Source organism: Capricornis sumatraensis, chromosome 11 (genome assembly GCF_032405125.1).
Source record: "Capricornis sumatraensis isolate serow.1 chromosome 11, serow.2, whole genome shotgun sequence".
Classification (NCBI taxonomy): Eukaryota; Metazoa; Chordata; class Mammalia; order Artiodactyla; family Bovidae; genus Capricornis; species Capricornis sumatraensis.
Window position 1 is genome coordinate 96,271,910 of NC_091079.1, and position 72,089 is coordinate 96,343,998.

At 40.3% G+C, this 72,089-nt stretch overlaps 2 protein-coding genes and 1 non-coding gene across 3 annotated transcripts; all 3 read right to left on the reverse strand.

The window, feature by feature from the left end:
* Window positions 1-625: 625 nt before the first annotated feature.
* Window positions 626-17,286, reverse strand: LOC138088357 (solute carrier family 7 member 12-like). Its single transcript, XM_068983442.1, has 4 exons — window positions 16,620-17,286; window positions 8,175-8,306; window positions 4,879-5,240; window positions 626-892 (listed from the first exon to the last, which is right to left on the reverse strand). The coding sequence occupies exons 1-4, from the start codon at window positions 17,284-17,286 to the stop codon at window positions 626-628; spliced, it is 1,428 nt and encodes a 475-aa protein (XP_068839543.1).
* A 1,526-nt stretch (window positions 17,287-18,812) lies between these two features.
* Window positions 18,813-36,554, reverse strand: LOC138088358 (solute carrier family 7 member 13-like). The gene is made up of 6 exons (XM_068983444.1): window positions 35,870-36,554; window positions 33,812-33,943; window positions 24,486-24,847; window positions 20,264-20,515; window positions 19,866-19,883; window positions 18,813-18,989 (listed from the first exon to the last, which is right to left on the reverse strand). The coding sequence occupies exons 1-6, from the start codon at window positions 36,552-36,554 to the stop codon at window positions 18,813-18,815; spliced, it is 1,626 nt and encodes a 541-aa protein (XP_068839545.1).
* A 23,389-nt stretch (window positions 36,555-59,943) lies between these two features.
* TRNAC-ACA (transfer RNA cysteine (anticodon ACA)) lies at window positions 59,944-60,016 on the reverse strand. The gene has a single exon. It is a non-coding gene; the product is annotated as a tRNA-Cys (tRNA).
* Window positions 60,017-72,089: the final 12,073 nt, after the last annotated feature.

A 72,089-nucleotide genomic window follows, 5' to 3' on the forward strand; every position in this document is an offset into this window, starting at 1 on the left:
AGGAAGCAATAATATTTATTAATATAAATTTCAGATTATAATATTTTATGTTAGTTTTGCAGATACACCTTGCATTCATTCAACAGATATAAACTGGCTGCTATGCACTAAGCACTGCTCACCAATGAACTTCTCTTTCTGGCAATGATTCTTTGTTTCATTTTTATTTTGCTTGCTTATTTGTTTATTTATTTTATTGATATATAATTGACATACAACATTTTATTAGTTTCAGGTATACAATATGATAATATTTCAGGCATACAGCATTATAATATTTTCTACACACGGAAATAGGCAGTAATTAAGTGATTGAGTCCTAGTATGCCCTTTTAACTTTGGGTGTGTTTGTGTGTGCATGCATTCATTTAAAATTTCTGACCAGGAAAATAAGTAGTGAGAAACATATTGGACCCTAGGGAGCTAGAGCTTCAATTACAAGGAAAATAATTTGAACTGTAAAGAATCTGTGTACATAACTGAGTGGGAGGTAAATCTGATATGTGCAGCTGGGAACTGGGCAGGAGGTAGAAGGCTTTGTGTTTATGAGTGCATAGTTTAAAACAGAATTTACCTTTAAAAACGTATTCATTCACTAAAAATTTTACATTACAAAATTTCTTATTTACAAGAAGATTTCTTTAAGATCACGTTTTTCTGTTGAAATGTGGTCTTCAGGTGGTGAAACATTAAACAGTAATTGTAAATAACAGGTGACTTTGACAAAATACACAGAATGTTGATTAAGATGAACCTGAATCCAGTAACACAAGAGTCCACTGATTATAAAGATAAGCCCATAAACATGCTCCATTTTAGGAGTTTTAATCAATGGCGTCAAAATTAGAAACAAAGATATAGCTATGGATCCAAATATAAATGGCAAAGGCACCTGAAAGTTAAAAAAAAATTAAGATTAGTGATGACATTGTCTAAAAGTTTCTATAAACAACATGAGAAAAGTCTCTTTCTTTTGGAGCAAGTGTTTCCAAACACCAGAGAGAAAACTACAAATATATTTTCAAATATATTTAGAGGGAGAGTATCAGTATTACATTATAAAATGTAAATCAAAAGCAGACTGAATGGAAAAAAGTAAAACTTTAATTTTATTCATTTTATACTTATCAAGAATGCCTGCCCTAGCCATCAGATATTGTCATTTATTTACTAAGATTAGTGCTTTATTTTCAAGCATAGAAAAAATACATTTAAGCATCATCATCATAGATAAAAATTAGCTGTGTCATCCTAGTATTAGTCATTGAAGCACTTCTACTTTTGGGAATATGGAAACCCAGTCATGTCATAACTGTTACGTTTGTTTATGATGCTTCTTTAATGGTGTATGCGCCAGTCTTTCTTAGCGCAGCATCAAGTGATAGATATAGCAGGAATGCTGGACTCAGAAAAGTTTGGTTAGAAATGTAACCTCTGGTATTTTAACTGCTCATTCTTTTGACAAGTAGTCACTGAAATTCTAAATGGCACGTGCTGTGCTATGGATTATTGTTATTGGTGTTTAGTTGCTAAGTTGTGTTTGACTCTTTGTAACCTCATGGAGCTATAGCCTGCCAGGCCCCTCTGTCCATTATGGCATTTCCCAGGCAAGAATACTGGTGTGGGTTGCCATTTCCTTCTCCAGAGATATTTAAAACAGACAAAGAAGGTTTTTTTCCATGGAGTTCAGTGCCAGAATCTAGCAGTGTAACTGGTCTACCTACTTAATCTGATCTTCAGACCCATTTGCAGAGAACAGCCAGCAGGTGGCTCCCCAAGTCTCTTTGGTGGTCTCCCCAAGGAGACCCCAAACCCTGCATAGTGAGATCCTCAGGGCCCCACACCTCCCCAACCCCTGAAGGAAGGACGTGGTGGGTCAGCAGGTGCCAAGGGATAAATATGTTCAGGGGTTTTCAAGCAAATATTCGTGAAATATGTGTGTTTTGTGTGGAGAAGGAAATGGCAACTCACTCCAGTATTCTTGCCTCAAACATCCCTCGGACAGAGGAGGCTGGTGGGCTACAGTCCATGAGGCTGTAGAGTCAGACACGACTGAGTGACTAAACACACACACACACACACCATTTAAAATCTGAGTTTTTTTTAAAAATGTTTCCTCTTAGACCCATTTGCAAAGTGAGTTTTTTTCTGGTCTTTTAATAAAGTCTTTGTCAGAATTGCATACAGTGTACTTCAGTAGAATGTCCTCAAGAAAATGATATTTCTTAATTAACCTTATAAAAATAATTTGTAATCACTCCTTACTCTTCTATGGGACTAAGAAGATTCTTAATGAAAAGATTCATCTTTATTTTTAAAGTAACTGAAACACAGCAGGTAGTCACTGCATAATCGTTGAATAAATGGATGACTAAAATCCAAGATATTGTTCACTCTTTTCAACATGAAGCATGGCCAAGAGGGATCCATTGTGGGGGGGAAGAAAGTCAAGATTGTCTAAACTAGTGTTTCTTAAAATAGAATCAGTCGACCTCTCTGCATAAGAATCCCCAAGATAATTGATAAATACACAGATTCCTAAGGCCTGACTAAGATCTAGTAAGTTAGAACCCCTGGGGTGAGTCTGGGAATTCAGATTTCAGTAAACATACTCAAGTGGCTTTATGGTCAGTGGTATGAAATAAGGGACTATCGTTTTATTTTCCACACAGTCTCTACAACCAGGAGGTATCTTAACCATATTGACCACTGGATTATAATTATAACACAATTAAAGAGTAAAACAAAGACTACTTGGGGACGTCTCTGGCAGTCCAGTGGTTAAGAGTCCACTTTTCAGTGCAGGGCATGTGGGTTTGGTCACTGGTCAGGGAATTAAGATCCCACATGCCAGGGGATGTAAGCCGTCATGTGGCAACTAGAGAAAGCCCATGCACTGCAATGAAGACCCAGCACAGTCAAGAAACAAAACCAAACAAAATATGACAGAGACTGTTTGGTTCCTTTTAGGATTTACATTATAGCAAGGTATGGCTTATTTTATACCAAGGCAAAATAAATGAAAATAAGAGAGAGAAATGAGGGAAATAAATAAGGATAAGGAATGAATTTGGCTCACAAAATGCATGCCATGTAGCCCCATATAGAGTCTGGAAGCAGGCCACCAAAAGGCATGGGCTAAACCATTGTTTAGAAGAGGCTCAAGTATTCCTGATGCTAAAATCAGAGAAAATTTCCTCAGTGGATCTTTTATGGAGTACAGATTTCATCACTATCTTTTCAGTAAATATAACCAAATTTGGTTTCTGAAATCAAATGTGTGGTTTAAACGTGTGGTTTAAATCCCATCCCTAATCCTTTCGACTAGGGTAATTTTACCGAGTCTCTGAGCTCCCCAATTTTCCTGAAATTAAGTGGAGGAAAACGAAGAAAATCCATGCCAGTTGTTTGACCTGAACAGGTCATGCTCACGCCTCCTTCTAATACACTTCCTACACTATTGTCAGAATGGTCTTTTTTTTCAAATGAGAGTTTGGTTTTGTTTCATTTTTGTTTCAACCATATGTCTTTTGCATATGGTTGCTTGCATGCATGCTCAGTCGCTCAGTCATGTCCAGCTCTTTGCGACCAGCCAGACCCCTTTGTGCATGGAATTCTCCAGGCAAGATTACTGGAGTGAGTAGCCATTTCTACTCCAGGGGATCTCCCTGACCCAAGGACCGAATCCATGTCTGTTGTATTGGCAGGCGGATTCTTTACCACTGTGCCACCTGGGAAGCATATGGTTGCTTAGGTAGCTCATTACTCAGACAGGCATACCCCTCTGAGGGGGCAAAAGGGAGCTGATATCTAGCTTGTGCTCTGCTCACCAAGCTCTGTGTCTGGGCATGGAGCTGTGTCTGCCTAGAAGCAGGGGTGATTTATTATTTTTAGCACAAGGACACTTTAGGAACCTACAGTAGCCCTGCCAACATTACCTAGAGGATGGTGATTCCATTTTGTTAGCTAAGTTCAGGTTCAAAATTTTTAGAATCAACTAAACTGAGGCTTAGATTACCATCTTGTTGGATAAAATGAAGACTGTTCAAGGAGATACTCAAGAAGAGAATGCCATGTCATGGGTAGTGGGTCGACAAGGGTTGACATTGGGTCATGGACTGAGGGGATGCTTTTGAAAAGGGCCAGGATTCTTCCCTCAAAAGTGTTATTGCCTAACTCCTGAAAGATGATGCAAAGGATAACATTTATCTTCCTCATAGAGAATCAGTTTCAACATTATACTCTAGAAAAATCAAACCAAACACACCCCATACAGCCAATTACACATTCAGTTCAGTTCAGTCACTCAGTTGTGTCTGACTCTTTGTGACCCCATGGACTGCAGCACTCCAGGCCTCCCTGTCCATCACCAACTCCCGGAGCTTACTCAAACTCATATCCGTTGAGTTGGTGATGCCATCCAACCATCTCATCCTCTGTTGTCCTCTTCTCCTCTCGCCTTCAATCTTTCCCAGCATCAGGGTCTTATTTCCAATGAGTCAGAATTACACATTAGTAAGTTGGGAAATGGAGGTCTGGTTCAGATGTTTCAAAGTTTGACTCATGATTGGTTAGAAGCATCCCATATAGTATAAAAAAGGCTTCCCTGGTCCCTCAGATGGTAAGGAATCCACTTGCACTGCTGGAGACCTGGGTTTGATTCCTGGGTTGGGAAGATCCCCTGGAGAAGGAAATGGCAACCCACTCCAATATTCTTGCGTGGGAAATCCCACGGACAGAGGAGCCTGGCAGGCTGCAGTCCATGTGGTTGCAAAAAGTCGGACACGACTGAGTGAGTAACACTAACAATATAGAATAAAGATTATATTCTTAAAAAGAGAATAGGAATTTAATATTAAGTTTTTAGACTTGATTTACCTTGTAAGGTCTAGGTAGGTTGGGTTCCTGGTACCTTAGTTTAAGTAAACCTATCATATGTAGCCCTCTTAAAAACCATAATGCTAGCCCTGAATATCTTATTAAATTGATTAAGTCTGAGGTTATAATAACAATGGAAGTTAAGATGATTATCTGGGTAACAGCCATGGTTGGACAGGAGTGGCTATTGAGCATCGAGAAGATCAACGGCAGCTGTCCTTCTTGGCTTGCTGTGTAGATCATCCTTGACGCTGAGAGCACTGTGCAGCACATGGAGCTAAATACTGAAGTTGAAATTCCAAAAGAAATGGCCCATTGCATAGAAGGCATTATTTTGTCCGTCCAGGTGAGAGCAACGGCATCTACAAAAATTTTAGAAAAATTTCAAAATGGTCAATTTTGACTTTGATTGAAATTATAGCAATAATTCTCCACTTCCTCCTGCATCCATACCCTTTGTAATAAATCTTGTAGCTTATTCTAAGAAAGGGAGTCTCTTTACTTATTCTTGAATACAGTTTGACCTTGTGGTCTGTTTTGGCCAGTGGAATGCATTGGAAGGGGTAATGTGCCCTTCATTTCAAACTTTCTAAGACTAGCTTGTGCATAAGATGTGGGAGGCACTTTTCAGTACTTTTTAGGGCTCAAAGTGTATTGAAGTGAAAGTAAAGTGAGTGTTAGTCACTCAGTTGTGTCTGACTCTGTGACCCAATGGATGGTAGCTGGCCAGGCTCCTCTGTCCGTGAGATTCTCTAGGCAAGAATCCTGGAGTGGGTAGCCATTCCCTTCTCCAAGGGATCTTCCCAACCCAGGGATTGAACCCAGGTCTCCTGCACTGCAGGCAGATTCTTTACCATCTGACCCACCAGGGAAGCCCAAGTGTGTTGAACTTAGAATCAATCTAATCAGTGGGACATCAGGCAGGAGGTAGGCATCTCAGTCAGACTGAGGGGGGTGCGATGACACTGTGGGGGAGGCAGAGAGTATCTGTTCTGGAAACAGTAAGCTGTTTGGAAAGGCTGTTGTGTGGCGAGGGTGTATGTGTGCACAAAGGCAGGAGATGAGGATGGAAAGTTAAGCTTCAGTTAGGTCTTGGAGAATCTGCCATGGTCAGCTTAGGAGCTGACACTTGGTCTGAAGGAAGGTAATGACTGGGTGAGAGTGCGCTTAGGAGGAGACGTAAGAAAACAGATGGCGGAACACTTAAGCAGGGAGGTGACAGGATCATATCTGTGTTTTATAGAGCCCCACTCTTTGCGACCCCATGGACTGTAGCCCTCCAGGCTCCTCTCTCCATGGGATTCTCTAGGCAAGAGTACCGGAGTGGGTAGCCATTCCCTTCTCCAGGGGATCTTCCCAACCCAGGACTGAACCCAGGTCTTCTGCGCTGCAGGCAGGTTCTTCACTGTCTGAGCCACGAGGGAAGCCCCTCAGAGAATTATTTCTTGAGATTGAGTGGAGGCTAGATAGAAGAAGAAAGTTAGAGGTGAGGGCGTAAACTTGGAGGTTGTTGCTGCGAATGAAGTGAGGAAAATAGGGGCCTGGGCACTGGCGGTGGGAAAGAAGAGGAAAGAACACCCGAAGAGACGTGAGTGAGGTGGGTCTCCACGGAACTGGCAGCCTGGCTTGGAAGTGGGGTGAAAGGCAAAGTATAACTCTCCCCTTCAGTTTAATAGTTAAAAGAATTCTTCTTCAGAGTGTTACTGTATTTCTGTGAGACCAAATTGTGGCAAGGAGCACGTTTTTGTTTACTTTTACAAATTTGTATTTCTCTTTTTCTTTTAGAATCAACACATCATTTTTAGACTAGTCTCAGAGAAGATGCAGAAATACATCTTTTGGTGTTTTTGAGCCATGTAGAGCTTTTTTTTTTTTTTTTAATGAATTTCAACACGTCTGGCGGGGGATTCAGGTCACTGCAGTGACATCATCAGCCCCTCCACGACCACACACACCGCACGTGGTCATAAGCCCCTGTGCCTGTCTGCATGTACAGCATTTTTGTAGCCTGCATTTTTTTGATGTGTTATTTGGCCTTTATCCAGAATATTTGAAGAGCTAGTCACTCTCAGTAAGTGAATTTTCTAGATAACCAAACTTCTTTCAGGGATAACTATTTTTTAAAAATTAAAATTTGGGGGAATTTTTCCAATATATTTCAAACACTACTCTGCCTTTTTAAAGTAAAATGAACATAATTTAACATTTTTTTGGGAAAAGACCCAATGTTGTCATTTAAAATCATCAGTTAATTCTGTGGAAATAATTACCTAGTATTATAAAAATGATTTTTTTCTGATTGTAAGTAGAAGATGCTAATTGTGGAAAATATGAACAGTATAAAAAAAGAAATAAAAATTTCTTATAATCTTACCATTCAGATGGCACCATTTACTATTATCTTTTTATTATATTTCCATTTAGTCCTGTCTATGTGTGTATGTTATAAAACAATATGCATTAATAAAATTTATCACCTGATGTATATTAATATGTATTCATATGATTGCTTGCTTTGTTTTGATTTCATTTGCTTATACTGACATACTTTAGTATGGTGATTGAGAACATAGGTTTTGGAGTTAACATGGATTTGAGTTTGTCTTTTTCAATTATGAGCTGGGTGGCTTTGAGCACCATACTTGGTAGAATTGGGAAGAATATATTTTTTGAAGGTCAGATCTTGTAAACTGCTGTCCAGATTTACAACCCATTGCTAGCAATAACCTGGATAAGAAGCAATCTTTTATCATGAGAAGAGCATGACTGGAACCTACTTTTGCATCTTATTAAGCTTGTTCATTACTTAACTCCCAGGCGCTGCAGTTTCCTCATCTGAGAAAAAGAAGACGATACTGCCTGTTCCAAATGACTGTTCTGAGGGTGGTTATCAGGGTGCGCCCTGGAGAGTGGAGCGTCTCCTAACAGTGTTGCTTCGTCGCCCTCTCGCCTTGCTGGCTCCTGTTTCTCTTTCCTCTCTCTCCTCTGTGTCCCTCCTCCTCTTTTTCCTTCTCTTTTTCTGTGTCCCTCCTTCTCTTTCTCTCCGTCTCCGCTTCCTCTTTCCAGTTCTTTCTGTTTCACAATCTTCTACCCTTAGATTTTGGTCTGTTAGCATGTACTCATCTTTTATACATTTTTAGATGATCATTTTTCCTTTCCTTATAAAAACCAAAGCAGGAACCCATTACATTTGTACTCTTACAGGTGTCCTGAACAAATCAGTAGTATATAGGAGTCCTTATTTATTCAGAAAAGACAGTAGTGACTATTTCCTCTTTGTCTAGATACGTTCATACCTGCAGAGACGATTTCCTTGGGAGTCAAAACTGCCAGGTAGGATACGTTAGCCAGTAAGTAAACCACAGCCACCATGGGAATGCCAGTCATCAGAGATTTGGGAATGTTCTTACCAGGATTTTTTATCTCTCCTAAAAAACACAAATAAACTCATCAGAAAAGGACATGTTATGAGACTTTTGAAGACTTTGTGATAAAATGTATGAAAAAGTATTATGCATATATCTGTTGTTTCCTCATCTGCTTGGCTGTTTCTACGTTGGTCCTATGCAAGTTTTGCCTGAGAGCTTGGATTTCTCACCATCTTACACTAAAAATCCAATTATCCCAGTCATTTCATGATTATGGGTTTACAGTGACGGAGAAGACTGTATAGTACAAGCTACTGTGTACAAAGTGATAAGCTCTAAGGATACATTGTACAGCACATGGAATGTAGCCAATATTTTATAACTATAGAGTATAACCTTTAAAACCCGTGAATCATTCTGTTGTACACCTGAAACTTCTACAATATTGTAAATCAACTATGCCTCAGTAAAAGAGAGAAAGAAATGAAACAGAGGTGAGAGCAGAGTAGGGGAGAAAGTTTGCATTAAATGAGACGCGAGAAATGACATTTGAGGGAAGGCCTAAGGGAAGGGAGGGAGGGAGATACTTGAAGATCCCAGCAGGGAGCCTTCTCTGCAAAGCGAACAGTAGGTGAAGAAGGAAAACAAGTCCCCTCCCCCACCTCGCCCCAGCGACTTTTTGTGAGCACTTTTACGTCTCTGCCTGTCACAGAGGCTTCCACAGTGTGGTACTGAATACCCGCCATGGCGCTAAGGACATACTGGGCCGCGTCTGCATTTCAAACACAGAGGAAACTGCAGGGTCTCAGAGACGTTAAGAGACTCGCCCAAGGTCACACAGCAACTAAGCGGTGAGGGAAGGATTTGAAGCCATTTAGTCTGACACCAGACAGTAACCACTGCGCCCTCCAGCCTGGGTGTAGCTAGATCTCTTGGACCTTGGGGTGATGGGTTTCTTGGACAGAAGGTGCAGAGTCCATTTTGACACTTACTCTCAACTTCTTGGATAGAAGTCCTCAGTTGGGACAATCTTTGAGCTCTGATACATAATAATGTTTTCAAACCAATAGCAGGGATGAGCTCAAATCACCTAACAATGTCAGTTTTTGTTAGTTGCAGGGGCCTTATCTCAGGGGACTTATCTGGTGGCTCAGATGGTAAAGTGTCTGTCTACAATGCGGGAGACCCAGATTCGATCCCTGGGTTGGGAAGATCCCCTGGAGAAGGAAACGGCAATCCACTCCAGGACTATTGCCTGGAAAATCCCATGGACAGAGGAGCCTGGTAGGCTACAGTCCACGGGGTCTCAAAGAGTCACTGAGCCACTTCACCTTCACTTTTTATCTCAGGGGAGGAGACACCGCATCAACAGTGAATTCTGGAAATTGGCATATTGTCTCAAAATTCCTAGACATCATACTGTTTTGCTTAAAAAGGAAGTTCAGGGAAGTAGTTAAGAACATAGGCTCTGGAGCTAGAGGGCTCGGGGCTTGAACCTGTCCCTAACCCTCACTAGTTGTTGGAGCTTGGGAAACAGGCTTTGCAGTTGGCAACAAAGATTGCCAGTTCACAGATCTGTGCAAATAAAAAATGTACAGTTGTTAAAGACTGTTTAGTATGTAGCCTGTCTCTCCATCCCACCTGAGGTATGTCATTCTTTCCCCCTTTTTTCAGAAGTAGTGGTTCTCTTGTCATCTCTTTCCCTCAAGCAAACGGACCTCTGAGGAAGTTCCTTACTCTCCCAAGCAAGCTTTTCTTTACCTAGGCTTAAGTGTGAATGGAATTCATCTCATGGAATATGAATGAAATTATAAGAGGAAAACAATTCAGAGCCCGCTAGGCAATAAAGAGATTGCTTAATCTAGTCAAGTGGTGAAGGAAATTTGTTGTGAGCCATGTAGAAGAGTCTGTCCACCCAAATTCCAACTGGGAAGAAATTAGGAGATGGTGATATGAAATCAATGTTAGGTGACTTGTGAGCTCTCGGGGTCCCCTATTACCATAGCGATGGGGTGACGGAACCAGTCTGTGCATATGTGTCCTGAAGTGCTCGGATCCCATGTTCTGTTTGGAGTCTGGGCAGTGTAAGTGACTGTGTGCGTTGGCATACACCCAGCAGCTTCAGTCGCTGGAGAGTGACCCTGAGCCCCGGTGTAAGCAATGACTCTATAACACGGCAAGGTGGTGCTCCCCTCCTCCAGCTTCAGGGAGCAATGGCTGCTGGCTCCCCACAGCTGACCCCTTCTCCTGAGATTTGTCCTTGGCCTTGGGTGGCTCTGCAGGGATGGGTAAGCTGGCTTGCTTAGAAAAACCTACAAGTTTACTTTCTCCCCTCAGAGGCAGCCCCCAGTAGTTGATTAACTGATAAAAGGTACAACAGTCCATCCCTAAGGCCACTGCTTAGGAACGTTTTGTATTTTTCCTACTCTAGCAGTACTGTCTAATCAAAATTGTATTTTAAAACTTCTAGTGGATGCATAAGAGAAAGACAGGTGAAATGGAATTAATAATATATATTTCTCCTCAAACATCCAAAATTTCATCATTGCAGTATGTAACACTTGTAAAAAACTAATGAGCTCTGGACAATGGACAATGTTTTGTTCATTCAAGATTTTGATTTCTGGTGTGTATTTTACATCTGTGGAGCACCTCGGTATGACTACATTTCAGACGCTCACTGGCTCCATAAGGCTGGTGAGTGTGGCTGGGCAGTGTGGCTCTGTAGGATCTGACTGAGGCCAGACTTCAGCTGAAACCACGTCTGCTCAGCAACTCTCCCTTCCTTGTCCTGCTTCCTTCACGCCTCATGGCTGTCTCTGGGAGTCAGGTCCTCAACAAAGTGCTGCCTCAAGGGTCCCCATCTCAGGCTTTGCTTCGCATTAACCCAATATAAGATGGGAATGTTTCAAATCAAGTACAACAATGATCAGCCCCTGACACCATTTATTTTCTGCTAAATTATACGAATTGTGCCAGTGTCTAATTTTTATAAGAATCTGACATGTGAGATCATCTGAAAGAACAGCCTTGTTACTTAGATTTGAAATGTAAATGAATTTTCAGATGTGCGATTTAAAGTTGCAAGTATAGGAGACATTAAGTTTATAAACCATATTTAAGTGTTTAAGGAAATAAAATTCATCTTATATGAGGCAATGTTTTAGCATTACAGGATTTGAGATTAGAAAGATTTTTCAAGTCAGACATTTAAAATGCTTAAAAATTAAATACATTTTAACACACAGTTGAAAGAGTTTAAAAGAATGAGGTTATATTCTTTAGTGAAATTTAATATGTTCCATATATTAGTCAACGCTGGATCATGGAAAAAGCAAGAGAGTTCCAGAAAAAAAAACATTTATTTCTGCTTTATTGACTATGCCAGAGCCTTTGACTGTGTGGATCACAATAAACTGTGGAAAATTCTGAAAGAGATGGGAATACCAGACCACCTGACCTGCCTCTTGAGAAACCTATACGCAGGTCAGGAAGCAACAGTGAGAACTGGACATGGAACAACAGACTGGTTCCAAATAGGAAAAGGAGTACATCAAGGCTGTATATTGTCACCCTGCTTATTTAACTTCTATGCAGAGTACATCATGAGAAATGCTGGACTGGAAGAAACACTAGAATCAAGCTAGAATCAAGATTGCCGGGAGAAATATCAGTAACCTCAGATATGCTGATGACATCACCCTTATGGCAGAAAGTGAAGAGGAACTAAAAAGCCTCTTGATGAAAGTGAAAGAGGAGAGTGAAAAAGTTGGCTTAAAGCTCAACATTCAGAAAACGAAGATCATGGCTTCTGGTCCCATCACTTCATGGAAAATAGATGGGGAAACAGTAGAAAGAGTGTCAGACTTAATTTTTTGGGGCTCCAAAATCACTGCAGATGGTGACTGCAGCCATGAAATTAAAAGACGCTTACTCCTTGGAAGAAAAGTTATGACCAACCTAAATAGTATATTCAAAAGCAGAGACATTACTTTGCCGACTAAGGTCCGTCTAGTCAGTCATGTATGGATGTGAGAGTTGGACTGTGAAGAAGGCTGAGCGCCGAAGAATTGATGCTTTTGAACTGTGGTGTTGGAGAAGACTCTTGAGAGTCCCTTGGACTGCAAGGAGATCCAACCAGCCCATTCTCAAGGAGATCAGTCCTGGGTGTTCTTTGGAAGGACTGATGCTAAAGCTGAAGCTCCAGTACTTTGGCCACCTCATATGAAGAGTTGACTCATTGGAAAAGACTCTGATGCTGGGAGGGATTGGGGGCAGGAGGAGAAGGGGACGACCGAGGATGAGATGGCTGGATGGCATCGCAGACTCAATGGACGTGAGTCTGAGTGACCTCCGGGAGATGGTGATGGACAGGGAGGCCTGGCGTGCTGCGATTCATGGGGTCACAGAGTCGGACACGACTGAGCGACTGAACTGAACTGAACTTAATAAAGAACAAGAAAAAGTGAATTTTATGTAAAATATTTAGTTTTATATGTGTATATGATTATTTATAAGTTAATGGTTTGTGAAAACTTATGATTTTTGAATTTACACTGTAAGAAAATTGACTAATAATTTTAACTCCAACTTTGGGAAGTTCTAAAACTCACATTAACATCTAACATGGAATTCTTTTTTTCTTTAAGAAGGGGAGAGTAAAAGATAAGAAAAATTTAGCCTGTGCCAATGTAACAGTTTTTCTTCTTCATCCTACCTTTTCCCCACCACAGTTCAGATAAACAGCATCCTTTATAAAGAGTTCTTTGGGAATACTGTCTCTTGGTTCACCCTGGCTGTTTTTAATGTGGAAAATTCCTTGTGCTCCCAAACAGATCCCAACTTTGCTCAGATCCTTAGGACCTGGGAGTATTATCAAATTTTAAGTATGTCCAGGGAAGTAGTAGACTCATTAGGTTGTGTTTCCTGCCTTATTCCTGTCTTCAGTGTGAGCTGAGACCAGGACCTTTGCTTTCCAACCATGGAGAAGTGATCTGCCTGCTTAGACTTCCTGCTTGGTCTCCCATAAACGGAAGGAAGATTAGGCCTAATGAGCCTTTTTTTTTCTTCCACGTGTGTACAACTTCAGTTTCTGGAGGACCAACATGGAATCGTGAGGGTGAATGAAGTCTGTCATAGATTTCCATCTTAGCACGAGAATGGGTGCTTCAGGCTCTCCAGTCCTCAGGAAGTCCTCCGTTCCCCTTGAAACTGACATACAGCACCCCACCCCCCACAGCCACAGTTTCATGATCCATGGTTTCATTTACGCGCAGTTAACCATGATCTGAAAGTATTAAATGGAACATTCCAGAAATAAACAATTCAGAAATTTTAAATCGCATGCCATTTTGAGTATTGTGGTGAAATCACATGTCATCCTGCTTGTCCTTCCCAGTATGAGAATCACCCGTGTTTCTAGGGTTCACGCTGTATATGTGTTGTTGGGATAGGAAAAAGCATAATATATATAGGATTCAGTATTATCCATGGTTTCAGGCAGCCACTGGGGGTCTTAGAATGAATCCGCCGTGGATAAGGGGGGATTACTGTATATTGCAACATGCTCAATGTCAGGAGGAGGGTTTCCAAGTACGTATGTGTAGTCTGTCTCTGAAAAGTTCCTCTAATAGGCAGCCAATCGGGGTGTTGCTCTGGCCAAAAGTGAATTTGTTTTGGGCAACCTTGTGTGCAGCACCGGGGAACTAGACTTTTCAAGTCCGCTTTCAGGGCTTTGGGAGAGGAGTGGATCCAAATCTAAGCTAGTGGGGTCATTATTACTGCAGCTTTCCCTAAGGGTCAGCCAAAACTGCAGCTATCTATTTCTCCTCCTAAATTCCGTTCACTAACAATGGCAATGCTGGGAAGATTATGAAATCTGAGGCTCTCTTAAATTGCTCCCAATATTAATGTGTTTTATGTAATCCTGATTTTCTAAACAGCATATCATGGTTCCTTGCAAGGATTGTTCCTTGCAAAAGTCACACAAGTCATGTTACAGAAGCAGAGACCTTTTGTCCTTTTGTAGTTGCGTGGCTAGAACTCAGGTCCAGCAATTCTCAATATCACTAGAGACTTCTTTGAATATTGTCAGACCTGCTACTGAGATGGCTGCACTGATGGCTTTGAGACCTAATGAAAGTAAAAGTCACTCAGTCGTGTTCGACTCCACAACCCCATGGACTATAGACTCCATGGAATTCTCCAGGCCAGAATACTGGAGTGGGTAGCCTTTCCCTACTCCAGGGGACTTTCTGATCCCAAGGATTGAACCCAGGTCTCCTGCATTGCAGGCAGATTCTTTACCAGCTGAGCCACTGTTGCTACTGCTAAGTCACTTCAGTCGTGTCAGACTGTGCAATCCCATGGACAGCAGCCCACCAGACTCCTCTGCCCAGGGGATTCTCTAGCAAGAGTACTGGAGTGTGTTGCCATTTCCTTCCCCAAGCTGAGCCACAAGGAAACCTAATGAAATTCCTTATTTCAGAATTAAATATAAAGATGTCTAGTGGTGCTTGGGATTCAGTGTTATTCCTTCAGGAGGCCCTGGCACAAGAATCTAGATGCAAGCTGTCTCTTCTGTTTATACTTGGTCAGGAATATGACAGCTCAGAAACCCTGAGAACCAAACCCGAGGGAGCTAGTTCTTTCTAGCCAGGATCACCCGATTTTGACACAGAAGAAGCCAGATCTCTAAATCTGGCAAGTTAATAAAGTGCTGGTTCTGATAGCCAGCCCCATGCAATTAGCCCCAAGTTCTGACCCTATTACTGCACTCCTGGCGTTCGACCTTCTGCTCTGAGAGTCAGGCCTGGCTGAGTGACTGAGCACACCCTACTACTCTGCAGATCTGGAAGTTTCACTGGGCCTTTCAGACACAGCCATATTCACCTGAGGTTGCTCACATTTCTCCGACCAGCTCCAGTTATGAGATTCTTGTCCTTAATTCAAGGTTTCACTTGTTTGATGACAAATCAGACCAGGAGCAGGAGGAGAATGAGATAAGTGTTTCAAACAGAACTGAGTCTCAAGCTGCACTGTGCCGTGTCTTTAGGTAAGGATCACTATCAGGAACACCTCTGCTTGCCTCCGTGTGATGCTTTTCTTTAGAAGGGGTGCTCCAACATCTGGGTATTTAATTTTGCAGAACGGACCCCCTCTCCCCCAACTGACCAGGTGACCTCTGGAGGAGGCAGATGCACAAGCAGTGACCTGTGAGACTCTGCCTCCACGTATATCCAGGATTTCCACTTTGCACTCAGGTACCTTTTAATGGCCAAGCTAGCAGCAAGGTGATTATGTCATAATTAATTTGTGCTAGATAAATTCAGATCTCATCATTATTTGAAAGGCTTTGATATTTAACAATCTATTAATTTTATAGTGAGAAATTTCAACATTGCATCTGCCAATTAAAAAAGAAAATGTTAAATTACTAAAGAATTATATCAACGATTAAATTTTAGTAATCTACATGAGTGAACAAAGCATCTCATTGACCAACATAAAAAACATAAAAAATAACTTAAAAGTTTCAGTAATTCAAAGATTGAGAACTTGTATAAAGATTTTCTTTGGAATTTTACACAACTTTGTATTTAATATATCCTTAATATTTTATAGTCCTATAATTTTATAACCAAAAAGTAATATAAAGAATTATTTTCTGTTTAGTTCTTTTGTTTACTCTAGAGAGCTGTGCAAGCATTACCAAAATCATTTGGTGCCATGACATCAGGGACAACAGTGCTGCCCTGCAGAAACAACAGCGCATATTAACAGGGAAGCGCTGATATTACACCAGTCCTTGTAATTGTGAAGAAGGGAAGCATTTCAATTGTCCACTATTGTGAAAGTGCAGCAAAGCCATCCTAAGGAATGCTATGCAGCAGTTGAAAGAATGTGTTAGGTGGCTAAGAGCTACTATGGAAAGTTCCCTAAGACATACTGTGGAATCAAAATTAGGATGCAGCATTTTACCAGTGCAGCAGGGGATGTGTAAAATCTGACGGTTTCATTTTTTAAAAATTAACATTGTATTAACATATTTCTAATATAATTGATATTTAACTCAAAATGTCTTGAAAAATTGCTAGACTAAATTACAGTAAAATCTGAGAGTGATCTTTTCTCCAGCAAACTTTTCCCAAGTTTGTTTAAACGGGATGACCAGAAAAGCACTAAATCCTCAGTATTTTATGTAGATAATTATCTACCAAGGCTTAATGATGATTAAACTCTGCTGCTTGCATGTAGAGCAGAGCAGAGTCAATTCACTTTCTCCCAAAGAAACAAATTGGATATTGTCTTTCTCCAGAGGGCTGCAGGCAAAACTTTATGCCTACAGCAGAAGTATGTCAGAAAAAGACTTACCTGCCATGCTGTTCAGGATCGACGTGCCAGAATACGCAAATAATCCTTGTAGGAAGGCTTCTGCAATCTGTGAGACGTCAGGAAGCTCAGTGTCCAAAGCGTTCTCGAACCTGGCCACGTTTTCCTTTTCCCCCATCCCTAACAGCACGATCCCAGTGAGGCAAATGAAGCAGAGGACAGTCATCTTCGCCAAAGTACTGACGGTTTGAAGCCAAGCCACAGTTTGCACCCCTCGAGCATTTAGAAGTCCCAAAGACAACAAAACAGCCAATGCTAGACACCTTTTTGGTAGCTCTGGAGCTGGGCACCCGGCGTAGAAAGGCTGAATTGTATAGGTAGATAATAACAAGCTTTCAGTAGCTAGCCTTAAGGGATGAGTAAATAGTTTGATCCAAAGATTGAGGAAAGCAACGGAGGCTCCAAGAGATCTTTTGAGGAAATAATACTGTGCCCCACTTATAGGGAAGGTCGTCCCCAGCTCTGCGTGGCTGAGAGCGGAGACCAAAGTCAGCACTGCACAAGCCGCCCAGATACTCAGGGAGACAGCCACATTCAGTGAGGAATATTTTAATACCCCTTTCGGAGACACAAAGATTCCTGCCCCTATTGTGGCGCTTAAGATTAAAATGTTTCCTCGGAAGAATCCTATTGCCCTTAGGAGCTGCATGCTTTTGCCTTTTCCCTGTTTGTTTTCTTAATCCTGGGAAATAATTTTGAAATCTCATGTGGATTGCTAACTCTTATACATTCCTCTCACGATGCTTCTGCACCATGTTTTCGTGATTTAGCCATGGTCCTTACATAAGCATTTTATTACTGCACTTAACTCGGTTTTAAAAATGATTAACTTGTGAAGAGTTCTAAAATCTTGTGATCTATCTGAAGGCCCAAGTTAAAATGTTCCACACGTTAATTATTTAAAAATTCAGTTATGCCTGTTGACGGTTGCACAATACTCTGAATGTGATTACTGCCACTGAACCGCACACTGCAGAGTGGTCAAGTGGCACACGTTGCATTCTCTGCATTTTGCCACAAGTTTTAAGAGTCATAATTAAAAAAAAAAAACATACAACTGTACACTCTAAATGGGTGAGTCATATGGTATATGAATTATATCTCTACCATAGGCATCCTTGAGGGAAGTTTTGCCCTGAATTGAACTTATTGCAATTGGAGATAAATGAGGCTTCTATCACTGATTCCAGATGCAAGGATGGTCCTGAGCATGTAATAACTGGCTGTCTGGATTATCTATTGTATAACCTGTAGTTTTGGAATTAGAGCTTCACATTAGAAAAGGAACTGAGGATGACCACTCCAATATATAGAACTAGCAAGTATTTAAGCTTAGGTACAAGAATATTGGCACTAGAGGTTTGAAGTGATTGGACTGTTGATATATTTTTGAATTAGATGTGGGGGTGTGAGAGATTGACAAGAATAAGATTCGCCAAGCCATCTGGGCCTTGCAACTGGAAAAATGAAGATGACTTTACAGTTTTCTATTTACATTTATGTAAATAGAATATAATTGCAAATGTAATTATAGATGTTACATTTACCTTCTATGTTTATGTAAATAGAATGGAATTACAAATGGAATTTCAAGTGTCATTACAAATATTACATTTCCTTCTATATCTACAGAATGTATCTATCTGCCTTTTGATAAACTTCTTTTCACTATTAAATTCAGTGTGGCAGGAACATTCTTTCTTCTGACAGGAGCATAGTTTCTTCTTTAATATATGTTTGAGTTTATCTATGATAATCATCGGAGAAGGCAATGGCACCCCACTCCAGTACTCTTGCCTGGAAAATCCCATGGATGAAGGAGCCTGGTGGGCTGCAGTCCATGGGGTTGCGAAGAGTTGGACAAAACTGAGCGACTTCACTTCCACTTTTCACTTTCATGCACTGGAGAAGGAAATGGCAACCCACTCCAGTGTTCTTGCCTGGAGAATCCCAGGGTCGGCGGAGCCTGGTGGGCTGTCATCTGTGGGGTCACACAGAGTCGGACACGACTGAAGTGACTCAGCAGCAGCAGCAGCAGCAGCAGCAGTTAGGACTACTCTGCATTTGCTCATGCCTGCTGGACTGACACCTTCGCTGCTAAGCTCAGAGTCCTTCTACACAGTCGCGTCTCTGCTCTTTCCCAGCCTTCCCGTGGAAATGCGAGGTGGCAGGCCATCAGGCGTCTCCTAGAACGGAGCCCCCGGTGCTTCCAGCCCTCTTGTCCCCCTCACAGCCAGACGTGCCTTGCTGGCTCTCCTGAGTCTGTGTGACTGCCTGCAGTCTACCAGCCTTGTACCTGTAAGTTGCGTCTGCAGAAGCTGTCATTTGTGAGGTTTTCCTTTGACTTGCATCCTACAAACCAGACTCCCTAGTTATTATTAGAAAATGTCAAATTTTAAACTCAAACGCCTATATTCTAGAACATCTGAATCAACTTTCAAACAGATTATAGACTACACACTTCAGATACCTACTATTTGTGAGTTTCTTTGCCAGACACATTTTGTCAAAAACTGCACTGAGACAAAATTTGAATGGCAGAGAGGGGCTCTGTCTTATTAAGTGTTCACCCTCACACATTCCTGTAGTAAGCGAGTATATATGCTATACCTAGCTTTGTTCTCAATTACCCATAGTTTTTTGTTTTTTGTTTTTTTTTTCCCTCAGCCTATGTTCTCTGATACCTATTTGCCCTCTCTAGGATTTGATTTTCATTTGTATTAATCCTTTCAATACTATCACTAAAAATGGTTTGCAGTGATGTTTAGAATAGTGATGTCAGGTCCCCAGTGACCATTGTGATAAACACAAATGGACACATTTATGTTGACACTGGTAGGGCCATATTGACAAAAGCAGTTGCAGAGAAGTCAGTTAGGTGCAAAAGAATAAATATTTTGTAAGAACTAGTTAAACTCTTCTTTGGTACCATCTCTATATAGTGTTCCAGCCTCAGTCATGCTGAGATGTAGAGCTATAATCATTAATGGAACGCTTCTGAGGTGCTGCTGAGCACCCAGATTGAGACAGGTCATCAAGGGAGATGCCCTCTACAGGGCTGTGTACTGGCAGCCCATTCATTTACTCACTCACTTGCCTGTGCATTCAGATATCTATTTTATAGGTTGTCTATTTTTATGCACACACTGTCTTAGGGAGAGTGCATACAAATTTAAATAAATGAAATATAATTAAAAAAATTTTAAATGGCTAAGGAATAATCCTTACCTTTGGGGAGCTCACTGTCTTTAGGGAAAAAGTAAGTACACAATTAAAAAAGTGTGTGGACTCTGACATATTAATAATAAACTCAGAAACATTAATGCACAAAGAGGGACATCTACTACAGTCTTTGAAAATTGGGAATCAGCATGCTTTATTGGAGAAGTAAGGTTTCGGTTACAAACAACAAGAGATAAAGTGTTAAAGTTCTGGACATCAAGTATTTTGTGCTGGTTGTGTGTTACATATGTGGCCTGTATACAAATATACATAAGGAATATGTATGTGTATTAGGAATATTCTAGTAGAAAGAGAAAGATGCTTTCAGTAAGTCAATCATTTGCCAAATATGCATAATTTTTAAATTATTTTTTGGTCGCAGTTGCAGGTGGATTTTTCTGTACATTTCCTCCTGTTGAAATATATTCATCAATGTCATCACCAGGTGAAACATTTAGTAGTAACTGTAAAAAGCAAGTTATCTTGTTGAAATATGTAGAACCCAAATCAAAATGCACAAAAGGCAAATAAAACAGAAGTCCACTGAGGATAAAAAGAATAACGTAGATATGGTATATCTGAGGAGACTTGATGATGGGTGTCAAAACCAAGAACAAAGATATGGCCATGGTTCCAAATACAAATGGCAAACGTACCTGAGAACAAACATAAATTTGTATTAGAGTGGACTTGGAATGGGGTTGCAAAGAGTCAGACACAACTGAGCAACTGAACTGAACTGGAAGTTATTACAAATAATAATGTAAAATATTTTATATACAAACATTTGTTTAATATGGAGGAAGTTGGTTTCATTGATAAAAAACGTATTTACCTACCAGGTCTTCCTTAGTTTTATATAAGAGAAAACAATCTGCAGGGAATCTCCTCAGAGTGTGAAAGCTTTTCCCTAATAATTTCAACATTTTGCTCTTCCTTTGATTTTTTTTCATAAGTCCATGCCACTTGTCCATTTAGCTCTCTTTATCTATTGTGACTGTGTGGGTCTTCATCGCTGCATGCAAGATTTTTCTAGTTCTGGCGAGTAGGGGCTACTCTCCAGCTACAGTGTGTGGGCTTCTTACTGTGGAGACTTCTCTGCTTGCAGGCCACTGGCTCGAGGACACTGGTTTCAGGCAGTCTTGGCACGCAGGCTGAGTGGTGTGGCTCGTGGCTCCGGCACGCAGGCTGAGTGGCGCGGCTCGTGGGCTCGGCACAGAGCCTGAGTGGCGCAGCTTGTGGCTCTGGCACACAGGCTGAGTGGCACAGCTCATGGGCTCTGGCACACAGGCTGAGTGGCACAGCTCATGAGCTCTGGCACACAGGCTGAGTGGCACAGCTTGTGGCTCTGGCGCACAGGTTGAGTGGCACGGCTCGTGGGCTTAGTTGCCTTGTGGCATATGGAATCTTCCTGGACCAGGTATCGAACCTGTGTCCTCTGCACTGGCAGACAGATTCTTAACTACTGGACCACGAGGGAAGCCCCATTCAGATCTCTTGAATAATGACCCTCGGAAACATTCCGTACTATTACCATAAAGCATTTTTTCATTATAAATTTTTTCTAACTTTTTATTTTCAAGCAATATCAAAATTAATATTTTTGTACCTCGATCTAATATTATTCATAATGATGTAATACACAACCTATATATAACCTACTATGACAGACTTTACTTTTGGGGGCTCCAAAATCACTGCAGATGGTGACTGCAGCCATGAAATTAAAAGATGCTTGCTCCCTGGAAGGAAAGTTATGATCAACCTAGACAGCATATTAAAAAGTAGAGACATCACTTTGCCAACAAAGGTCCATCTAGTCAAAGCTATGGTTTTTCTAGTACTCACATATGGATGTGAGAGTTGGACTGTAAAGAAAGCTGAGTACCGAAGAACTGATGCTTTTGAACTGTGGTGTTGGAGAAGACTCTTGAGAGTCCCTTGGACTGCAAGGAGATCCAATCAGTCCATCTTAAAGGAGATCAGTCCTGGGTGTTCATTGGAAGGAATGATGCTAAAGCTGAAACTCCAATACTTTGGCCACTTAATGTGAAGGACTGACACACTGGAAAAGACCCTGATGCTGGGAAAGATCAGGAGAAGGAGGAGAAGGAGAAGGGGATGACAGAGGATAAGATGGTTGGAATGCATCACCAACTCAATGAGTTTGAGTAACTTATGACATGAGTTTGAGTGAACTCCAGGAGCTGGTGATGAACAGGGAGGCCTGGCGTGCTGCATTCCACGGGGTCGCAAAGAGTTGGACAAGAATGAGTGACCGAACTGAACTGAACCTATATATAATTCCTTTGGGGAATGTTTTTATCGTAAAAGGACCACAGGGTTGGATTCATTTTCTCTAATCTTCACTTTTCCCTTAATATGGATCTTAACAATGTATATCTTTCAAATTTGTGTATCTTAATTTGGATAATTAAAGAATACACAAACATGCACATTTATATATAATCAAAGACTAGCAATTGCAAACAGTAAAATGCTTACTTAAATGCTGTTGATCCTTGCCTGTAACGTATTTTGTGTAACTCTTCTCTCTTCTATTAGACTAAGAAGTTATTGATACATTAATAATGGGCAATTTATCCATCTATCTTTAAAGTGTTTAGACTAGTGCTTTCTATATAGTAGCTCCTTAGTAGCTGCTTCAGTATTTATTGGATCATTAAGTGACTCAGATGCAAGATTATCATTATCTTTCCTTTTTTTCAATTTTGAAAGGTGGATTTCTGGTCCTCACCCTAAACATTAGAATCCTCAGGGATGATGTCTAGGAAACTGAGTTTATACAAGAAACTCGAAAGGTATTCTTTTTTTCACAGTAGACTTTAAAAATCTTAGTTATTAAACTCTGTTGGTTTTCCTTTTTCACCTTCTAGTCAACCCTGCACCTTTGTGTACTGCTGAGGTATTTCTGTGGGTATTCTGGTACATCCTTTTACCTTATACAAGGTCCGTAATAAAAGAGGACTCTTGCTTTATTTAGAATATGAGGCACTGATAAAAAACCGATCATTTGAAACCTACCCCCATTAAAAATGACTTATAGGCCTAACAATAAAAGGTAATATAGCAAGACATGCATGCCGTAAGCCTTTTCACTGACTAAGTGACTAACCACTAACTTAGCTTCTAGCAGCCTACGTGAAAAGCGAAGCATGATCTTACAGTCTAAGTACCGAAGCTGAGCAGGGCCCTGAGGGACTCCTCGGTGCAAAAGCCTTTCTGTGTCCCCCATTTCTTATTTGTAGGAAACAGGCTTCATTCAGCCTCCATGACCTTCCCTGAGTTCCAAAGCACAGTTCAAACAGTCGATAGTCAGAGAGGAGAAGGATGCAGAGAAAAGGGAGAAGCAGTCGGAAGGCAGGAGTGCAGCGCCGGGGCGGGGCCCAGCTTCCCCTCAAGGGATATGCGTGGTAATATCTTTGAGCTCTTCTGCAGAACTGAAACCACCACCAGATGGAAGACTTTTAACTGCTTGATAAAGCATTCTTCATTCCAGAGAGAGGGTCTTAGAAAGTCATCACGAAACCCCCAGATGTCAGAGGATGTTTGGATTGAAGGAAGGCAGGCCCTGCAGCCCCGCTGACCCTTATCAGCAACCCTGTCCCTCCACTATAAGACTCCTCACAGCTCTCCTGACATCAGGTTGGGGCACAGTCTTGAGGGCATTAGCCCACTGTGGCCCCCGTTGCCCGGCAAAGCAATATAGCTGTTCTTTTCTACTTTACCCAAACTCTGTCTACAAGATTCTGTTTGATACCAATGTGTACAGGCTGATTTTTGGTATCAAGATCTGTAAAGAAAACTAACGAATCTTCTAGAAACACAAGTATTTTTGATATAGATATTAGAAATAATTTTCTTTGGTGGGTCTAACACAGTAGCATAATGTAAAAATAAACCATTTAATCTCTTTGCAGCAAGTATAGGAATGAGTTGCTGGAGGTTGTTTGGTTAAACAGAATATTGGGTACATCCACAATATAGATAGATGGGTTATAGCAGACAATTAGAAAAAGAAAAAAAATTCTGTAAGCTTATATGAAACATTTCAAATGCAGTTAAGGTAGACAGAGGTTTTGGTGGTTTGAGGAATCAACAGAGTACTTATCCCGCAGTCAATCTTTCGTAGATACTCTGTCTCTGAGATGAGATTTTAAAAGATGAATGAGTTTGCAACTAGACTACATCACAAATACCTAGAGTGCCGCTCTTCTGTATTGGCCATTAAAGCTGGAGACTTATATACTGATAGACATTTAAATTGATAAGCCTGAAAAGCCCTAGGCAAGCCTACAAGGTAATCTAAGGTAGTACCATTAAGAGGACACTCAGATAATCATTGGCCCTGGACACGGGTCAGTCTCATACACTGAGACCGGGTACAGACGTTATGCATCCCACACATGGTCCCTCTTGACTCAAATTTCACTAGTTGTGATATAATAGAATATCCTAAATATAAAATTTATTCTCAAATGTTCCTAAAATGGGGTCACAGTGGGTTAAAAGATTTTTTACGTAGGTATAAGAAAAAAGTATTAAAAGTACAAAATGCTCTTTAAAAAAAAAAAAAAGGATTTTTTTTTTCTTGGTTTGACTTACCTTGTAAGGTCTGGATAGGTTGGGCTCCTGGAATCTCAGTTTAAGCAAGCCCACCATCATTAGCCCAAGTTGAATCCAGTCTGTGAATCCCACATAATTTATTAAAAGGATTAAGTCTGAGGGAATAATTAAGATGGAGGCAAAGATGAGCATCTGAATCACAGCTGCAACTGGACAAGAGTGAATATTCAAAGTTGAGAGGATCAAAGGTAGCTGACCCTCCTGGCTCGCCATATACCATAACCTTGATGTTGAAAATACGGTACAGTTGAGGGAGCTAACTATTGAGGAAGAAACACCAACGGAAACGGCCCATTGCAAGGAAGGGATTACTCTATCCATCCAAGTCACAGCAACAGCATCTGTAAAAGAGTAGAGAAGCCACTAATTACGCAGTTGATGTAGGATGTATACTGCATAGTATTTTTAATTAGCTCAGAAAGTATTAAATTATCATTGTAGCAAAGACCAAGGACTGGTATAAGTAGTAGGTTGAAACTGCCAAAGTTTTCTAAAAATCACAAATGAGTCTTGGATTTTGTCAAATGCATTTTATGGCTCTCTTAATATTATAATGTGATTTTTGCCTGTTATCACATTAATATAGTAAAGTATTAATTGCTTTTGGGATGCTAAACCAACCAATGATAAACCTCACTTGCTCATGGTGTATGCTCCTTTGTGTGTGTGGCTGGACTCAGTTTACCAGTGTTTATAAGAACTGTGTTACACTGTAGTTCACGGAGCAATGCATGTCGTACGCAACATGTGTATGTGATTTCTTTCTTTGTGTAAAGAATTTTTCTGGCTTTGGTGTCATAGAAATACTGGTTCCATAAAATAAGTTTGGATGTGTTCCGTCTTCCATTTTCTGGAAGAGTTTGTTTAGGAGTGGTATTATTTCTTTCTTAAATGTTTGATGCAATTCATCAGTGAAGCTACTAGGGCCTGGGATTTGACCTGTGGAAAGATTTTAGATTTTTAACTCATTTTTTAAAAATATAGATCTATTCAGATATTTTAGAGTCTGACACTGTTTCCACTGTTTTCCTATCTATTTGCAATGAAGTAATGGGACTGGATGCCATGGCTTTAAGCCAACTTTTTCACTCTCCTCTTTCACTTTCATCAAGAGGATTTTTAGTTCCTCTTCACTTTCTGCCTTAAGGGTGGTGTCATCTGCATATCTGAGGTTATTGATATTTCTCCCGGCAATCTTGATTCCAGCTTGTGCTTCTTCCAGCCCAGCATGTCTCATGATGTACTCTGCATAGAAGTTAAATAAGCAGGGTGACAATATACAGCCTTGACATACTTCTTTTCCTATTTGGAACCAGTCGGTTGTTCCATGTCCAGTTCTAACTGTTGCTTCCTGACCTGCATATAGGTTTCTCAAGAGCCAGGTCAGGTGGTCTGGTATTCCCATCTCTTTCAGAATTTTCCACAGTTTATTGTGATCCACACAGTCAAAGGCTTTGGCATAGTCAATAAAGCAGAAATAGATGTTTTTATGGAACTCTCTTGCTTTTTCCATGATCCAGCGGATGTTGGCAATTTGATCTCTGGTTCCTCTGCCTTTTCTAAAACCAGCTTGAACATCAGGAAGTTCACGGTTCATGTATTGCTGAAGCCTGGCTTGGAGAATTTTGAGCATTACTTTACTAGCATGTGAGATGAGTGCAACTGTGTGGTAGTTTGAGCATTCTTTGGCATTGCCTTTCTTTGGGATTGGAATGAAAACTGACCTTTTCCAGTTCTGTGGCCACTGCTGAGTTTTCCAAAGTCACTGCAGATGGCAATTGCAGCCATGAAATTAAAAGACACTTACTCCTTGGAAGGAAAGTTATAACCAACCTAGATAGCATATTCAAAAGCAGAGACATTACATTGCCAACAAAGGTCCATCTAGTCAAGGCTATGCTTTTTCCAGTAGTCATGTATGGATGTGAGAGTTGGTCTGTGAAGAAGGCTGAGCATCAAAGAATTGATGCTTTTGAACTGTGGTGTTGGAGAAGACTCTTGAGAGTCCCTTGGACTGCAAGGAGATCCAACCAGTCCATCCTAAAGGAGATCAGTCCTGGGTGTTCTCTGGAAGGAATGATGCTAAAGCTGAAGCTCCAGTACTTTGGCCACCTCATGCAAAGAGTTGACTCATTGGAAAAGACTCTGATGCTGGGAGGGATTGGGGGCAACAGGAGAAGGGGATGACAGAGGATGAGATGGCTGGATGGCATCACCGACTCGATGGACGTGAGTCTGAGTGAACTCTGGGAGTTGGTGATGGATAGGGAGGCCTGGCGTGCTGCAATTCATGGGGTTGCAAGGAGTCGGACACGACTGAGTGACTGAACTGATTCATATATTTTATGTGTTCTGGAGGCAGTTCTATTAACTCAAGAGAGACAAAAAGTACTCTGTGGCACACAGCCACTTTCTTTTCCATGGCCTCTCCCCTTCTCCTCAGCCTCTGGTTGAGGAGAACGATGGCTAGGGGTTGACTGAAGTCTCCCTACTCCGAAGGCTATTCCCATCCAAGTAGGCTGGGAAACGTTATGACAGTTCTTAGATATGGGTTCCCAAGTCATCAACAAGCCCAGGACTGTGGAGTGAAAGGTCGATTCAGCTAAGGGGATCTAGGTTGAGCTCACAATGCAGAAGGGAAGGCCTCTACCCACAGAAGCTCCTTTGTGAATAAAGCCCTTTGGGTCCACCCAGAGTGTTACAGTTTCACAGCTTCCCCTGTTGGCTATTTGTTGGTATTGATATTTTAGGTAGAGGTGTGTGTAGAGAGAATAATGGGACATGTGAGATCCTTCGAAACCCCTTTCCTTTCTCCCTCCTTGTGCGGTTCAAAAAATAATGTTGAATCTCAGTGGGAGAAAGAGCACAGACCTGATAGAAAACTTCAAGGCAGCGATGGTGGTGGTAAAGGATGCAATATCTCAATCTAATGATGATGTGACCAGTGACAAAAGCTACTGGGAGCTGCAGGTTTACAGGGGATTGTTACTAAGTGATTGTTACTAAGGATTCCTAAACTCCCCCGCTGTTTGCCCCCAGCTGGTCTTCAGGATTTTTCAAGAGTGCCTCTGCCATCCGAGATCCAAAATTTATACTATATTGTTCATGATCAGTTGGTTGACAAGTTAAAATCCTCAGTCTAGAAAGATCTGACTTGATATTATCACACTTTTACCAACAGGCTGATCAACCCCAATAAAATTAAGGATACTGCTTGCCAAGTAAGTTTTCTTGGAAACATGTGGCCAAATTTGCAACACTTACCCCCACTGGTAGTCAAAAAAAATTGTCTCTGGTCCCCTACTACTAAAAGAAGCCTCAGCACCTTATGAATTCTTTGTGTGTTATAGTTAGCGTGTGTCTCACTGGGGATTCTACTTAGTCTTCCATATCAGCTAATTCACAGATCAATGTCCTTTAACTGGAGGATCAGATCAACAGACTGTGCTGAAAGCTGTCCAGCTAGCACACCTGCTACCTGTAGGGATCCACAGCCATAATTACTGCTTTGACTTAGAAGTCTCTGCTGACTGATGATGGTCTTCTTCATTTCAGGCAGATTCTTTACTGTCTGAGCCACTAGGAAAGCCCCTTTTCTATTGCATTTCCCAGCAAAGAGAGGCACCTTATAGCTGGAGGTTCCCCTTGAGGTTTTTTACTTGTTTCCTCCTTGATAACAGCTACCAGGTAAATTCCTTTTGAAACTAGCTCAGCAAGTAGCAGTGGGGTATTATAAAACTGAACACCTGACTCATGGAGGCCTTATGACTTTCCAGCCTGGTAATCTCATTTTAGGATGAATCAAATTGAATCCAATTATTGAAAAGGTATGAAGAGATCCCAAAATCTCTTATCAGGTGGAAATGGTGTATTCAAGAACACAACTAGCCTGGCCCAGTGGCTTCTTGGTTTTGCATGAAAAAGTGCAAATTACATCCCAGTTTGCTGACTGAAGCAGGGTTGCTGGTTCAGCAGGGCCCTCTGTTCACAAGGGTCCCTGTAAATATACGGTCATGGTCCACTGGCGGTTTAGCTAAGCTGAAGCCCTGTGGTGCCCGCCAGGCTGCTACAGCTGCGAGCCTCAGCACCAGCTATGCAGAATGGAAAACAGACAGGATATGCTACTCAGGAACTGGAGATCAAAATCAGATTACTCAGTCAGCAGCCTTGATTTCTTTCTATAGTGTATGGCCCTGGAGAGGGGTGTCTTTAGTCTGCCAGTCTGTGGCTTTCCAAGTGACAGACCAAACACCCAGGCTGTCGACAATAGTTCATGTCATTAGAAATGCAAGCATGGTTCATCAGAGGTGAATTGGCCAGAGCTATGAGAACGGCCTTAAGTTCTGTCCATGGAGCCCATTCTCTGATGAGAATAATTGGAATAAAACTGTTGATTGATACTGAGCTCTTCAGATTGCCGCAACAATGTCTGAATCCATCATCTTTCTAGACATGGCAACACACTGACTCTCGTATACTGGAAAAGGACTCCAATATATGATCTGGAATAAGGACTATAGAATAGAAAAGACTATAGAATAAGAAAAAAGGACTCCATATTTTTGCTACAGAGGCTGACACCAAATGTTACGCTGTGACTTATGCCAAGATTTGACCATCTGTTCACAGTGAAGGAGGCCGTTTGCACAAGATATTGTCCCTGCTCGCTTCTGGCAAAGTGTCTGCTTTGTACTTTTGACCCTCTCTTGGGACGACAGCTAATAGTTGTTGGTACTTTTCCAGGTTGCAGCATTGCTGTTCCAATTTGATCAGCCCTCTGTAGCCACGCCACGGTGGCCCTTGAAACTAATCTGTGTTACGTGTTTGGCCATTCACAATGTGACAACTGTACATCACAAAAGCACATCAATGTGCTGAAGGCAAAGGTATTCAGTGTACCTTTCCTATACACCATTTGAATGCATCTGATATTGTTTAATGTTGGGATGGCTTCCTCAAAAATCAACCCAGAAATATTTCTGACTCTACCTCTCTCACATTCTTCTGGTGCACACACCTTGGTCAGGTAGTTTGGTCACTGAATAAACCCTAGAGAGTGATTTTCGCTGGTGGCTCAGACAATAAAAAATCTACCTGCAATGCAAGGACCCTGAGTTGGGAAGATCCCATGGAGAAGGCGGTGGCACCCCACTCCAGTACTCTTGCCTGGAAAATCCCATGGATGGAGAAGCCTGGTGGGCTGCAGTCCATGGGGTCACTAGGAGTCGGACACGACTGAGCGACTTCACTTTCACTTTTCACTTTCATGCATTGGAGAAGGAAATGGCAACCCACTCCAGTGTTCTTGCCTGGAGAATCCCACAGACGGGGGAGCCTGGTGGGCTGCCGTCTAAGGGGTCACACAGAGTCGGACACGACTGACGTGACTTAGCAGCAGCAGCAGCAGCATGGAGAAGGACATGGCAACCCACTCTAGTATTCTTGCCTGGTGAATCCCGAGGACAGAGGAGCCTGGTGGGCTACAGTTTGTGGGGCCGCAAAGAGTCAGACATGACCGAGTGACTAACACTTTCACTCTCAGAGAGTGATCACCTACTCTTGGCTGCTTCCTGAGTGATGGTCAGGGAGAATAGCATAGTTAGTTATATATTCCTATTTTGAAAACTCAAGAGGCTTTCCTGATTATTGCTGGATTTTATGCTTCTTCTTTTCCTCACACAGCAACTCCAACCTACCTGGTTGGTATAGCCTCTGGGCAGCAGCATGACCATAAGGAAGCCAAGAGGATTCAAAATCTATTTTGGTTCACACACCTGGATTCTCTTTTTGGACTGATGTGGTCATAGATTATAAAGATAATGACCACTTGACTGAGTACGCTCTTCGCTAAGTCCTCTTACAGTGGTAATTGTGGCTTTCTAGAAGGGAATATTTAGACTGAAAAATATGGGGCTGGAAGGACAACAGTGACCTTTTGTCTTTTAGAGCCACTCCTGGGACCTGTCTTCTGAAGGAAGACTTATAAAAGATTTGGATTCCCTGAGCTTGAGGATCTTCTACTGTTATGTGGAGATATCACTTGGCCTTCCTTGCTTTGTCTTTTGGGAATCAGTGTTTGGGGAACAGCATAAATGACATTCTAGCTACTGCTATCATATGAAAAATAAATTGTCTGTGTCTCCATTGCCAGCATGCATGAAACTGTGCCCAACTACCTTATGAGGAGGTTAAATCTCAGACTTTTCATAGTTGTTGAGAGTCTTGTGATTTCTTCCTTGACCCATGGGTTGTTTAGAAGTGTGCTGTTTAATTTTCAAATATGTGAGATTTTTCAAGGTACATGCTGTTGCTGGTTGGTATTGTGCGTCTATTGCTGTTGAAGGAAGTGCTTTGTATGATGGAAATATTAAATTTTTTGAGACTTGTTTTATATCCTGACATTATGTCTGTCCTAGGGAATGTCCCATAAGTGCTTGAAATGAATATATATTCTGCTTCTGTTTGGTGGAGCATTCTATAAATGTCAATTAGATCAGTTTGATTGATAGTGGTATGCAGATCTTCTATATCCTTATTGATTTTCTGTCTAGTTATTGAGTGATGTACCGACATCTGCAACTATAGTTGCTGAATTGTCTGTTTCTCCTTTCAGTTACATTAGTATGGCTTCACGTGTTCTGGGGCTGTGTTTTTTAGAGGTGTATGCATTTATAATTGTTATATCTTCTTCATGCATTGATCCTTGTATTAATATCATTACAAAATACCTCTCTTTGTCTCTGGTAATCTTTTAGTCTTTAAGTTATTTTGTCTTAATAATATGACTATTCTAGTTTTCTTACAGTTAATGTTTGCATGATAAACTTTTCCATTCTTTACTTTATACCTGATTGCGTTTTGAATCTAAAGTGTGTCTCATATAGACAGCATATAGTTGGATTGATAATTCTATCCAATATGACAATCTCTGCCTTTTATTGTTGTGTTTGTATATTCTCATTTAACATTATTGATATTGTTGTATTTACCTATGTCACTTTGCTATTTGTTTTTTTATGTCTTATGTATTTTTGTTCTTTTGTTCTTCTATTTATTCTTTATTTTAATTTTATTTCATTTATTGCTATCTTTTATCATTTATTTCTTGTTTATTTTATCTATTTATTGTTAAATAGATTTTTTTTTTCTATACGATATGGCTTGCGGGATCTTAGTTCCTTAACCAGGACTCTAACCGGGGTCCTGGCAGTGAAAGTGCCTAACCACTGGACTGTTAGGGAATTCCCCAAAGAGATATTCTTAATGTGCCATTTAATTCCTCTCTTGATTTGTTCAGTTATTTTCTTAGTAGTTGGTCTGGTAATTATAGTATCCACCTTTAAATTAATCCAAATCAATTTCCAATTACTTTCAGTAAAATATGACAATTTTGCTACTATAGCTCATTTCCTTCTCTGTGTGTTATTGTTGTCTTATGTTATATTTATATATTTAATAAACTCTACATTTAAATTTCAGAGTTATAACATAAAATAATCTAAGGTATTTTTAAAGAATTCAAAAAGTGTGTGTATACACCTATGGAGTCTTTTATATTTATCCATATATTTAATATTTCCGGTTCTTTTTCTTCCTTCCCTTTGATCCAGGTTACTTTCTTTCAGTCTGAAGAATTTCCTTCAGTAAGTCTGCTAGCAATGAATTCTTTCAGTTTTTGTTAGAGTACCTTCACATACATTTTCACATTCATTATTACTACTAATACGTGAAATGAATAAATAATATACACTCATCTCATTTTACTTTTTGCATTTTTTAAAAATTGCAGTATTAGTTGACTCAGAATATTGTGTTACTTTTTTGACGTACAGCAAAGTGATTCAATTGTATATATATATATTTTCCAGATTCTTTTCCATTGTAGGTTATTCTAAGATATTGAATATTGTCCCCTAAGCTACTATATAAATCCTTGTTGTTTATCTATTTCATGTGTAGTGGTGAGTATTTGTTAACACCATATTCCTAATTTATTCCTTCCCCCTTTCCCCTTTGGTAACCATAATTTTGTTTTCTATGCCTGCGAGTTTGTTATCTGTTTTGTAAAAGAAATTCATAGATTCCACAAATAATATTTGTCTAACACGTGTCTGACTAACTTTACTCAGCACGATAATCTCACGTCCATTCATGTTACAGCAGATGGCGATATTTCATTCTGCTTTATGCCTGTGAATGTCTATCTGGGGCTTCTCAGGTGGCACAGTGGTGAAAAACCTGCCTGCCAATGCAGGAGACACAGGAGACACGAGTTAGATCCCTGGGTTGAGAAGATCTCCTGGTGTGAAAAATGGCCGTATCCTTGCCTAGAAAATTCCATGGACAGAGGAACCTGGGGGGCTACGGTCCATGGATTTACAGAGTCAGACTTGACTGAGCACACACACACACACACACACACACACACACAGTGCTTATCTATCTACCTATCTATTTACTGCATCTTCTTTATCCATTCATCTGTTGATGGACACCTAGGTTGCATGCGTGATATTGTAAGGAGTGTCATTTTAGAGTTGAGATAACTGGGGAGTGTCAAGCTTGGATGCAGGATAAACCTTATTTTTCTTTTCAATGAAAGTCTATTACTGATTTTCTTTTATTTTTCTGATAACTGAAAGTGGAAAGTTTAAAAAATATTTATTTTATTAATATATTTATATAGATATATTAAGTTCAATTGAGAATTGAGCTTCTTTCAATTTATCTATTTTTAGAGCAAAAAATCAGTTTCTGCACTATAAGGTAGTAATTTTTAAAAATATGAAAAATCTGAATAATTTTTATGATAAACTGAAATTCTCTCTCTCATATATATATATATATATACACATATATATGGAAGGATTCATGTACTCAAGCTCTGTATAGATTTTGGGGATATGTCTGAAGACAAAGTGTATGAGTTATATTTCCTGGAGGCAAATGCTGACCCAGAGCACCCACTTGCTCCTTATGAAGTCTATCTCAAGAGACTTTGTAAGTATTCTCACATTTTCTATTCTACTCTAGACATTGGGTTCTGCCTTTTTTTCGTTTTATGTTTCTTGGTGTTTTTCTGTATTTTTGGCTGCTAGCCCTTACCTTTTACTATATGCTCTAAAGAAATTGCTTGACCTTTTGAACGTCTACCTTTAAATAAATAGATAAATAAATAACCCAGACATGAACCAAATTAGCCTAATTCTCTTGAAGTATGCAAAAAGACCCACTGTACACTTGAAACTCCCTTTATTCAGGACAATGAAACAGAGTGTCTTCCTTCTGGCTCTGTGCAACCATACCTGAGGACATGATTTCCTTTGGGGTCAGGACGGCTAGGTACGAAACGTTAACCAGTAAGTAGATCAGGGCCACGAGGGTAAGTGCAGTGACCACACATTTGGGGATATTCTCACTAGGGCTTTTCAACTCTCCTGCAAAAAAAAAAAAAAAAAAAAAGTGCCACTCAGAAAAAAATGACTAATCAGATCATCTTTGGAAGTAGCTTCATTATAACATACAAAAGCTAAAAGAAATAGGCTCAACTACACACAGCAAGAGTTCACTTTGTTGAATGCTTATTTACCAAGTTTAGACAAAGTATAAACTTTAGCAGCAATGGAATTTTGCTGAATTGTGGGTTTTTCTCTTGTATCTTTGATGTGCCCAACATAAGCTTTTTGGATAAGAAAACAACTCAGAAAACCTGGATTCTAGGCCAGGAGGACTGGAGCAAATATTCCCTTACCATATGGCCAACACTATAGAAATACAAGTTTGTGTTAATGAAGGCTTGGAATAGCTCATCTGTTAATCTGGTAATGACAGTCTAGGACATTCGAATAGATGCTCCTGCTCTTTTCCCTCCTTGGGTTAAGCTTCTAGACTAGCTAAATCTAGACTAGATTAAACTTGACTGTCTATTGCCAACACCAATTTGACACAGATGTTTAACTACTTGGAAAATTTTCAACTTACAGTATGCAAGTCCCTCAAAATAATTCACATGTATTAAAAAGAAAAATTTAAAGAACATAAAGATTTAGAGAAAAAAAGCTCAGGTACATATTTATCTAAACCTTGAGATGGAGACTTTTCAAGTTTGGAGATAATGAAAAGTTAAAAGATAGATAGTTTAATACTTTTGGTATTAAACTTCTAGTCTTTAAGACTGAAATTTTTAAAATCTTATGAACAAAATGGAAGAAAAAAAAAAAAGCCAAACAACAGGGACTTCACTGGCGGTCCGATGGTTAGGAATCTACCTGGAAACGCAGGAGACATGGGTTTGATCCTTGCCAGGGAACTAAGATCCCACATGCTGCAGGGCAACTAAGGCCACATGCCTTAGCTGCTGAGCCCGCATGCCCAACTAGAGCGCCCGTGCACCACAAAAGATCCTGCAGGTCGCAACCAAGACTTGACAGACAGATTAATGAAAACAAACTAAGAAAGCCATTTCCCTGTCTTACAAGGAAGAAATTGGTCATTAACATTCGCAAAACTCTGCCCTCTCACTAGACACTGAAGAAAAAATGAGTTATGAAACTTTATTTTCACAACTTTAAGTGACTAAAAAATGAAAAAGGTTTGATGACTTCAGGTGTCATCATTTTAATTCACACTAATAGACATTCGTAAAGCCTTTCTGGGTTGCAATTTGGCAATATTTCTCAAGACATTTCTAAATATTTGTATGGTTCACTTAGTAATTTTACCAAGATTTTTCAAGACTTTTTTCCTAATAAAACAATGAGAGATGCACAAAGGTTTATATAAAAGGATGCTGATTGGAACAATAACTATAAAATTTCAAAGTGAAAAACTAGAAAAAATTCTGGTATCCAACAATGGGAGATGCTTGAAAAATGGTCAAATTGCATATGATAAAATGTTGTGTATTCATTTAAAAGCACTTATATTTGATAATACTTATGAATTCTCACTATGTGCCTTAAGTAAAATAAATGATGAGTATATGTACAAGTGTGACCCCTGCATGTGTGTACATACGAGATAATTGGTAATCTTCATTTTAATTTATATTTTCTGTATTTAAATTTTTCTCTGATGAGTTTGTGCTATTAAAATATTTGTTCAGTAAAAAAAAAATTGTTGTTGAGTCCTTAAGCTGTATTAATTCTACACTTACTTGTTTTAATTTGTAAACACTTAGAAAATATTTTGCTTTCCAAAGTTAGAAACCCACATTTGTAGAGAGTTTAGTGCATTTCCACCCACCTGATAGAAGAGAGACATACATTATAGAGAAACAATGTGTTTCTTAGAATTAAGGTGATTAACCCTTGCATGTTTATAGCCTGGTGGAGCTCTTTATAATTTAAAAATAATAACTTTACCTGCTATTCGGACAAGGACTCCCCAACCAGAATATGCAAACAATCCTTGTAAGAAGGCTTCAGCAATCTGTGAAGCATCCGGAACGTCAGCATCGAAAGCTTTCTCAAACCTGGCTAGGTTCTCTCTTCTTCCTCTCACCAACAGCACAATTCCAGTTACAGAGATGAAGCCGAGAACCGTCATTTTCACAGCCGTACTGACAGTCTGAAACCACGTCACCTCCTTCACTCCCCGAGCATTCAGAATTCCCAAGCACCACAAGATAGCCAGTGCCAAACATTTCTTTGGCATCTCAGGAACGAAACACCCAGGATAGAAAGGCTGCATAATGTACCCCGCTAGTAGCAAGCCGCGTGCAGCGATTCCTGCGGGAGTACTGAATAGATTGGTCCAGACGTAGAAGAAAGCAATAAAGGGTCCAAGAGACCTTTTCAGGAAATAATACTGTGCCCCACTTCTAGGGAAGGTGGTCCCCAGCTCTGCATGGCTCAGGGCAGCCAGCATAGACACCACGGCACAAGCAGCCCAAATACTTAGAGACACCCCCACGTTGAGTGAAGAGTATTTTAACACCCCTTTTGGAGCAACAAATATTCCTGCACCTATGATGATACTGAATAAAAAAATTGTCCCATGGAAATATCCTATTACCCGCTGAAACTGAGTGCTTTCTCCCACCTTCATTTTCTCAAGTCTGACACTTAATGTCCAAAGCTAACATAAATTCACTGTTTACTCTGTGACACTTGTGATCTTCTTACAGTTAAATGCTTTGGTTCCCTCCTCTTCTCTTGCTCAAATAGACTTCCTCACAGCACTTAGCATAATATTAAAAATAAAGTTAACTTGTAAAGTTAATTAAACTAAAGTTTATGAGATCTTAAAATTAGGGTTAAAATGTTTTACTGTTAAACATTTTAAAAGTTAAACACAATTAAACAAGTTAGACACAGCTAATTGGGAATAAGAGATGAAAACTTCCCAGTCAGGTTTCCTCTATGGATATGTAACCACATTCATTTTGATCCTTAAACAAGTAATTCTTTGAAACTTTGTACTGTAAGGAAGTTTGCAAAGAATGACAAAAATACAAGGTCTGAATCATAAGTTTGCCCCTTGTTAGCAGATCTTGGTCTGAATCACACACACACACATCTGCCACTTACTAGAAAATCCACATCACTTTTTTTTTATGGGACTGATAATCCTTATCTTATTTTTTTCTTTAATAGAATTAAATAAGGTAATTTACTGATGAAGTACAGAGTTCCTAGTACTATACCTAACATAGTTTGCATGTGTGCTCAGGTGTGTATGACCCTTTGGACTGCTGCCCACCAGGCTCCTCCATCCATGGGTTTTTCCAGGCAAGAGAACTGGAGTGGGTGGCCATTTCCTCTTTCAGGGGATCTTCCCGGCCCAGGGATAAAACTCACATCTCCTGCGTCTCCTCCTAGGGCAGGCTTATTCTTTACCACTGAGCCACCTGGGAAGACCCACCTAACATATTTTAGGGATCCATAAAAGTTAGTTTTGTCAATTGGTTATTTTAAGTTCAGTTCAGTTCAGTTCAGTTCAGTCCCTCAGTCATGTCCACCTCTTTGTGATCCCATGGACCGCAGCACGCCAGGCCTCCCTGTCCATCACCAACTCCCAGAGTTTACCAAAACTCATATCCGTTGAGTCAGTGATGCCATCCAACAAACTCATCCTCTGTCGTCCCCTTCTCCTCCTGCCTTCAATCTTTCCCAGCATCAGGGTCTTTTCCAATGAGTCAGCTCTTCGCACCAGGTGGCCAAAGTATTGGAGTTTCACCATCAATACTGGTCCTTCCAATGAATATTCAAGACTGATTTCCCTTAGGATGGACTGGCTGGATCTTCTTGCAGTCCAAGGGACTCTCAAGAGTCTTCTCCAAGACCACAGTTCAAAAGCATCAATTCTTCAATGCTCAGCTTTCTTTATAGTCCAACTCTCACATCCATACCTGAATACTGGAAAAATCATAGCCTTGACTAGACAGACCTTTGTTGGCAAAATAATGTCTCTGCTTTTGAATATGCTGTCTAGGTTGGTCATAACTTTCTTTCCAAGGAATAAGCATCTTTTAATTTCATGGCTGCAGTCACCATCAGCAGTGATTTTGGAGCCCCGTAAAATGAAGTCTGTCACTGTTTCCACTGTTTCCACTGTCTCCCCATTTATTTGCCATGAAATGATGGGACTGGATGTCATGATCTTAGTTTTCTGAATGTTGAGGTTTGAGCCAACTTTTTCACTCTCCACTTTCACTTTCATCAAGAGGCTCTTTAGTTCTTCTTCACTTTCTGCCATAAGGGTGGTGTCATCTGCATATCTGAGGTTATTGATATTTCTCCCAGCAATCTTGATTCCAGCTTGTGCTTCTTCCAGCCCAGCATTTCTCATGATGTAGTCTGCATATATGTTAAATAAGCAGGGTGACAGTATACAGCCTTGACGTACTCCTTTTCCTATTTGGAACCAGTCTGTTGTTCCATGTCCAGTTCTAACTGTTGCTTCCTGACATGCATACAGTTTTCTCAAGAGGTAGGTCAGGTGGTCTGGTATTCCCATCTCTCTAAGAATTTTCCAGAGTTTATTGTGATCCACACATCAAAGGCTTTGGCATAGTCAATAAAGCAGAAATAGATGTTTTTCTGGAATTTTCTTGCTTTTTCCATGATCTAGCAGATGTTGGCAATTTAATCTCTGGTTCCTCTGCCTTATTTAAAACCAGCTTGAATATCTGGAAGTTCACGGTTCATGTATTGCTGAAGCCTGGCTTGGAGAATTTTGAACATTACTTTACTAGCATGTAAGATGAGTGCAATTGTGCGGTAGTTTGAGCATTCTTTGGCATTGCCTTTCTTTGGGACTGGAATGAAAACTAACCTTTTCCAGTCCTGTGGCCACTGCTGTGTTTTCCAAATTTGCTGGCATATTGAGTGCAGCACTTTCACAGCATCATCTTTCAGGATTTGAAATAGCTCCACTGGAATTCCATCAACTCCACTAGCTTTTTTCATAGTGATGTTTCCTAAGGCCCACTTGACTTCACATTCCAAGATGTCTGGCTCTAGGTGAGTGTTGACCCATCGTGATTATCTGGGTCATGAAGATCTTTTTTTTTTACAGTTCTTCTGTGTATTCTTGCCACCTCTTCTTAATATCTTCTGTTTCTCTTAGGTCCATACCATTTCTGTCCTTTATTGGGCCCATCTGTGCCTGAAGTGTTCCTCTAATTTTCTTGAAGAGATCTCTAGTCTGTCTCATTCTATTGTTTTCCTCTATTTCTTTGCAGTGATCGTTGAGGAAGGCTTTCTCTCCTTGCTATTCTTTGGAACTCTGCATTCAAATGCTTATATCTTTCCTTTTCTCCTTTGCTTTTCCCTTTTCTTCTTTTCACAGCTATTTGAAAGGCCACCTCAGACAGCCATTTTGCTTCTTTGCATTTCTTTTCCATGGGGATGGTCTTGAGACCTGTCTCCTGTACAACGTCACAAACCTCTATCCATAGTTCATCAGGCACTCTGTCTATCAGATCTAGTCCCTTAAATCTGTTTCTCACTTCCCCTGTATAATCATAAGGGATTTGATTTAGGTCATACCTGAATGGACTAGTGGTTTTCCCCACTTTCTTCAAGGTAAGACTGAATTTGGCAATAAGGCGTTCATGATCTGAGCTGCAACCAGGTCCAGGTCTTGTTTTTGCTGACTGTATAGAGTTTCTCCGTCTTTGGCTGTGAAGAATATAATCAATCTGATTTCAGTGTTGACCATCTAGTGATGTCCATTTGTAGAGTCTTCTCTTGTGTTGTTGGAAGAGGGTGTTTGCTATGACCAGTGCGTCCTCTTGACAAAACTCTATTAGCCTTTGCCCTGCTTCATTCTGTACTCCAAGGTCAAATTTACCTGTTACTCCAGGTGTTTCTTGCCTTCCTACTTTTGCATTCCTGTCCCCTATGATGAAAAGGACATCTTTTTTTGGGTGTTAGTTCTAAAAGGTCTTGTAGGTTTTCATAGAACTGTTCAGCTTCAGCTTCTTCAGTTTTACTGGTCGGGGCATAGACTTGGATTACTGTGATATTGAATGGTTTGCCTTGGAAATGAACAGAGATCATTCTGTCATTTTTGAGACTGCATCCAAGTACTGAATTTCAGACTCTTTTGTTGACTATGATGGCTACTCCATTTCTTCTAAGGGATTCTTGCCCACAGTAGTTAGATATAATGGTCATCTAAGTTAAATTCACCCATTCCAGTTCATTTTAGTTCACTGATTCCTAAAATGTCGATGTTCACTCTTGCCTTCTCTAGTTTGACCACTTCCAATTTGCCTTGATTCATGGACCTAGCATTTCAGGTTCCAATGCAATATTGCTCTTTGCAGCATCAGACTTTGCTTCCATCACCGTTCACATCCATAACTGGGGTTGTTTTTGCTTTGGCTACTCCTCTTCATTCTTTCTGATGTTATTTCTCCACTGATCTCCAGTAGCATATTGGGCACCCACCGAACTGGGGAGTTAATCTTTCAGTGTCCTATCTTTTTGCCTTTTAGTATGGGATCTCAAGGCAAGAATGCTGAAGTGGGTTGCTATTCCCTTCTCCAGTGGACCACATTTTGTCAGAACTCTCCACCATGACCCGTCCATCTTGATGGCCCTACACAGCATGGCTCATAGTTTCACTGAGTTAAACAAGGCTGTGGTCCATGTGAATGGAATGGTTAGTTTCCTGTGATTGTGGTTTTCAGTCTGTCTGCCCTCTGATGGAGAAGAATAAGAGGATTATGGAAGCTTCCTGATGGAAGAGACTGAAGGGAAATTGGGTCTTGTTCTGATGGGCGGGGCCGTGCTCAGTAAATCTTTAATCCAATTTTCTGTTGATGGATGGGGCTGTGCTCCCTCCCTGCTATTTACCTGGGGCCAAACTATGGTGGGTGGACTTCACTGGTGGCTCAGACAGTAAAACGTCTGTCTACAATGCGGGAGACCTGGGTTCGATCCCTGGGTTGGGAAGATCCGCTGGAGAAGGAAATGGCAATCCACTCCAGTACTATTGCCTGGAAAATCCCATGGACAGAGGAGCCTGGTAGGCTACAGTCCTTGGGGTCGCAAAAAGCCAGACACAACTGAGCGACTTCACTAAACTATAATAGTAGTAGTAGTAGTAATTTAGTCGCTAAGTTGTGTCCGACTCTTGCGACCCCATGGACTGTAGCCTACCAGGCTCCTCTGTCCATGGGATTTTCCAGGCAATGGTGCTGGAGTGGGTTTCCATTTCCTTCTCCAGGGGATCTTCCCGACCCAGGAATCGAACCCAGGTCTCCTGCACTGCAGGCAGATTCTTTACCAACTGAGCTATAAGGGAAGCCCTAAACCGTGGTGGAGGTGATGAAGATAACGGCGAGCTCCTTCAAAAGCTCCCATACATGCTCTGCTACACTCAGCGCCCCCAGCCCTGCAGCTGGCCACCTCCAACCCACACCTCTGCCAGAGACTCGTGGACACTCACAACAAGTCCAGGACAGTCTCCTGTGGGGTCACTGCTCCTTTCTCCGGGTCCTGGTGCACAAGGTTCTGTTGTGCCCTCCAAGAGTCTATTTCCCTGTCCTGTGTAAGTTCTGGCAGCTCTATGGTGGGGTTAGTAGCGACCTCCTCCAAGAGGGCTTATGCCACACCTGGGTCTGCTGCACCCAGAGACCCTGTCCCTGGGGCAGGCCACTGCCAACCCGCACCTCCACAGGAGCTGCCCAGACACAGTTCTGTCTCAGTCTCTGTGGGGTCTCTGGGTCCTGGTGCACACAAGGTTTGCTTGAGCCCTCTGAGCCTCTCTAGCGGGAATGCGGTTTGATTCTAAATATGATTTCGCCCCCCTACCATCTTGCCAAGGCTTCTCCTTTGCCCTTGGACGTGGGGTAACTCCTCACAGCCGCTCCGTTCCTACCATGTTACTGGGGTTTCTCTGACCTTGGACGTGGGGCATCTCCTCATGGCTGCTGGCTTCTCCAGCACCATGCAGCCACCAAAATAATTGGTTATTTTAATTATCACTATCTGCATTATATACAGAGTTCTTCAGCTTCTTTAAAGTCTTTTATTTTACTTTTTATTATTTTTATGTAAGATCTTTAAAAAACATTTTGTAGTTAGTTGCAAATTAGACTTCACTTTTGACAAACAGCTCGCTTTGTACACATATTTAGAGTTTTACATTTTCCTGATCAATACTCTAGTAGGGGCATGATTAATCTTTTAAGTATTATTAATCTGTTCTATGTTTTCAGCTAGTCTGATTTCAGCTCAGTTCAGTTCACTCACTCAGTCGTTTCTGACTCTTTGCAACCCCGTGAATCGCAGCATGCCAGGCCTCCCTGTCCAACACCAACTCCCAGAATTCACTCAGACTCACGTCCATCGAGTCAGTGATGCCATCTAGCTATCTCATCCTCTGTTGTTCCCTTCTCCTCCTGCCCCCAATCTCTCCCAGCATCAGAGTCTTTTTCAATGAGTCAACTCTTCGCATGAGGTGGCCAAAGTACTGGAGTTTCAGCTTTAGCATCATTCCTTCCAAAGAAATCCCAGGGCTGATCTCCTTCAGAATGGACTGGCTGGATCTCCTTGCAGTCCAAGGGACTCTCAAGAGTCTTCTCCAACACCACAGTTCAAAAGCATCAATTCTTCGGTGCTCAGCCTTCTTCACCGTCCAACTCTCACATCCATACATGACCACAGGAAAAACCATAGCCTTCACTAGACGGACCTTAGTTGGCAAAGTAAGGTCCCTGCTTTTGAATATACTATCTAGGTTGGTCATAATTTTTCTTCCAAGGAGTAAGCGTCTTTTAATTTCATGGCTGCAGTCACCATCTGCAGTGATTCTGGAGCCCAAGAAAAGAAAGTCTGACACTGTTTCCACTGTTTCTCCATCTACTCTGATTTAGGGCACACTCTACTGAGCATCTGCTTTTTGCCTGGTACCGTTTGAATCAGTGCATGTACAGGAGTGACTGAGACACGGTCTGGATCTTCACCAGTTTACTCTGGCACCTGGCCCAGCTCAGGTTACATGGTATGTCTCAGTAAATCTGTTTTGACAATTCTTATCCTCCAGAAGCTACTGTTTAGAGAAGATGTATATAAATTCAGTTCAGTTCAGTTCAGTTCAGTCGCTCAGTCGTGTCTGACTCTTTGCGACCCCATAAATTGCAGCGTGCCAGGACTCCCTGTCCATCACCAACTCCTCGAGTTCACTCAGACTCACGTCCATCGAGTCGGTGATGCAGACTTTTTAATACTGGTTGTGAGCTTCAGTGTGATAAAACTAATAGCTAACATTTGCCTGGCACCTGCTGTGTGTCCAGAACTTATATTAAAAACTTATATTAAAACACTTACATTAATTCTTGAAGTCAAATCGACAACCTGTGATATAGTACAGATAGATAAGGAAATTAAGGAATAATAAGTAATTTGCCAAGATTACCTAACTATTCACTTCAATTAATTTAATGTACTTTACAAGTTTTAAATATATATTTATGATTTTACTTAAAAAGAAATCCATAAAGCCACAAGGAACCAAGAAACAACTTGCAGTATCAAGTCAGACACATAGCTCTGAGCACACTATCATCCTCACTCTTCCTTCTCTCACAAGTGGCACAGTTACAATGGCCTGTCAGCACAGGTTATTGCAACTCGATAAATAGACTTTAATTCAAGTCTTGGCTGTAGAACAGTATTCTGAAGATCACTAGACATATTATGACATCCTGTCCTGTCACTTCATGGTAAATAGATGGGAAAAAGTGGAAACAGTGACAGATTTTACTTTCTCAGGCTTAAAAATCACTGCAGATGGTGACTGCAGCCACAGAATTAAAAGATGCTTGCTCCTTGGAAGAAAAGCTATGACAAAACTTGCCAGCATATTAAAAAGCAGAGACATCACTTGCCAACAAAGGTCCATCTAGTTCAAGCTATGGTTTTTCCAGTTGCCATGTATGGATATGAGAGGGTTGGACCATAAGAAGGCTGAGCATTGAAGAATTGATGCTTTTGAATTGTAGTGCTGGAGAAGATTGTTGAGACTCCCTTGGACAGCAAGGAGATCAAACCAGTCAATCTTAAAGAAATCAACTCTGAATATTAATTGGAAGGACTAATACTGAAGCTGAAGTGCCAATACTTTGGCCCACTGATGTGAAGAGCTGACTCATGGGAAAAGATTTGATGCTGGAAAAGATTGAAGGCAGGAGGAGAAGGGGGCAACAAAGGATGAGATGGTTGGATGGCATCATTGACTCAATGGACATGAGTTTGAGCAAACTCCAGGAGATAGTGAAGGGCAGGGAAGCCTGGCGTGCTGCAGTCCACGAGGTTGCCAAGAGTTGGACATGACTTGGTGACCAAACAGCAAAAGGCATATTTCCACAGTTACCAGCAAAACTCGGGAATAGTCTATACTTTTGTAGCTTAAAAACAGTCACAGACCAATGGAGCAGACTAGAGAAATAAATGCATGCGTCTATAGTCGACTAGTATTTGACACAGAAGTCAAGAATACTCAGTGAGGTAGGGGTAGTCTCTTCAATCAATGGTGTTGGAAAAATAGAATATTCGCATGCAAAATTAGATACCTAGCTTATACCGTGATGCATGCATGGTCAGAATAATTAAGCTCAAAATGGGATCAAATATTTAAACATAACAGTTACTAGTGTAAACCTCCTGAAAGAAAAGAGAAAATAAGATCCTCAATTTGGTCTTACCAAATTTTTTGGATATCACACCAAAAGTGTGAGTAACAAATGCAAAAATAAACAAGTAGGACTACATCAAACTAAAAAGATTTTGCACAGCAAGAGAAGCAGCAAGTAAAATGAAACAGCATGGGGTATCTGCAAACCATCTATCTGATAAAGGTTCATATCTAATATATAAGAAACTCATTTATATAGCTCAAGAGCAAAAAAAAAGAGTCTAATTAAAAGCTGGCAGAGGCCTTAAAAGTAGCTAACAGGTACATGAAAAGATGCTGATTGCTTTTTTGTAGCTGTTTACTTGTAACTCTGGGCTTCCCAGGTAACACAGTGGTAATGAATCCATTTATCAATGCAGGTGACGCAGGAGATGTGAATTTGATCCCTGGGTCAGGAAGATCTCCTGGAGGAGGAAGGGGTAACCTGCTCCAGTATTTTTGCCTGAAAAGTCCCATGGGCAGAGGCCTGGTGGATTGTGGTCCATGGGGTGTGCAAAGAGCTGGACACGACTGAGCACACACACAAGCACTTGTAATTCTCCCCTTGTCTCTATGCTTTTAATTCCTAAGACAGTTATTTGATTTTGGTGTTTAGGTTTGACTGTGCTTGTGAATAACTTTTACAAACACCCTGACTGCACTAGCTTTTCCGTGTTAACAATAAACTAGGTTTTTGGAATATCTGTCATATTGGAAGCACAGGATCTTTGTTCTGGCCGACTGTGTAATCTTAGAAATTTCCTTTGTTTTCAGTGGATTTGTTTCTATCATTTATAAATTAATGATGTAGGACTTCATCTATAACTCTCAAACTGAAATACTCATTGCTCAAATAACTATGTGCCAGAGAGTAGATGAAGCCATGGGACTAATGTCATTCATCTTCCACAAAGTACATTTTTTTCAGAAAATTTTTGAAGCATTTATTTAAGCATTCTAAATTTATTTTGCAACACTTATTTCAAGCATGCATATACTATGGAGCAGAAAGTGAAATTAACATGCTTTTTAAGATAAAAACAATCTTCAAAGATATCATAGTCATCCCACTGAGATGGAATGGACCCCATACTCTGCCATCCAAAATTTGGTTCAGATTTCGAAACCTATGATACTTCTTCTTTTTAATTGGCATGTAATTGAAACATAACTTGATGTTAGTTTTAGGTGTACAGCAGTATTGTGGTGAAATGATCACCACAGTCAGTTTAGTTCACATCCATCACCGCATATAGTTACAAATTTTTCTTGTGACAAGAACTTTTAGGACCTATTCTCTTAGCAGCATTTAAATAGTCTGTCCCCATGACTTACTTCAGTTCAGTTCAGTTCAGTCGCTCAGTCGTGTCCGACTCTTTGCAACCCCATGAATCGCAGCACGCCAGGCCTCCCTGTCCATCACCAACTCCCGGAGTTCACTCAGACTCACGTCCATCGAGTCCGTGATGCCATCCAGCCATCTCATCCTCTGTCGTCCCCGTCTCCTCCTGCCCCCAATCCCTCCCAGCATCAGACTCTTTTCCAATGAGTCAACTCTTCGCATGAGGTGGCCAAAGTACTGGAGTTTCAGCTGTAGCATCATTCCTTCCAAAGAAATCCCAGGGCTGATCGCCTTCAGAGTGGACTGGTTGGATCTCCTTGCAGTCCAAGGGACTCTCAAGAGTCTTCTCTAACACCACAGTTCAAAAGCATCAATTCTTTGGTGCTCAGCCTTCACAGTCCAACTCTCACATCCATACATGACCACTGGAAAAACCATAGCCTTGACTAGACGGACCTTAGTCAGCACAGTAATGTCTCTGCTTTTGAATGTGCTATCTAGGTTGGTCATAACTTTCCTTCCAAGGAGTAAGTGTCTTTTAATTTCATGGCTGCAATCACCATCTGCAGTGATTTTGGAGCCCCCCCAAAATAAAGTCTGACACTGTTTGCACTGTTTCCCCATCTATTTCCCATGAAGTGATGGGACCAGATGCCATGATCTTAGTTTTCTGAATGTTGAGCTTTAAACCAACTTTTTCATCTCCTCTTTCACTTTCATCAAGAGGCTTTTTAGCTCCTCTTCGCTTTCTGCCATGACTTACTTAGAGGTGGAAGTTTGTAATGCATTTTGACCACCCTCACCTGTTTCACCCAGCTCCCGTCAATCTGTTCTCTGGCAAACACCAGTCGGTCCTCTATACTTCAGAGTCTGTCTATTTGTTTAAGTGACATCATGCAGTATTTGTCTTTCTCTCTCTGAGTTATTTCACTTAGCATAATGTCCTCAAGGTCCATCCATATCATGGCAAATGGCAAGATTTCTTGCTTTTTCATGGCTGAATGATGTCTTAATACATAAATTTAATCTCCATATATGGTGAGTAGGACACAACTGAGCGACTTTCAAAAAAAAAAAAAAAGTGTGAGTTTACTTCTGAGCATTTGGCTCTGTTCCATTGATCTATATGTCTGTTTTTATGCCAATACCTTATTGGTCATTATATTAATAACTTCATAATATAGTTTGAAATTAGGAACCAAGATGCCTCCAGCTTTGTTCTTCTTTTTGTCAAGATTGCTTTGGCTCTTTGGGGTCTTTTGTGGTTCCATGCAAATTTTAGACTTGTTTGTCAATTGTATGGACATTTTAACTGTATTGATTTTTCCAGGCCATGAGTATGGAATCTCTTTTCATCAGTCTATTCTCTGGCAAACCCCTATCTGTCCTCTATATTTATGAGGTTGTTTATTAGCTTCAAAGATGTGGAATAGCTTTCCACTTACTTATGCCTTTTCAGTTTTCTTCATCAGTATCTTCAGGAGACTGTCACTGAGAGTGCTCACAAGTCTTCTCCAGAGTCCTTTCTTCCAGCACCTGAGCACTTCACAGTTAAAGAAATAAAGTGGACAACAGCTATTTCCATATACACTGAAACCATGTACTGAAGCTTCAAAAAAATCAAACTTTCTCAAGACTGCAAAATCACCAAACAAAATCCTTTCTGAGGAGATCCACTTTGGAATATCAGAGGTGGAAAGGCTAGGTTATAAGCTCTACTGGCTGCGACGTTCTGCAGGCACCTCGTGCTGCTGAGACATCAGCGGATCAGAAGGTGGCGAGCAGAGCACTGTGCTCCACTTCCAGAAAGCTGTCCCGTCTCTGCATGACCAAGAGCAGCCCGCGTGGAGACCGCTGACCACTCAGCCCGAACAGCTGCGACGATTCTCTCCCTGAGTGAGAAGTATCTCAGTGTCTCGGGGAGACAGAGAGGTTCCCACACCTGGTTTTCTGAAATCCTTGATTCCCGAAACAAAAACTCCATTGCCTTTGGAAGCTTGATGGTCTCTATTTTGCAATTTTAACAGTTTTCAAAAAGTCACTGGTGATGACCATTTTTTTCCCTATTTTTATGTCAAAAGATCTCACATAACTATTTGAAGAGAAATAAGGAAGCTTGTTTTTTTTAACCATTTTGTTATAAAATCTTATTTTGGTTAATTATCATGCCTTTTAGATAATTTAGCATATAAAAAAACAGTAGATCTTGGCTCTGGAACTATTTTTTAAATTAATTATTGATGAGATCTTGTATAAATTACTTGTCTGCATGGGGACTTTGTTTCCTCATCTGTAAAATGTGAGAATTAGACAACTGTAAATCTGTCTGGGCTTTAGCAACGTTCATCTTACAAAACATGTACTTTCACTCAGGTTTTTCTGTTTTTCAGAAATACTGTGGTTAATGTGTTTTAAAAATTGTAGGTCATGTTAATTGGTGAACACAAGAAATACAACTGAGGTAAAAAGGACAGTGCTGGCGTTTAATGTTTAACATTAAACAAATATTGGATTTAAACTTTTACCAACATTATGCTTGGTAGACTTTAAGAAATTTTTATATTTAAAAAAATATTGTAAAATCAGATTTTAGGCCAAGTAATGCTATTTTTTTTCTTCCACGTTTCAGAGAGGGACTGATTACAAGGATCCAGTGCTATGTGAGAGATTTTAAAAAATCTGCACAACAGAATATCAATTAGTAAAATTAGAAGAAAAAATGAAGTTAAAAATCATTTTGCTGTAATCATCGTAATAATTGATTCAAACAAGAACGCTCAACGGCTGTTAAAATTTGAGTGAAAACTTGATAAAATCTTTAAACAGTTCCAAAGACTTCCCCCAGAAATTATTTACTAATATTAATGGAAAAACTAGTAGCCGAATTGGAGAAAATGGAGGAATTCTATCTTAGCCAAGTTTTCAAAAGTAACTAACCCAACCAGTGATGGAACAATGCACAGCCAGTGGTTATTCCTGCTAAAGTGTATAAACTGAATCTATCCACAAACAAACTTCAGAGAAATCCAAATTAAGGAACACTAAAAAATGTTAATGTCATGAAATAATGTACAGCCAGTGGTTATTCCTGCTAAAAGATATAAACTGAATCTATCCACAGAGAAACGTCAGAGAAATCTAAATTAAGGAACACTAAAAAAAATGTGAATGTCATGAAATAATAAAATATGAGCAAACTGAATTCAACAATATATTAAACAGATCATGCACCATGATCAAATGGGATGCAAAGGTGTTTCAATATCTGCAAAGCAATCACTGTGGCATATCATATTGACAAAACATAAGATAAAAATCACATGACCATTTCAACAGGTGCAAAAACCATCAACATTCATTCATGATTAAAATTCTCAGCAGAGTTGGTAGAGGGAACAGACTTTTTGCATCTCTGTGAAATACAAACATTGACTATAATTTTCTTTTCTTTGTAGCATCTTTGTCTGGCTTCAGTATTGGAGTACTGTGGCCTTGCATAGTGAATTTGGGAGTTTCTCTCCTTTTCAATTATTTGGGGCAAAGTTTGAGAAGGATAGCTATTCAGTCTTCCTTACATGTGGGGTAGAATTCCCCTGTGAAACCTTCCAGTATTGGACTTCTGTTTACTGTGAGTTTTTTGATCACTAATTCAATTTCATAACTGGTAATTGCCTGCTCAGATTGTCCATTTCTACTTGATTCAGTCTTAGAAGATCTTATGTTCCTAGAAAATTTTCCATTTCTTCTAGGTTGTCCAATTTGTTGGCATTTAGCTGTAAATAGTGTTCTTTTATGATTTTTAGTATCTCTGTGATAGCAGTTGTCATTTCTCCTCATTTCTTACTTTATTTTTGTCCTCTCTTTTATATTAATGAAACTGACTAAAGGCTTATCAGTTTTTAAAATAAAAAGATTTGTCTTTGTCATCCATCTTTTCTATTCTTTTTTAATCTCTATTTCCTCCCTAGTGTTTATTATGTCCTTCTTTCTTTTGACTTCTGGCTTTGCTTGTACTTTTTCTAGTTGTATTAGATGGTATGTTCAGTTCAGTTCAGTTTAGTTGCTCAGTTGTGTCCGACTCTTTGCGACCCCATGAATCGCAGCACGCCAGGCCTCCCTGTCCATCACCATCTCCTGGAGTTCACTCAGACTCACGTCCGTCGAGTCGGTGATGTCATCCAGCCATCTCATCCTCAGTCATCCCCTTCTCCTCCTGCCCCTGATCCCTCCCAGGATCAGTCTTTTCCAATGAGTCAACTCTTTGCATGAGGTGGCCAAAGTACTGGAGTGTCAGCTTTACATCATTCCTTCCAAAGAACACCCAGGACTGATCTCCTTTAGAATGGACTTGTTGGGTCTCCTTGCAGTCCAAGGGACTCTCAAGAGTCTTCTCCAACACCACAGTTCAAAAGCATCAATTCTTCAGCGCTCAGCCTTCTTCTCAGTCCTACTCTCACATCCATACATGACCTGTGGAAAAACCACAGTGTTGACTAGAAGGACGCTGCAAAGTAATGCCTCTGCTTTTGAATATGCTATCTAGGTTGGTGATAACTTTCCTTATATGAAGGGCTTTTTTGTTTATTGTGAAAGGCTTATATCTCTAAAATATTCCTTCCTGTTACTTCTTTCGCTGTGTTCCTGAAAGTTTTGTTTTATTTGTCTCAAGTTATTTTCTGATTTCCTCTTTTATTTTTTTCATCAACCAACTGGTTTTTTAGTAGAATGTTTAGTCTTTTTTTTTTTTCCTGTAAATAATTTCTAGTTTCACACCACTGTGGTTGGAAAAAATGCTTGGTATAATTTCTAACCTCTTAAATTTGATGATACTTGTTTTGTGGACGACCACATGATCTGTGCTGAGAATGTTACATGTGCACTTGAAAAGAATGTGTCCTGTACTGTTTTAAGTGGAATGCACTGCAATCACTTAACAACTTCAGTTGGTTTAATATATCACGTAAGAGTACTGTTTCCTTATTGATTTTCTGCCTGGATGATTTGTCCATTGACAAGTGGGGTGTTAAGTTCTACTATTATTGGATTATTGCCAATTTCTTTCCTTATGTTTGTTTATATTTGCTTCATATTTTTAGGTGCTCATATTTTAGGTGCTTTGATCAGTGGGTTGGGACGATCCCTCGGAGAAGGAAATGGCAACCCACTCCAGTATTCTTGTCTGGAAAACCTCATGGACAGAGAGACCTGGTGGGCCAATGCCCTGGGGTCACAAAGAGTCAGGCGTGACTTACTAAGCAACAATAGCAACAATTTTATGTGCATATATGTTAACAAATGCTATATCCTCCCTGTGTTGCCTCTTTCAGCTTTATGCGGTGCCCTTCTTTGTTTTTTGTTGTAGTCCTGGTTTTGAAGGCTACTTTGTCTTGTATGATACTGCTACCTCAACTTTCCTTTAGTTTCCGTTTGTGTGGCATATGTTTTTCCATCCCCTCACTTTCAATCTATGTGTGTCTAGTTCTGAAATGAGTCTTGTAGGCAACAAATAAATAGGTCTTATTTTTTTTAATCTAATCTGTCACCCTATGATTTTTGCTTGAAACATGTAGTCAATTGGCACTCATGATTATTGATAATTTGTACTTACTGCCAGTTTGTTACCTGTTTTATGGCTGTGTTCACAGTTCTTCTTTGTTTTTCTCTTCTTTTAGCTTCTTCCCTTTTGATCTGATGATTTGCTCTAGTGATATATATCTAGTGATATAAAACATATATGATAGTTTTATATATCTATCATAGGTTTTTGATGTGGTTACCATGAGGTTTATATATTTCAGCCTATACTTAGAGGTTCGGCTGCTTTAAACTGGTAGTCATTTAAGTTCAAACACATTTTAAAGATCTACATTTTTACTCCTGTGTCCTCTCCACATTTTGTATTTTTTTTTTTTATATTTTGCATCTTCATGTCTATCTCTTAACTGCTTATTGGAGTTATACTCGATCTTACAATCCCAATTTTAAGTCTTTGTGCCAGCTTATTTTAGTGGTTGACCCATAGACTTTTCTGTATATTTGCCTTCAGTTCAGTTCAGTCACTCAGTTGTGTCCGACTCTTTGTGACCCCAACAACTGCAGCACACCAGGCCTCCCTGTCCATCACCAACTCCTGGAGTTCACTCAAACTCATGTCCATCGAGTCGGTGATGCCATCCAGCCATCTCACCCTCTGTTGTCCCTTTCTCCTCCTGCCCCCAATCCCTCCCAGCATCAGAGTCTTTTCCAATGAGTCAACTCTTCGCATGAGGTGGCCAAAGTACTGGAGTTTCAGCTTTAGCATCATTCCTTCCAAAGAACACCCAGGACTGATCTCCTTTAGAATGGACTGGTTGGATCTCCTTGCAGTCCAAGGGACCCTCAAGAGTCTTCTCCAATACCACAGTTCAAAAGTATTAATTCTTTGCCTTACTAGTGGGATTTTTCCTTTCCTATAAATCTATCTTTTTTGTAGCCTTATCTTTTACACTTAATGAGAAACTTCCAACACTTTTTGTAATTTTGGTTTAGTATCGTTGAGCTCCTTTAGTTTTTGTTTGTCTGACAAGCACTGTTTATCTCTCTTCTAATTCTGAATGATAACCTTATGGCTAGAGTGTCCTAGGTTTTAGGCTTTTTTCCTTTCAGCTCTTTAAATATATTATGCCACTCCTTTTTGTCCTGCAAAATAGCTGCAGAAAAATCAGCTGATAGCCTTACAGGGGCTTCCTTTGTATGTAGCTCTTTGTCCTCTTTTGAAGCCTTAAAAATTCTCTTTTGCCATTTTATTTTATTTTTTAAATTTAAATTTATTTATTTTAATTGGAGGCTAATTACTTTACAATATTGTATTGGTTTTGCCATACATCAACATGAATCTGTCACAGGTGTACACGTGTTCCCCATCCTGGACCCCCCTCCCACCTCCCTCCTCATACCATCCCTCTGGGTTATCCCCGTGCACCAGCCCCAAGCATCCTGTATCCTGCATCGAACCTAGACTGGCGATTCATTTCTTATATGATATTATACATGTTTCAGTGCCATTCTCCCAAATCATGCCCCCCTCCCTCTCCCGCAGAGTCCAAAAGACTATTCTATACATCTGTGTCTCTTTTGCTGTCTCGCATACAGGGTTATCGTTACCATCTTTCTAAATTCCATATATATGCATTAGTATACTGTATTGGTATTTTTCTTTCTGGCTTACTTCACTCTGTATAATCGGCTCCAGTGTTACTTTTGCCATTTTAATTGTGGTATGTCTTCTTGTGGATATCTTTGAATTTATCTTGTTTGGGACTCCCTTTGATTTCCCTACTTGGAAATCTGTTTCCTTCTTCCACTTTGGGAAGTTTTCAGTCATAACTTCATCAAATATATATTTGACTCTTTCTTGTTCTCCTTTTGGGACTCCTACCATGCAAATGTTAGTATAATTGATGTTGCACCATACAACTTTCAAACTATTCACAGCAAAAAAATTTTTTTGCAGGTCTGATTGGGTGATTTTCATTATTCTATATTCCAGATTGCTTTTGCCTTCTTTATCACCTAGTCTGTTTTAAATTTTTTAAAAAATTCAGTCACTGTCTTTTTCAGTTCTGGTTCTTTTTTATATTTTCTAATTCCTTGTTAACATTATCACTGTGTTCACCTATTCTTCCCCAAGTTGTTAGCTGTATTATCACTATCGCTTTGAACTGTTTATCTTACAAATTATTTATTTCTGTTTCTTTGGAGTTATTTTAGGACTTCCCTGTAGCTCACATGGTAGAGACACTGCCTGCGATGCAGGAGACCAGGGTTCAATCCCTGGGTTGGGAAGTTCCTCTGGAGAAGAGAATGGCTCCCCACTCCAGTATTCTTGCCTGGAGAATTCCACGAACAGAGAAGCCTACAGTCTGTGGGGCTGCAAAGAGTTGGACATGACTGAGAGACTAACACACATAACAGGGTTATTTTCTAAAATTCTCTTCTTTTTCTCTTTTGAAATTATTCTTCTGTCTTTTCATTTTGTTTATCTCTCGCTGTCTCTGTGCAATGAGATGAAACGGTTACCTCCCTGTTGTGAAGTTGTGTCATTGTGTGGGAGCATCCTCAGGCAGTCTTTATGTGCCCAGTGGCTTTGACAGAATAGCTACGTCTAAAGTGGGAATGCATCTCTTCTTTCCCTGGGGTGTGCTGGCATCTACTGCCTTGCTGGGAGGTGGGCTAGTGATGGAGGGACTCGAGCCGGAGGCAGGTGTGAGCTGGGGCTTCGCTTCTGCTGAGTGGCCATCACTCTCCATGTTGGGAGTGGGGATGGGGCACGTAGTCCTGACCGTAAACCCTGAGAGTAAGATCCTGAGCTGGTTACTTTCCTTCTCATTTTCCCACTGTCCTCAGCACTGGCACTTCTGTCTGATTGAAAACAGTGCTGGAGCAAGAGGGCCAGGCAGGCGCCTGCGCAGGCTGGGGGAAGTGCTCTGGCAGTCATGGAAGGTGTGGCCAGAGCCCCAGCTAGCCTTCAGTCCGCGTCCTCAGCACTGTCCCTGGGATAAACAAGCCCGCATGTGTGTGCTCTCCACTGGAGGAGTCTTGCTTTCCTGCTGAGTTCAGTCGCCCAGTCGTGTCTTTGCGTCCCCATGAACCGCAGCACCCCAGGTTTCCCTGTCCTTCACCATCTCCCGGAGTTTACCCAAACTCATGTCAATGATGCCATCCAACCATCTCATCCTTCATTGCCCACTTCTCCCGCCCTCAATCTTTCCCCGCATTAGGGGCCTTTCTAATAGTTGAGCTATATTTTATATTCACAACAAGAACTAACACAGGTTGCTATTGCTACACGAGACATAAACCAATATTCATGTAAAACTGTAAACTGTATTCTTACTGGTGGTTCAATGCTTTCTTTTCCAATTGTGAGTTTTGTTGCTGGAAACAGGCAAAAGGGAAGTAAAAAATTATTTTTAGAGACTCTTAGGACATTTAAAACACATTTTAAATTATATTAGCAATTGTTAATATAATTTTCTTGGATGTCTGACAACACTTTAAAAGGTTAAATTTCCTCTGTTAGAATAGGGGTTTCTCCTAGGCTGTTCCTACTTAGATTTGAGTGTGATGGTGTTTCCAGTTCACAAGCGTAAGGGGTCAGGGAGGGGAAGAGAGATACTGAGATTGATTGGGGTGCTCTGTATTCTGTCCTGATGATTTTCAGGTCAGCTAAGGTAACTTCGTTTTCCTGATGTCAGACCCTGATATGCAGCTTGACTCCTCACACCGCAGAGAAGGTCCTCAAGCCTGTGATACCTCCTTCTTCTCTGTCCCCTGGGAGGGGCGTGGGTCCTGACGTCGCCTCCCTTCCCACCCGACTCTATTGAGCTCTTTCTTCACCGCCTTGGCTGTGAAAGAGTCTTTCTGGCGGTCTCCAGTTTGCCTTCAGTGAGAGTTGCTCCACGTGGATAGGTATTTCTGATGAGTTCCTAAGATGATGTGACCTTGATGCCCTCCTATTTGCCCATCTTGATCATCTCAAAGTTACTTTCTGAGCTCATCTCTATGTATCTAAACGATGTAATTGATTGCTATTTTTTTTAGTTCAGATATTCAAATATTTAGCTAAAGAAATTTAGCTCTCTTCTATGCCCCCCCCCCACACCCACTGTTTTCCCTCTTCTTATCTTCTAATGCAGGTATATCACAATTGATTAAGTCAATATTTAGCTTTTACATTATTATTGCTTTATATATATAACCACCAGCTTGGCACTTATTATTTAAATATTTTTTCTTGTATTTAAAATCTTTTCTAAATGTTTTCTCTACCTATGACTAATTCATTACTGAATATTCTGGAAGAACTATAATATCCTTTCTCTATATATATATAATACCAGGAGCAAGCATCTTTTAATTTCATAGTTGCAATCACCATCCACAGTGGTTTTGGCGCCCAAGAAAATAAAGTATTTCACTGTTTCCACTTTCCCCCCATCTTTTTGCCATGAAATGATGGGACTGGATGCCATGAGCTTAATTTTTTGAATGTTGAGTTTTAAGCCAGTTTTTCACTCTTCCTCTTTCATCGTCATCAAGAGTCTCTTTAGTTCCTTTTCGCTTCCTGCCATCAGAGTGTATCATCTGCATATCTGAGGTTGTTGATATTTCTCTAGGAAATGTTGATTCCAGCTTGTGATTCATCCAGGATGGCACTTTGCATGATGTACTCTGTGAATAAGTTGGCTTTCTCTAGTGGTGGTGTAAATTACCATCCATTCTTTTTTTTTAAGTTCCAAAATATTATTACATCTCTTGTCTGCTACTGATTCCTAACTTCTCTTTATCTTTATAGAGTTATGCATACTTTATTCATTTCCTAATGTTTTAATTTTCAGGAAGGAGCAGATAACAGCACATTCGTTCTAATATATCACATTAGCGAAAGATCTTTCATCAAATTTTTAGTTACCAGAATTCTAGAATGACTGATATCATGTCTATATTGAAGGGCAGAGGAAGCGCAGGAGAAAAAAAAATTATTCAAGCGGCCAGTTGATGCATTAAATTGCTATTGCCAAATGGATATTATGTATTCCTCACTGCTAAAAAAATATATATATTTTGCCTTATTTTACTTTTAGCTTCACTAAACAAAATAGACACTAGATGGCTCTATAAAAGCATATATATTCAGAGCATTTCCTTTAGTTCAAGAATTTGAAGGGATCATAAAATCTTATAACGAAAGAAAATTTAAAAAATAAAATGATTTTTTTTTTTAGTTATAAGAAAGTGAGTTAAAAACCCCTGTGAGCCATTAAAGAATGAATTCAGAAATTTGTGAATTTTCCAAGTGCACTTTGTCATCAATAAATGTTTATTAAGTATCTACCAAATGCCAGTTACTATGAGAAATGCTGTGGCTGTGTGGATAAGCTAAGTAGATGTGGTCTCTTCTACATGGAATTTCCTGGCAACAAGAATTCAGAAACAAAATGAATAATTGAAAATGATATACTGAACAGTTTCAAATAAGTAAAGCTTTGTGAAAAGATATAAGGTGCTATTGGAATCCATAGGGGATACCTAGTGTAGACTGGGTCAAGGAAGTCTTCTCCGAGGAAGAGAGGCCCAAGCTGGAGTCTGCAGGATGAGCAGACTGCTGTAGCAGCTGGCTGCAAAGACTCGGTCTCCAGGCTGAGCAATGGTGCAACCAAGGCCTCAGTGACGCGAGAGAGAATGTGGGACTGAGAAAAGGCCAAGCTGCCACCTCTGGGGGGTCAGGCTAGGGGGACGAGATGAGGCTGGTGAGTTCCACAGGATCAAATCAGGGAGAGTCTTGGGTTTTCATCCTGAGGCAGGAAGCTATGCAGTGTTTGAAGCACAGCACTTCAGTTCAGTTCAGTGCAGTTCAGTCGCTCAGTCGTGCAAACTCTTTGCGACCCCGTGGACCACAGCACACCAGGCCTCCCTGTCCATCACCAACTCCCGGTGTTTACTCAAACCCATGTCCATCAAGTCAGTGATGCCATCCAATCATCTCATCCTCTGTTGTCCCCTTCTCCTCCTGCCCTCAATCTTTCCCAGCATCAGGGTCTTTGCAAATGAGTCAGCTCTTCCCATCAGGTGGCCAAACTATTGGAGTTTCAGCTTCAGCATCAGTTCTTCCAATGAATATTCAGGACTGATCTCCTTTAGGATGGACTGGTTGGATCTCCTTGCAGTCCAAGGGGCTCTCAGGAGTCTTATCCAACACCACAGTTCAAAAGTATCAGTTCTTTGATACTTAGCTTTCTTTATAGTCCACCACTCACATCCATACGTGACTATTTGGAAAACCATAGCCTCGACTAGACAGACCTTTGTTGACAAAGTAATGTCTCTGCTTTTGAATATACTATCTAGGTTGGTCATAACTTTCCTTCCGAGGAGTAAAGCGTCTTTTAATTTCCTGGCTGCCATCACCATCTGCAGTGATTTTGGAGCCCCCCAAAAATAAAATCTGCCACTGTTTCCACTGTTTCCCCTGTTTCACCATCTATTTGCCATGAAGAGATGGGACTGGATGCCATGATCTTCGCTTTCTGAATGCTGAGCTTTAAGTAAACTTTTTCATGCTCCTCTTTCACTTTCATCAAGAGGCTCTTTAGTTCTTCTTCGCTTTCTGCCATAAAGGTGGTGTCATCTGCATATCTGAGGTAATTGATATTTCTCCTGGCTGTCTTGATTAGATTTTGTAGTTTTCAGCTTAAGGTGGTATTATCTGCATATCTGAGGTAATCGATATTTCTCCTGGCTGTTTTGATTAGATTTTGTAGTTTTCAGCTTTTCTTAAGTTTTTCAAACCATTTAATAATTATCACCAAAGGATACTTGCAATTAGGGTATAGGAGCAGTGGCTTTGAAGGTCTAACTTAGAATCTGGCTAGAGACATAGAAGTTCCCAAAACGAAATAATCAAAGGAAACTTTGGAAGAGGAATATATATAAATGTATCAATATATATAGTAGGCATGAATAATTATGAATGTATAAATACATAATGTATGGATATGTGTGATATATACGTGTGTGTGTATCACCAAAGCTAAATGCTCATAGTCAATGTGACCTATATTATGATTATTTTATTTTTTCTGATAGTACTTTATCTTAAATTGACATTCAGTTTTGATTACATCATGAAATGTGAAGGGACTGAGAAAGAGTTAAAATGGCATAACTTTGTCTCCTTTTTCTCATCTCTTATATTATGGAAACCATAATATGCTTTTGTACTGTGGTGTTGGAGAGGACTCTTGAGAGTCCCTTGGACTGCAAGGAGATCCAACCAGTCCATTCTAAAGGAGATCAGCCCTGGGTGTTCTTTGGAAGGAATGATGCTAAAGCTGAAACTCCAGTACTTTGGCCACCTCATGCAAAGAGTTGACTCATTGGAAAAGACTCTGATGCTGGGAGGGATTGGGGGCAGGAGGAGAAGGGGATGACAGAGGATGAGATGGCTGGATGGCATTACCGACTTGATGGACGTGAGTCTGAGTGAACTCCGGGAGTTGGTGATGGACAGGGAGGCCTGGCGTGCTGCGATTCATGGGGTCGCAAAGAATCGGACACAACTGAGCAACTGAACTGAACTGATATTATGGAAAACAGAATAGTATTCTCTGCTGTGTGTTTGTATTAGCATAGCCATTACCTTTTGAGCCTTCATTTGGTCTAGGAGCCTGGTAGGCTGCAGTCCATGGCGTTGCTAGGAGTCAGACACGACTGATCAACTTCACTTTCACTTTTCACTTTCATGCATTGGAGAAGGAAATGGCAACCCACTCCAGTGTTCTTGCCTGGAGAATCCCAGGGACGGGGGAGCCTGGTGGGCTGCCGTCTATGGGGTCACACAGAGTCAGACACAACTGAAGTGACTTAGCAGCAGCAGCAGCAGCAGCAGCAGCAACCAGTAGGAACACGTTATAGACTTTTTATAGGAGGTTTAGAGTTAGAAATGACCTAGTGATCATATTTTCTTTTGTGGATTTCACACTGTTTTATGGAATCTTGAATACTTCCTTTCAGTTATTGCAGAGTTCCCTGGGAAGCAGATGACGGTTCAAGCAGGCAATTCTCTGCCTCCTTTTCTTCCTTTTACCTCGGGAGAAACACTGCTTATCTGGTGAGCTTTGGTGAAATATTGTCTGTGAAGAGAGTTTTATGCTGTTGCAAAGATGGAAAAACACTGATTTTGTCCATATGTGAATTTTCATGAGAGGTCACTGAGAACAATGGTTGTTAAAGGCTTTTTTCCAGGCACTAGTGAAATAAATAGATGTCTTGCCCCTAGACATATAGTCTAAAGTGAAAATGAAGTCACTCAGCTGTGTCGGACTCTTTGCAACGCCATGGACTGTAGCCTACAAGGATCCTCAGTCCATGGGATTTTCCAGGCAAGAATACTGGAGTGGGTTACCATTTCCTTCTCCAGGGGATCTTCCCGACCCAGGGATCGAACCTGGGTCTCCTGCATTGTAGGCAGATGCTTTACCGTCTGAGCTATCAGGGAAGCTAGACATATAGTCTAAGCCACTCACTAATTACATGCACTACACAGCTATGCTGGTTTCTAAATGAATTTGTGCGAATTGTTTTAATGAGAAAACCCAACCATTTCAATAAGAAACAGAGTTCCCAGAAAAAACTGGAATTAAGAGTTACACAAAGGGTTCATGAGAGAAAAGAAAATATTGTACTAGCATGTGATAAAATAGTTTTCTTGTTTAAATTGTACCGCTTTGTTTAGGTCTATGTTTAAATATAATGATGGTCGCCATAGTCCCTTACAAGTAAATAAATATCTAATTTTTTTTCTGACTCTTTTTAAAGAAGAATTTAGAAAGACACTACACAGAAAGTGATAGAAAAGGCCTAGCAAAATATTTTTCAGTTAAGAATTGGCAAAATAATTAGCTACACTAATTAAGACAGAAATTTTGATATTAAATAGGGCCATAATTTTTCTTTGGAGTAGAATATTTAATCTTTTGTTACAAAAGTAGTACATAAACACTTTCTAGTTGTAAAAACATCAAACATTAAAGCAAGGTCTTTAATAATTAATTGGAAGGGTGGTTGAAGACAAACCCATGAATAGGAGGTGGATCTAGAGGTGGGAGGACATCCCAGGGAGTAGACATACACATGAAAACAGAGACGTAGACAGCACTGGGTGTTTGGGAAATACGAGTTAGCAGTTCGATGCCCACGGTACACAGGATATTATGGGAAGTGATGGGGGATGAGATTGCAAAGAAAGCTAAGTCAAGGTTTGTCTGCTATGTTTAGAAGCTTAACTTTCTCTCTCTTGGCCAGAGTAATAACTTGATTGGATTTGTACTAGAAAGATCATTTTGGGAATGGTCTTAAGTAAGAGGGGACTGAAGGCCAGGAATCTTAAGGGATTTTTATCTGCATAGTTTAAGTCTCACAAATGTGAAGTCCTGTTATTTCCATTTTCTTAAAAACATTTATTGACGTAACATTGGCTTAAAGCATTTAGGTAAGTTCCACGTGCACAACATCATACTTTCTGTCCATACTCCGCTGGGCTCACCACCACATGTTCAATTTCCGTCTGTCACCATGTAATCACCCCTCTTTAGCCATTGATGTTTCCCCTCTGGTAACTGCTTTTCTGTCCTCTGTATCCATGTGTTTCTTTTTTTCTTTGGTTTCTTGTTTGTTTTTATATTCCACGTATGAGCAAAGTCATATGGCTTTTGCCTTTCTCCATCTGACTTAATTCACTTAGCATAATACTGTCAAGCTTCATCCATGTTATTGCAAAGGACAAGGTTTCATCATTTTTTATAGCTGAGTAGTGTATGTTTTTTACATATATGGGTGCGTATGTATCTATCTATGTACAGATATGTAGATTTGTATCTATATATCTATCGATAGATGGATGGATAGATGGGCACTTCGGTTGTTTCCATACTTGGCTATCATAACTAATGCTTCAGTGAACATCAGGTGCATATATATTTATCTGAATTAGTGTTTTTTTATTCTTTGGATAAATACTGAAAAGTGGAATAGCTGGATCATATGGTAATTCTAGTTTTTATTTTTTGAAGACTCTTCATATTGCTTTCTGTAGTGGTTACATCAATTTGCCTTCCTACTGGCAGTGCACAAGTATTCCCTTTCATCTCATCTTCTTTAACACTATTTCTTGCCTTTTAGATAATAGCAATTCTAAAAGTTGTGAGCTGACCTCTCATTGTGGTTTTCATTTTCTTTTCCCTGATAATTAGTGATGTTGAACTTTTATTTTCACGTGCTTGTTGTCCATCTGTATGTCTTTGGGAAAATGTCTATTCAGAATGTCTGCCCATTTTTAAAATCAAATTGTTTGGGGTTTCTTGTTGTTGCTGTCGAGTTGTATGAGTTCTTTATATATTTTGGATGTTAACCCCTTATTAGATATGACTTGCATATATTTTCTACCATTTTGTAGGTTGTCTTTTTATTTTCATGGTTTCCTTTGCTCTGCAGGAAATTTTTAGTTCGTTGAAGTGCCATATGTTTATTTTTGCCTTTGTCTTCCTTACCTAAGGAGACAGATCCAGAAAGATATTACAAAGACTGATGTCAAAGCCTCTTTCCCGAGTTTCCTTGTAGAGGTTTTATGGTTTCAGGCTTTACAGTCAAGACTTCAATTCATTTTGAGTTGATTTTTGTTTATGGTGTGAGATAGGGGTTTAGTTTCTTTCTTTCATTTCTTTCTTCCTTCTTCTTCTTTTTTGCATGTGGTTATCCAGTTTTCCCAGCATCATTTATTGAAGAAGTGTCCTTTCTCCATTGTATGTTCATCATTACTTTGTCATAAATTAATTGTCCATGTATGTGTGGATTTGTTTCAGTCTTGTTCCATTGATCTGTACGTCTGTTTATCTGTCCATACAATGCTGTCTTGAATACTGTAGCTTTGCAGTATAGTTTGAGATCAGGGACTATGATACTTCAGCTTTGTTCTTTTTCCTCAGAATTACTTTGGCTATTTGGCTTATTTTTTGGTTCCATATAAATTTTAGGAAAAAACTTTTTTCTGCCTCTGTGAACACTGTCTTTGGGATTTTGATAAAGATTACACTGAATCTGTAGGTTTCTTTAGGTAATAAGGACATTTTAACAATACTAGGTCTTCCAATACATGAACTCAGGATATTTCTCTATTTGTTTGCATCATCTTCAGTTTCTCTCAACAATGTCTTATAGTTTTCAGTGTACAGATCTTTTATCTCCTTGGGTAAACTTGTTCCTAGATATTTTTTCTTGTTGCAATTGTCAGTGAAATTATTTTTCTTAATTTTTCTTGCAGTTAGTTCATTATTAGCACATAGAAAGGGAGCAGATTTTGTATACTGATTTTGCACCCTGAAGCTTTACTGTATTCATTTGTTATCTCTAATACTCTTTTGTGGAGTCTTTAGGGTCATATACATGCATACATATATATGCATAGATAAACAATCATGTCATCTGTGAATGACACTTACTCTGTTTCCAGTATGAATGCTTTTTATTTCTTTCTATTGCCTAATTGCTCTGGCTAGGATTTCCAATATTGCATTGACTAAGAGTGATGAAAGTGAGCACCCTTGTCTTTTCTTGCTCTTAGAGGGATAGCTTTCAGCATTTCACCATTGAATGTGCTGTTAGCTCTGGGTTTGTTTTGTATGTCATTTATTATGATAATGTGAGTTCCATCTCTATCATTTTATTGAGAGTTTTTATCATATATTTATCATTTTTTGTGTCAAATGCTATTTCTGCATCTATTGAAATGATCAGATGATTTGTATTCTTTGTTTTGTTAATGTGGAGTATCACATTACTTGATTTATGGATATTGACCCATCCTTGTATCCCTGGAATAAATTCCACTTGATCATGATGTGTGATCCTTTTAATGTACAGTTGTATTTGTTTTGCTAATATTTTGTTGAATATTTTTGCATTTATGTTCATCAGATATGTTGTCATGTAATTTTCATTTTTTTAATGTTGTCTTTGTTTGGTTTTGTTATTGGGTTTTGGTACTACTGGCCTCATGAAATGAGTTAGGAAGTGTTCCCACCTTGCCCATTGTTTTGGGAGAATTTGGGAAGGATGGGCATTAAATCTTTGAATGTTTGTTAGAATTCACCTGTGAAGCCATCTGATAGTGGACTTTTGTGTTTTTGATAGCCTTTGCTGTCTTAATCTCCTTATGAAAAATTGTTCTACTTAGATTTTCTATTTCTTCATGATTTATTCTTGGAAGTTTGTGTGATTCTAAGAATTTATCCATTTTCTCCTAGGTTGTCCAATTTGTTGACATATAGTTTTCATAGTAATTTCTTTTAATCCTTTGTGTTTCTGTGGTATTGATAGTAATTTCTTCTCTTTCATGTTAGGTTTTGTTTATCTGAGTCTTAGCTCTTATTCTTAGGGAGTCTAGCTAAATGTTTGCAATTTTGTATGCCTATTCAAAGAATCAGCTCTTAGTTTCATTGATCCATTGATTTCTGCTCTGATCTTTATTATTTCCTTTTTCCTATTGACTTTGGGCTTCTTTTATTAATCTTTTTCTAGTTCCCTTAATAGCTCAACTGGTAAAGAATCTGCCTGCAGTACAGGAGACTCTAGTTTGATTCCTGGGTTGGAAAGATCCCCTGGAGAAGGGATAGGCTACCCACTCCAGTATTCTTGGGCTTCCCTGGTGGCTCAGATGGTAAAGAATCCTCTTGCAATGTGGGAGACCTTTGGTTTCGATTCCTGAGTTGGGGAGATCCCCTGGAGGAGGAGATGGCAACCCACTCCAGTGTTCTTGCCTGAAGACTCCCATGGACAGAGGAGGCTGGCAGGCTAAGGTCTAAGGGGTTACAAAGAGTTGGACATGACTAAGCACAGCACAGCACAGGTATAAGTTTAAATTGTTTATTTGGGATTTTTCTTGTGTTTCTTGTCTGCTTCCCTTTTAGTACTACTTTTGGTGCATGTCATAGATTTTGGTATGTAATATTTTCATTTATATTTGTTATCAGATTTTTTTTTATTTTCTTCTTTGATTTCTTCATTGAACCAATAGTTGTTCAGTACCATGCTGTTTAGTTTTAGGTGTCTGTGATATTTCCAGCTGGTTTTTTTTTTTTTTTTGGTAGTTGATTTCTAACTTAATACCCTCATGGTCAGAAAAGATACTTATGTGATTTCAGTCTTCTTAAGCTTATTGAGACTCTTTTTGGTGCCCCAAGACACAGTGTGTTCTTGAGAATGTTTCCCATGCACTGGAGAAGAACGTGCATTCTGCTGCATCTTGATTAGTTGTCTTGCATGAATTTATTAAGTGCATCTGATATAATGTTTCCTTTAAGGCGGAGGTCATTATGTTGTCGTTCTGTCTGGTTGACCTGTTCACTGACGGAATCAGGTTGTTAAAGACTCTTCTACTATTATCATGTTGCTGTTAATTTCTCCCTTTAGGTTTGCTAATAATTTCTTAATATATTTTGATTCTCCTACATTAGGTTCATAGTTGATGAATTGTCCGTTTATCATGAATACTGTCCATATTTTTCTCTTGTTACTTTTTGGCTTGCTGTCTATTTTGTCTGAAATAAGTATGGCTATACTAGCTTTCTTCGAGTGCCATTTGTTTGGAGTATTATTTTCCATCTCTGCTTTTAAGCTCATGTTTACCTTTAGGCTGAGATGAACCTCCTGTAGGCAGCATGTAGTTGGGTCTTGTTTCTGAAGCCATCTGGAAACTCTGTGTCTTTGGTTGGTAAATTCAGTCCCTTTACACCTACGTGTATGTGTGTGTGCTCAGTGGCTTCAGTCCTGTCTGAGTCTTTGTGACCCCGTGGACTGTAGCCCCCCCAGGCTCCTTGTCCGTGGGATTCTCCAGGCAAGAATACTGGAGTGGGTTGCCATGCCCTCCTCCAGGGGATCTTCCGGACCCAGGGATCAAACCTGCGTCCCCTGCATCTCCTCCCCATCAGGTGGGCTCTTTACCCACTGAGCCACCTGGGAGCCCTTACACTTAGGGGATTACTGACAAGTGAGAGCTCAGCACTGCTGTTTCATGTTTTGTTTTCTGGTTGTTCTATATCTCAGTTGTTTCTTTTTACCTGTGTTTCTATTACTTTATTTATTATTTTTTTAATTTATTATTTTTTTACTTTACAATACTGTATTGGTTTTGCCATACATCAACATGAATCTGCCACGGGTGTACATAAGTTCCCACTCCTGAACCCCCCCTCTCACTTCCCTCCCCATACCATCCCTCTGGGTTATCCCAGTGCACCATCCCCAAGCATCCTGTATCCTGCATCGAACCTAGACTGGCGATTCATTTCTTATATGATATTATACATGTTTCAGTGCCATTCTCCCAAATCATCCCACCCTCTCCTTCTCCCACAGAGTCAAAAAGACTGTTCTATACATCCGTGTCTCTTTTGCTGTCTCGCATACAGGGTTATCGTTACCATCTTTCTAAATTCCATATATATGTGTTAGTATACTGTATTGGTGTTTTTCTTTCTGGCTTACTTCACTCTGTATAATCGGCTCCAGTTTCATCCATCTCATTAGAACTGATTCAGATGTATTCTTTTTATAGCTGAGTAATACTCCATTGTGTATATGTACCACAGCTTTCTTATCCATTCATCTGCTGATGGACATCTAGGATGCTTCCATGTCCTGGCTATTATAAACAGTGCTGCGATGAACACTGGGGTACATGTGTCTCTTTCAATTCTAATTTCCTCGGTGTGTGTGCCTAGCAGTGGAATTGCTAGGTCATTAGGCAGTTCTATTTCCAGTTTTTTAAGGAATCTCCACATTGTTCTCCATAGTAGTTTTCTATGAAGTTTTCTGTTTCCCTTAAAACAATTTTGTGTCTTATCTATATTTATATTTTGTTGTTGCCATGAAGTTTGTATCAAACATCTCATAGATAAGATAGTACTTTTCCTGCTGAAAACATCTTACCTTCACTTGCCTCTCTCTTCCTCTTTTACTATTTTATTGACTCAAATGACCCTTTTCTATATTGCTAATTTTTCCTGCAACCTTTATGCTATGGTTTTTTAACAACCTGTTCTGATGCAGAGTTGTGACTTTATGATTTCTGCCTGTTTGCTATCCTACTCAGAATTCTGTGTACTGTTGTCTTTCTGTTTCAGGTGGACAAGCTCCATTTAATATTTCTGGTGAAGCAGATCTGCTGGTGATAAACTCCCTCAGCTTTTGTCTGGGAAAGCCTTTATTTCTCCTGCACACCTGGATGATAACTCTGCTGAGTACAACATTCTTGGCTGAGAGTTTTTAATCTGTCAACACTTTGAGAATGTCACTCCACTCTCTCCCTGCCTGTAGGGTCTCTTCTGAGAATTCTGCTTCTAGCCTAATGGAGGTTCTTTTGTAGGTTATTGTTCTTTTTTCTTCCTGGCTACTTTTTTTTTTTTTTGGTTGACTCTTTACAGTTTTAATATTACATGTCTTGGAGAAGATCTTTTTGTGTTGAGATAATTGTGTTCTCAGCTTCAGGGAGTTGTATATCCAGTTCCTTCCCCGGGCTTGGGAAGTTCTCAGCTATTGTTTCTTTAAAGAAACTCCCTGCTCCCTTCTCTCTCTTCTCTTTCTGGGATACCCATTGTCTTATGCTGTTCTTCCCAACTAAGTCGAATATTTCTAGTGGAATTTCTTTATTTTTTAAAGCTCTCAATTCTCTCACCTTTTCTACCTGTATTATTTCTAGATTTCTATCTTACAACTTTCTGATTCTCTCTTGTATATTCCGCTCTATTTCCGGTGCTTTCTAATGCATTCTATGTCTTGATTATCAAGTTCTTCAGCTCCGGAATTTCTGTTTGGTTCCTTTATTGCGTTTTAATCTCTCCGGTAAAATATTTATTTAACTCAGTAATTTCGTTTCTGAGCTCATTGAACTGCCTTTCTGAGTATTCTTATTGCTCCCGAGTTTCTTCATGATCGTGTTTTGTATTCTTTATCAGTTATAGTCACAGTATTCCATGACTTTAAGTTTGGTTTCTAGAAAAACATATGCATTCTTTTCATGGTGCTTGATGAGTTCTCCCAATGCCAGTGCATCTGAAGTATTAACAGCAGATAGCTTTCTTCTGTAGGTAAGTTTTTTAAAATTTGATTCTACCAATTTTACAGGTTAGTAATTAGAAGTCTTTCTTTTGTTTTTCAGTAGATGGCGTCACACAGCAGAAGTTCTGTCTTACCTGAACTGCTTCCGGCTGTATTTGGGGATTAACAGAGGGGCTGCTGGTGTCCTTGTTCCTGCTGTGCCTCCGGGGTCACTGTGCTCTCCTGCTGCTTGGCTGTGCCGGGTGTCACCCTCTGGGATACTGCGAGGACAGGTGTTTTTGTTGCATTAAAGGCTGCCTGGGTCACGCCCTCCACTGCCGTCTTGGGGGAAGGAGAGAGTGAGACCAAAGCTGCAGGTGCCTCGGCGGCGTGTAGGGCCGTTGGGTGTGCAGGTGTGTCTGCTGCAGCCGCGGGGACCGGGTCCGTGACCGTTTCTGTGGCTGGAGGGACAGGGTCATATTCTCCTCCTGCTGCCCGGCTCCCTGTGAACGTGGGACCTGCTGTGGCTGGAGACCAGAGCCGCGTGCACAGCCTCCCGGGCTGGGGCAGAGCAGGGGTCGGACTCCAAACCGTAAGCCCAGGGTTTCGCTCCAGCCTAACTGGCATCCCAGTGGGGAAGCTGTTAGCCATTAGGGAAGAAATGTGGAAGGCAGGGCAGTGAGCATAAAGCAACCAAGGATCAGGTAAGGACACAGAGTTACTGACTAACATGGGAGAGCAGTTCAGAGTTTGGGGACCAGAAATGAGAAGACTTGGTTCTCTTTCCATCTCTGATCTTAACTGGGTGGGGGACTGTGGGAGGTCGCTGGAGAATTCTGCCCTTTCGTCTCTTTCGTGGCAGAATGAAGAGGTTGGTCTAGCTAGTTTCTAAAGTCATTCCCAACCTTAGAAATTGTCATCCATACTGCTGTGGGAAGGTACGTTTGGGGAGTGTCACGGAGCATTATTTCCATTTAAATTTAAGATGTGATGAATGTCTTTTCTCTGTTTCTTTGGCATCAACTATGGGATTTTAATATAGCACATAACCATAATTGTAGTTGCTCATGGGGGTGATATTAAAAATGTTTAAAAACCACTTTTGCATAGACACTAACATCATATAAGCACCAGAAGTATAAACATGTCAAAAGGTCATCTGGTGCACGCTGGCCAAGTACCAGTTCTGATTGCTTGTGTGTTTAACTCTCCTTTAGACTGTGAGTCAAGGTTAGGAACTGTGTCTCTCTAACTTTGGGTCCCAAGTTCTAATGCTCACCTCAGAGTAGGTGCTCAACCTGTTATTTGTTAGGTGAACAAATAAATTTTCAAGGTGTCCTTAGTGTTTCACAGGTTCACGTGCTCAGTGAAAGTAGCCATGTCGCATGAGCTTGCAATGAAAAAAAAGGATGCCTCCAAAGTCCTGCTTTTAGAAGACAGCTGACAACCCTGGGGGCAAGAGTCAAGATACTGGGCACTCATTAATTTCCAAAGATATTTTATTTCTTCCTTATAGAGTCAATTATATCATAAAACTTGAACTACATACATTTCATTTTTTCCAACAAAAAAGTATTTCAAGGGCAAAAAACTCATTACTGCTTCAAACTTACTTTTATAAGCTGTGACATTTTTCAGTTACAAAAAAAAAAAAAAGCCAATATAGGTTTAAGTCTTATCAGCATCTCAGGGCTGTCCTTTCTTAATCTCTTCTTGACAGTTTGTCCTTTCCCTTATTATCTAATCATGTTACCATGAGATTGTGAGCTTTCCACGGGACCAGGATGGTTGAGTCATCATTTTAAATTTATGTTGGAAGCAGCTACCAGAAGAAATAAAAACCTTGGCCAACAATTGTTGGTTAAAATTTCTCTTCCTTGTATCATGAATTATACGATCTCCAGTCCCCTTGTCTCCAGACTACCATAACCACAGCATCAGTGCCTGGATCAGAACTGGTAGAACAATTATATTAAAAGCGTGGAGCTCTCCCCCCAAAAATGCTTAGAAAATGTATGTCTTCAAAGCTGTAATGACTTCACCTGCTTTTTCTCCTTTTCTTGTCTCTTTTTCTCTTTCCCATGGAATAGATCGCTTTGTCCATTCCTCCTTCGTAGTACAATATTTAGATTTCCTCTAATATAAACACTTGTTAATTTCCCCACAGGATTTGAATGTCCTCCAGTGGAACATGCTAGGATCTGTTACAGATTTCTTTTCAAGTAGATTTGGTTCTTCCGTGTTTTGAGTTAATGGCGTGTGTGTGAGTTAAAGCATGCTGGTGGATGTGAGACATGTGAAATGGAAGTATCCAGGGATGGCACGAAGACTATGGACTCTGCAGCCTGAGTTCAAGCTCTGGCTGTGCCCTGCTCTCCTCCCTTATGGGATGTACATGCTTGACAAAGTTACTTTATCTGAGACTTGGTGTTCCGATATTTAAAGGGAGGTAGTAATGATACCTAGCCTGAGTTCCTGATGGCTCAGAGGTAAAGAATCTGCCTGCCAATGCCTGCCAAGGCAGAAGACTTGGGTTTGATCCTTGAGTCGGGAAGATCCCCTGGAGAAGGAAATGGCAACCCACTCTAGTATTCTTGCCTGGGAAAATCCCAGGGACAGGGCTACAGTCCAAGGGGTCACAATGAGTCAGCCACGACTTAGCTACTAAACAACAACAACAGCAACAGCAACAATGATATCTAGGTTATAGAGTTCTTACAGCGCTCTTAGCACAGGGTTTGGAATACAGTAAGCTCAAATAAATGTTGCTTGAGAAGTGAACATATAATGGAAATATAAAGCTCATATAGATACATATTAGATATAACATTTTTTGTATGATTCAGCAAAAAATCATGGTTAGCTGTTTCAAAATTCATTTTTAAAATGAATTTTATTCCTTGACATTGATTGATCAATTTATTCTTGCCTTTTTAAAACGTATGCACAGTACATTGTGAATACTAATGTAACCCCAGTGGTCATATTTGGCTGTTACCTCCCTCTAGCCATTGAGCATTAGAGCTGACTTTCCTTTACTACTTAGGTAAGTCATGGTTTAAATCCTTCTTGCCATGATGAGCTGCTGCTGCTGCTAAGTCACTTCAGTCGTGTTTGACTCTGTGCGACCCCAGAGATGGCAGCCCACCAGGCTCCCCCATCCCTGGGATTCTCCAGGCAAGAACACTGGAGTGGGTTGCCATTTCCTTCTCCAATGCATGAAAGTGAAAAGTGAAAGTGAAGTTGCTCAGCTGTGTCCGACTCTTAGCGACCCAGTATCTTTTCCAAGAAAATGTTTCTATATTCCTCTCTTGCTTCTACTTATACTTGTTCAGCTATCAGCTAATATTCACGTACTGCCCTCTATTTACGAGGCTTTCTCTTCCCTCAGCAGCTCCCCTGCTGGCTCAGATGGTAAAGTATCTGCCCACAATGCGGGAGACCTGGGTTCCATCCCTGGGTCAGGAAGATCCCCTGGAGAAGGGAATGGCAACCCACTCAGTATTCTTGCCTGTAGAATCCCTGGGATGGAAGAGCCTGGCAGGCTACAGTCCATGCAGTCACAAGAGTTGGATATGACTGAGCGACTTCCCTTTCTCTTCCCTCAAGTCAACCCCAAATGGTCAGGGTCCTCAAAACACTTGATTTCCTCAAGACAGCACTCACAGAAAGCACCTGTGTGAGTTAGACTGTTTTCTGAAGGGTTTCCTAATCAGGGGATCGTGTTTCAGATGATCCAAAACGGAATATTTCATATTTTCCTCCTAAGTGTCCCTCTTCCTCCCACCGCAGGAAGCTTCGCTCCTGAATCGTCTGTCCTCTTGCCTTGGGCTGCCCTCCTCTCTCCAAAGGCTCCCTACCCAGGAACCTCCGTCTCCCGCATCCCTCGGTGCTCGCTGTTTCTCCAAGTCTATCATGTGGAACCATTCAGTCCTTGGTACCTTTGTCTGAGTTCACTGTGGCTTTGTCCCCAGGGCTTTATTTTTCTAAACAAACTTTTTCCCCTCAAGAGGAAATCTGTTGCCAGCTTTAAAAATAATATTCCCTCACCACCCTTACCTCAGAGATGAATAAGCTAGAACTCTTCTTCTTGTTGCCAGAGTTTATTCTCAACTGCGTGATACTTTAAAATCATGTGTCAGTTCATGTCAGTACTCTGCCCACAACTCTCCCTGGCTTCCCAGCTCACTTGGAGTAAGAGTCGAGGTCTCTGCAGTGTCCACAGGGAGACAGGTCCCGCCTGGCCCTATCTCTGCTTCCATATTGTCCCACTCTCCTCTCGTGTTTTCCCAACAGCAGTGGCTTCTTTGTTGTTCCTTGAACCCCAAATCGACAAGCCACGTATTCACCAAACCTGTGTCCTCCTTAGGGGCTTTCTACTTGCTGTTTCTTTCACCTGGAAAGCAGACTCCTAGAAAACTCTCTGAGAGAGAAGCAGCCATCTGTGTAAAGGCATAAAGGAATAAGGTAATTTTAGAAAC

Coding starts and splice junctions, on each gene's coding strand:
- LOC138088358 (XM_068983444.1), bottom strand. CDS start 36,554: ATGAAGGTGGGAGAAAGCACTCAGTTTCAGCGGGTAATAGGATATTTC. Junction 33,944..35,869: donor AGTCCTTGTCCGAATAGCAG/GTAAAGTTATTA, acceptor TTTTTTTTGCAG/GAGAGTTGAAAAGCCCTAGT. Junction 20,516..24,485: donor ACCTATCCAGACCTTACAAG/GTAAGTCAAACC, acceptor GTTTGTTCTCAG/GTACGTTTGCCATTTGTATT.
- LOC138088357 (XM_068983442.1), bottom strand. CDS start 17,286: ATGCAGCTCCTAAGGGCAATAGGATTCTTCCGAGGAAACATTTTAATC. Junction 8,307..16,619: donor GATCCTGAACAGCATGGCAG/GTAAGTCTTTTT, acceptor TGTGTTTTTTAG/GAGAGATAAAAAATCCTGGT. Junction 5,241..8,174: donor CAAGGAAATCGTCTCTGCAG/GTATGAACGTAT, acceptor AAATTTTTGTAG/ATGCCGTTGCTCTCACCTGG.